Below are 72,089 nucleotides of genomic sequence, written 5' to 3'. Positions count from 1 at the left end.
CTTTTTTTTTTTCTCAGGGAAATTATGGTGAGCCCATGCAATTTACTCGCTGCATATTCCTAACGCTAAGCTACACGGTAATCGAACTGAGATCCGTACCTTGACTTAGACGTGTGACAAGACGTAACAATTATCGGTTGTGTTGGAGGAAAAAGTTTTAATCATATTTAATCATATTTTCTCGACTTAGAAGATCCCTGTTTTTCTCAGAAACACAAAAGTGAACGCAGGTATTCTCAGTATCCCATAAAGGAACCCAAATTTAAATGATACAAAATAACTTGTGCAGGAGTATGGCTAACAGCTTTTCCTACTTTGCTTACGTGAAATATTTCCGTCAAGTTTTGATTCAGTGTTGCGCTTGTGGGAAATAACGCGTGATTTACAAGCTCTACCGGCAACTCAGTCAAGACAGCGTCACGCAGCTGCCCATCACACAGTTGTGGAAGGTTCAAATCCTACAAAAATTCTCATCTCGTCAATTATCTTTCTTCACGACTCAAGGAACTTCGACTTTTCGGCGTTGGTTAGCGGACATGTTCAAAATTCGCGCAGAAAGGATGAATTCAAATGTATTACGGCCAAACTACATGTTTTGGCTCTGCATTGTTCCTTCCGGTTGGCTTGTTTGAGCAGCCTCATCACCTCACTGTGCGAGCAGTTTTAGAGACACGCACTGGCCGCCTAGGGCTTTTTACAAGCACCGTGATAGCACTTGTCTAACGAGCACAACAAAAAATACAGCTAGAAAAGAGCGATTCAATAACTGTGCTTGAAAAAAAATGCAACAAAAAAAAAGGACACGCGGGCATCGAATGGCGAAGCGGAGTCACGAAGAGATTACATTCGTCGCACAAAAGAAGTTTACTTAGAGGCCACCTGGCGCAAAAAGAAACCCCGTGGTACAGAGACAGCACTGCAAACATAGTTAAAGGAAGTACAGAGGACAGAGAGAGAGAGAGGGGGCTAGCGGGCGCGTTTCTTCTGGATGACGCGTCGTAATGGCTGCGATGACATTCCCGGCGTAACGACTTTCCCGCTAAAAAAAGCACCTCACTGGAGTGGGAGATCAAAAGGCACTACTGAAGAGTAGTGGCACCTCTTCACCGCGGAGGTTATCCATTCAGGCTCGCACAGCAAGAGAGCTTCATGATGACACGTTCTATCTCAAGATGACGGCAACCAGTTGGTCTGCGTGATGAGCATTTTTCTTAACGTTATCGCGAAGTAAACATGTCGAGTTTCTGCATGATTCACTCGATAACTGAGACTTATTTGATATATACTGAAATGCTGTAGTGACACTCTTGACATCGTAAGCAAATATTGTGTTTCCTTGGATTCTGTAATTGGTGCGGATTGGCGCGAATGTGACAAATTTGGGCACTGCGGAGATTCAAAATCCAGTTCAAGCAATACTAAAGGAGGCCGCTCTATATTTGCTACGAGCATCGTTACTGTGTTTAAGACCACCATAAGAAAATTATATACTGTGGGCCTCCCGAAAATTGAAAACAAAATGCCCGCTGAACTACGTTAAGGCTCACTCAAAACACTCGGCCACAACCTTCATGTCAACTTTACTTTCCTCCATGGCATCAATAAATTTGCTTCACGTTCTTCCTCTTTTACCTCCTCCTATTTAGTGCAGAAGCATAGCTAGCAGCATTCTTTGACTTCGTCGAGGTAGTTAGCCGTAAATCATTATTGGAGCAACCACTCAAAAAAAAAAAAATTGCCGAGGTTTAAATCTGCTCAAAACGGTTTAAGACGTCGGAAAGCAATGTTTGGCAGGGTTTCACATGGTTTTACTTCGCTGTTCAGCATTACTAACCGGCACAGGTATTCGAAAAGTATTAGTATTTACTGCGCAGTATACAATCGGAGTGCATAAGTCGTCGGATCGAATCCCTATCGCTAACTAACCTCCAACCTGACTAGACAATGGATGCTAAATTGGAACTGAAATGACATGAACACCACTCTGATCACTACGGAAAAGGCGGTACCTTGCGTCATAGTTTTGATAATAAATCATGGGCGTGTAAGCGAGTTTGATTTCGTGGTACGCCGGACTTTATTTTATTTCCTTGATTTCTGCTGGTTTTAGAGTTACAACGACGACAACGCCAACCAAGATACTTTGTTGGGCGGATTGGTAAACATCCATTCTTATATATATCTTTTATATTGTCCTGTGTCTTCCTGTTCGCGCTGTTTATAATAATAATGGACTACGCCAACGCCAGCTTTTTTGCGATATAGGGTTTTTGCGTTGTCATGTAAACTTCAGGATATCTTCACAAAGGTACGATATTCAAGACACTCGGATGCACGACATGCATCGCAAAATCAGAGGACTAAAGAAAAATTAAGAGCGTATATACTCGTTTAAACCAGCAATTAAAGATGGTCAATAAGGGTTTCAAATGGGAAAAAAAATAGAAAATTTAGTATTTTATTAGCATATAATTAGTATTTTATTTCGGGTGGCGAAAGATATATTCAAAAACACTTGCACCCGTTCATTGTCCTCTGTGTCTCATAAAAACATCGTTGTGATCCGTCTCCGTCTTTTGCTCGCACCATCGGCCCCGACGTTTTCTCGCCAGTACGTCGCCTGTGGTGTATCAATCAATCTCCGTTACTGTCGGCCTTGCCTACAAAATGCTTCATCGGCGCGTTAGGCCTGGGTAGGAACAGTGATGAGAAACTTGCGCATTAGAGCAAAGCACGCAGCACTGTGCTGCATATTTTTTTCCTGCGCGTTTTTGGGACCCTGTCTCTGCCCTGCAAGCAACACACACACACACACAAACACGCGCACAAACACAAACACACACACGCGCGCACACACACGCACACGCACACGCGCGCGCGCACGTACACACATACACACACACACACGCACGCACGCACACACGCACAGTTTCAGTTTAGTCGTTCAGTCGTGTCCGACTCTTCGTGACCCTATTGACCATGTCACGCCACGCTTTCCGGTCTCTCACTATCTTCCTAACATCACATAACTTCATCTGCAGTGCCTCGAGGATGCCATCTAACCATCGCGTTCGCTGCCGACCCCTTCTCCGGCGACCCTCAACCTTTCCCAACATCAAATCTTTCTCCAGCGACTCCTCTGTTCTCATCAGATGACCAAAGTAGCTGAGCTTTAACTTTAGAATTTGACCCTCCAATGAGCAGTCAGGGTTTATGGCCGACAATATTGACTGATTTGATCTTCTGGCAGTCCAAAAAACTCTCAAGAGTCTTCGCCAGCACCACAATTCAAACGTGTCAATTCTTCGGCGGTCAGCCTTTTTCACAGTCCAACTCTCGCATCCATACATCACAACTGGAAAGACCATAGCACGAGTTATACGGATCTTGGTTGGCAGACTAATGTCTCTGCTCTTTACTAGGCGGTCAAGGCTAACCATTGCTCTCTTTCCCAGAAGCAGGCGTCTCCTAATTTCATGGCTGCAGTCTCCTTCCGAGGTAATCTTGGAGCCCAAGAAAAGAAAATCTGTCACAGCTTCCACTTCTTGTCCCTTGATGCTCCAGGACTTGATAGGGCAAGACGCCATGATCTTTGTCTTTTTAATGTTCAGTTTAAGCCCAAACTTCTCACTCTCTTCTTGTACGCGCATCAGAAGTCTCTTGAGTTCCGCTTCACTTTCTGCCATTAAAGTGGTATCATCCGCATATCTAAGGTTGTTGATACATTTTCCAGCAATCTTCACTCCAGCTGAAGACTCGTCCAGACCGGCTTTCCTCATGATGCACTCTGCATATAGGTTAAATAGGCAGGGCGACAGTATGCAGCCTTGCCTCACTCCTTTCTCAATCGGAAACCAATCAGTAAGACCATGCCCAGTTCTGACTGTGGCCTCTTGCCCTTCATACAGGTTCCTGAGGAGACAGATGAAGTGAATTGGAACTCCCATCTCTTGGAGAGCTTGCCACAATCTGCTGTGATCTACGCAGTCAAACGCTTTCGCATAATCAATAAAGCAGAAGTAGATGGGTTTCTGGAACTCTCTTGCTTTTTCCATGATCCAGCGAAAGTTGGCAACTTGGTCTCTAGTTCCTCTGCCCTTGCGAAACCCAGCTTGCACGTCCGGAAGCTCCCGATCCACATACTGCTGCAGCCTACCTTGGAGGATTTTCAACATAACCTTGCTAGCATGCGAAATAAGCGCGATCGTGCGGTAGTTGGAACAATCTTTGGCACTGCCTTTCTTTGGAATGGGGATGTAAACTGACCTCCTCCAATCCTGTGGCCACTGCAGGGTTGTCCAAATCTTCTGACATAATGTATGCAGAATGTTAACAGCGTCATGGTTGAGGTTTTGAAGCAACTCAGCTGGAATGCCATCAATTCCGCTAGCTTTGTTCTTAGCAATGCTGGCTAAGGCCCATTCAACTTCACTCTTCAGGATGCCCGGCTCGAGATCAGTGATCACAACCGTCTTATGTTGGGTTTGCACATTCGGGTCCTTCTTGTACAGTTCTTCTGTGTATTCCTGCCACCTCTTCTTTATCTCTGCGGCTTCAGTGAGGTCCTTGCCTTGTTTGTCCTTTATCACGCCCAGCTTAGCACAGAAGCTTCCTTTGATATCTTTGATTGTCTTATACAGAGCTCTTGTGTTCCTTAATTGGCTGTTGTCCTCAACTGCTTGGCACTGTATGTTCAGGAAGGCATTCTTATCTCTCCTTGCTATTTTCTGAAAATCCGCATTGAGAACCTTGTATCTTTCTCTTTCCCCCATAACTTTTGCCATCCTCCTTTCCTCAGCTATTTGCAAAGCCTCTTCAGATAACCAGATTGCTTTCTTGCACTTCTTTTGCTTTGGAACTACCTTAGTAGCAACTTCTTGTATTATATCGCGAACATCAGTCCACATCTCTTCGGGCTCTTTGTCTTCTAGATCTAATTCTTGAAATCGATTCCTCACTTCCACAGCATATTCTAATGGAACTTGATCCAGATTATACCTGAAAGGCCTTCTAGTTTTCTGCGTTTTCCTCAATCGAAGCTTAATCTTGGCAACAAGAAGCTGATGATCGGTGCCACAATCGGCCCCAGGCCTTGTTTTTACTGCTTGTATAGCGCTTCTCCATCTCTGCCGGCAAATAATATAATCGATCTGATTCCTGTACAGACCGTCCGGTGACGTCCATGTGTACAGGCGCCTCTTGTGACGTTGAAAATGAGTATTCGCTATGGTCAGGTTGTTTTCTTGACAAAACTCTACTAGCCTCTGCCCAGCTTCATTTGGCTCACCAAGACCGAACTTGCCTGTAATTCCGGATATTTCTTCAGCACACACGCACACACGCACACAAAGGAGTGAAAATGACCAGATAGCCGCACAGTCTAAGAATCATTTTGTTCTTATCTCTCTCTCTCTCAGGCCGAGGTATAGAATGTAATGAAAGAATAAGGTAGCAGAGGAGCTGAAAAACAGCGCTCAAACTGAAATCTTAGACGCGTGTTTAAGAGGCTCTGAAAAAACATACATTACACTAATAAGTTTCTTCCTTTGTCGTGCTTCGTTAGAGGTCTAAAACGGATGCATAATAGGTGTCATGCTGAAGAAGGGATCCTCAAAAAAATCGCTTTGGGGCGTCCACATTATTAGTACATTCTTCTACATCTTCAGTCATTACCTTTCAATAAGTTTAATGACATTATTTGCCAATCTTATTTTGAGACATAACATCGTGTAAATTATTCGCACTGCCTCTTTTCTTTCATTGTAGCCGCGATGCTTCAACATACATGAGAACACAGAATGTGCTATCTGCCTGTTTGCAAAAAATGAGCTACGAATGATGCCGCAGCCGATGTCAGGACCTATTTTGAGTGTGTTTGCAATGCCCCGAATGTTGATTTGGTGGCACTGAAAACAAAGTGCGAAATATAGACTGCTTTGTATGTATCATATGGTTCTCACTAGTTGTGCTAATTGCGCGGAGAAATGGTCTCCTGGTGATTTCACCTGGGTACAGTGTAACCTTCGGGTATCCTTATTGGCTCCAGTTCTCTAAACTCGCCACTATTCTTGCTCCTCACGTTCTTTCCGGCTTCGCTTAAGTGCTGTTGGCTCCCATAGTGCCATATTATTGCTGCATCAGTAGCTCCTACACGCGTTAAACTGCACGCTTAAAAGCACTTGTGTGATTACCGGTTGGATTCTAGAGTTTTAAAACACGCTTCAAGCCACACAGTAGTTTATGCAATGTATTAATATCCCCTGACGTGCTAAACTTTTGTCTTGAATATTATTAGCTCCTTTAGACAACAATACTGGGAATCAACCTTTAGTAGGTACGGCTCTCGTTGACAGTTTCTCGAGAATTTTAGTTTTGAGACCATTATGGGTTTCACAAGACCTTAATGTAAAGTCAAAGTAAAACATTTATCCTTCCTTTTTTTCTCTAGCCAAAAAGTGCTTCTGGTAGGGAAATTCGCAACTTGCAATGGATATTCAATTCACAGTCATACGCTCGGATTAGGCGAAAACGAAAATTGAACTATCATAGTGCTGCATGCACACGTTTAAGTAGAAAGCCTCCCTTAAACGACTATGCATAATAAATAATGCAAAAGTCGTTTTCTATAGCGATGGCTAATAAACATCTTTCGCAAAATGATCCTAAGATTAGCCGACTGGCAACTCTTTGAGCCTAGCTTCCCAAGAAGGTACCCCAGGCAGTGTACATCGAAGGACGCAGTTTCCCGTCCAACTGCTCACCCAGTCTTTGCCTCTGTTTGGTGTCTATTTCCATGCATGCACGAACCGCCACAAGTAATTATGACTTCGATAATGGTTTTGTAGCGGTCCTTTGCATGGGCCTCCGTGTACGAACAACCAGGAGGTGAACCTCCCGCTATACATGTGTTTATGCACAGCGCAAAAGCCAAAACAGGACAATGTAACCAATCATAACTTCACCCTTTTCACTCTTCCGGATTTTCAACTAGCGTGTCCTCGCTAATGTATTTTCAATGGGTCTCCGGTAAGTGCCTAGCAATGAAGATCATGTAAAAAATCCGATGGGCCTAAAAGGGCGATAAAGATCACAAAGCCTCGAGAGAAGAGGTCCCGTGTGTCGGTAGGGACGTTAGCAAAGGAAAAGAGATCGAGAGAGAGAGAGAGAGAGTCGGTGAGTGCGGAAACGTCAGCACCAGACTGCCGACAAAATATTGGGCTCCATCCGGGGCATTCGCCCTGTGAGTGTAATATTTACCCATCGCCGTCATCATCGCCCGCCCTCACTGAAAGCTGCGTCCCGGTCTCTGCGCGAACACGTCACACGCACGCACTCGTACAGTCGGTGAGGAGGCCTGTGTCAGACGGACCTACATTCTTCGCGTGCCTACCGCCTCTAGATCCGCCTTCTGGCTCACACAAAGGCGGCTGCTGGCCGGCAACCGGAGAGTTATTGTTACTGGGTCCCTGGGGAGACGACAGATTACCCTAATGATTCTCAGAACGGCGAGAGTGTCTTACGTAAAAAACTGCTTACAGAGTGGCGTATGAGAGAAGAGCGTGAAAGAAGCGACCCGCTGAAAAGCACGGACTGCGTGAAACCTTGACCTCATCAGATCGTGCAAATATCACACATAATACTGTGAGACGTAGAGTGCCGTAAGCACTGCAAGGGAGCTCGCCACCTGAAGCGTGTTCCTAAGTGTCGTTCATTATTTATTATGAAAACGATGATAGTGATCAGTCTGGTGTTATGCTCGTTGCGATGAGCGATAGACACATAATTTTATTTGAGTATGCCTCAAGAGCTAGAAGTCCAAATGAACGCAGATTGGGTCAAGTGCAGAGATGACGCTACAGAAGTATTAACAAAAAACGTTCACCAAGACGTTGTGAAACAAGCGTGGGAATCAAGCAAGAACCATACCACAGAGGTATGCAAGAATTTAATTTAATTTAGTTTTTTATGATTGAATTATAAGAAATTTCTCGACAAATCATTCGATACATGGCATATATGTAAGAATAAAAGTTGCCCAAACATTTGGCGAGTTTACCATGAGTGACATAAAATTTTAACTCCAATGGCTCACCGCAATCAGTGGATCCATGCACAAGCTTGGCGATGAAATTAAATGCTACGTCGCAAGTCGACGCTGTGAAGAATACCCATACATGACATCACGTAGAAGAAAATAGTAATCGCGGAATCAATGGTGATCATTATTTCTAACATGATGAATTAGTATGAATTTGCGCTGGACGTTTTTGATGAAATGGCCATGGCTACGAACGGAGATATTTCCATACTATCAATGATAACCCCGTGTGTAGGCTCACAAAGCTGTCACAAACATTCGTCTGAAACAGAATTAATTGTTTTAACCGTAACCAGAAATAGTCTTGAGTCAACGATAACACCATGATCTTGTGAATTGGCAACGGGAGTTATTTTCCACCAAAACAAGTATAAAAAAATATTGCTATAAGCTACACTGCTCAAGGCGTTTGTGTTACACAGGCATGTCTTAACGAAAAAAAAAAAAGCGAGAACGGAAGAAGTACGAATACATCCGTTGAAGCAATTGAGCAGTCAGTGAACCATGTGCCTGGTCACGCTAGCCACGATAGCAGCGGTGTAATTGCAGGCACCTGGCATACGTACAGATAGACGATGCGTACACGTTTCCGATCGCTCCATGTGCAGCATTTAATAGTACCTACTGAAAGAAGGGATTTCTTCTCCAGAATACAGTATGAAACAGTACAAGTCCACATTCCGGCACTGTGGACGGCTTTTTTTTATTAGTTGCACGAGGAATCCTTCGCTGTGGCTAAGAATAAATAACTAATAAATAATTATGGTTTTTTGCATGACGGGTTAACGCCTTCACACGGTCAATTGCGTTGTTGGAGTAACAATGTCATTATGGAAGACTACATATGAAGACTGATATATTTGTCCACAGTAGTGATAGATCGCTGGACGCTATAAAAACATACCAATAAAAATTGGATAGCGTACGTGAGCAAAGAGAATTTGTGCACATTTTGGGGTTGAACATAATTTGAGCTATTATTGCCCAGAAGCATTTCAGGAAAGAGGTGGAAAAATTAACATTTGAAACATCCAAGAACGAAGACAAAAAGAAACGCTTTTGACTAGAGATACTAGACAACATACTTACACAGACCAGCTTATATACTGCACCCGCGTACACCTGGTGTGTCTTTCGCGTTTCTTTTTGTGTTTACACGCTATTTTGATTGAATATACTTCTGTTCAGTTGTCCGTACCGCCACACCGGTGCAGGCCTTTACGAACAGTGAAGCATGACAATGCGTTAACAAAACTCGATGAGCTTTGGCGCTACTGCCATCTCCCGCAAAAAGAAAAAAAGAAAACACTCTGAGATCGTAAAGCGATGGACAGTTGGAATTGCCTACATTGACTGTGACTCGACCGTTTGGAGGCAGTCGCAACAGGGTTGCTCCCCGAACAAACCAGCCGTGCCTGCGAATGGTTCTCTGCGTTCCGACCGCTAGTTTAAAGCCTGTTATACGTACGCTTTCTGTAAGGCGGGCACAGGTCACAATATGAAATTTTAGTTTGTTAATAAACCTTATACTAAAATAAAAAAAAAACTATTGATTTCTTTGTGATCCACGTCACGAGCAATTGAAATGAAACAGAAGTGAATGTTTAGAGACTGTGGCTTCAAAATTGTTTCTCTTTTCTACTTGTACGAACGGGCTACGTTAGTCCCTCGAAAACGCTTGAATGCAGGGAAGAGCTTTGGTATTCGCCACTTTGGAGTTCGGGCAGGTTCCGAGAAGGAATAGTAATTATCCGCAGTGAGCAACCATTCCCACGTGAACTCGCATTCCTAGCGCGCTGTCGCTTTGAAGCGCAGAGTCAGACTCAGCTTTGACATTTAATGAGATCCCTATACCGCACTTTAATTATTCTGACGATGCTGCTGTGATTATTCCCTCCGCATAGCGCTTCACGACCCCAATACTTCAGTAATTTCCATCTACTCAGTGCACGCATTAATTTTTTTACCCTGCCTCTTCCCCTCTTAATGTCTTCCCCTTCCTACTGAAAAACGTTTCTCAGTAAGAAGGATGGAATTCACGTGGTTAAAGGACAGTGCATAACCTTATAACCCATGCTAGGAGCCGTCTCCGTTGGGAGCTTTAAGGGAAGGTGCTTGAGCTATGGCTAGAACCTGAACGCTGAATACGTAACGTGTAGTAGCCAGTGCTACCCTGCGTTCCCCTCAAGTACATTAGTAAGGCTGTTGCATCACTTAGAAGGCGAGACACAATATTAACGGACTCATTATGGGACACCCCGTCCCATAAGTTGGCGGTCACACTGCGATGTTGTACAGACGACAATTTGCATGTTATTTACACGTCGACTGTACCACGCTCACTTCATTTATATATATAGCTCGAATATATTCAGAAGGCCTATTTTATCAGTTTTTAAATTATGCCTCTGACTTATAAATAGCTGCAAAGGTGTTTGTACTCTAAAGAAAATCGCAAAGGCAAAAAGTGGCTTTCAGGCCGAACTCGGCCCAAGAATAGGCAAAATTGTAAAACACCCTCTTACACCTTGATAACAATCTTTCGAGATGCTTTGAAATCAGATGTTGATGAGCATATTTAAGAATAGCAGTACATAAGCTTGTGTAACTGGAAGAAAAAATGAAGTAATAATATTAAAAGCAAGTCATGTTAATAAATCAACATGCAAGCAAAGAGATTGAAAGCCAACCAGGCAAATCAAATAAATAATTAAACGGAAATAAGCAATAAAAGAAATAATCACACTAATAAATAGGGATATAAAGAAAGAGTAAAATAAACTGCTGAATAAAGTTTTTGTACGTACGTGAATGATGTCTGCTCACCAACCGTCAAGGCGTGGTAATTAAGACCCTCACGTCCATTTTCGCCTCGCTTAATGCGGGATGGGCCACTTACGAACTGGGCAAAGTTGATGGTCTTCGAGGGACGAGATGGAGTTGCTGCCGCTGAGAAGAAGATTGAAGTAAGTGGGCCGCGTACGCCTCCTCCACACGTCCGCAGGATCGTTCGGAAAGAACTCATTTTCTTCGTAACAGCGTGCACACCGGCTACGGTGCAAGAACTCTGCCAACACTTGTTCTTATAAGAACGTCACTTGTTTCTTTCACTTCATTTATGCTTTTGCTTCACCGGATCTGAATGATAGACGGGCTTGCGCATCCGATAATTAGCAACAGTAGCACCTTCCGTGGGAGTTGTAACATGTAGGGTAGAATGTCTTGCACCTGTGGTACAAGTTGAGTGATGCGAACAGTCTTTCGGATGAAAGAAGTTTCAGTTGCACTCCCTGTATAAGGCGTTGCCTGTATGGTTCACAGGATGTGGGGAATATGCTACAATAGGCAGGAAAAAAAGCACGGAAGGAGAGCACTATAGCAGCAAAAATGAGGTAGGGGAGGATAGGAAGTGAACAGAAAAATATGCTGCAATTCATCATCATCATTACCCTCGGACTACACCCAATGAGGACGAAGGCCTCTCCCATATTCCTGAAATCAATCTGGTCCTGTGCTAGCTGCATCCACTTGACACCTATGAAAGTTTTAATGCCTTACGCCCCCTACCTTGCCGCCTTCCCCTGCTACGGCTTCCTTCCCTTGCAATCCAATTTGATTCCCTTAAGGATCATCGGTTATTTTCTCTTTGCCTTAATGTTTTAGCCATGTAAATTTCAAGTTCCAGATTTGCGCTAGAATGTCATTAACTGGAGTTATTTCTCTGACACACTCTGCACGCTTCCTATCCTATAACGTTACAACTGCCATTTTCAGTTTCATAGCTGTCCCCGTTACATAGATCCGCTTTCGTTTTCTTCCACGTTTCAGCCCCATAGGTGAGTACAGTTAAGGTACAACTTTTATATATTTTCCTCTCGTGAGGCACCGGTAAGCTGCTAGTCATAATCTGCGAGTACTTGCCAAATGCGCTCCATCTCAATCTTATTCTCCTAGATATTCCCCTTCCTTCATTCGGGTCTGTAGTTACTAGCTGTCCTTAGTAGACATATTCGCGTATCACTCCCAGTGCTTCGCTACCTACTGCAATTCCGATGTTCTTTTCCGAGGCTGCTGAACATCGCTTTATTCTTCTACATATTAATATTTAGGTATGTTGAAATTAGATTTGCCTAACAAATGATCGCTTACGGTTTAGTGAAGCCGTGTCGCTTTAACCTCGGCCTGCAATGCTACGAAGTTTATATTTAGTGTAGTGTAGTATAAATGCGTGGTTGATGCGTATGGAAGTCACCTCTTGTTAAATAAGTTTCAACAAATTTCAACGTCTCTGGACTATACATCTGCAGTTATAACTTTGTATTTTGCTTTCAAAAACATGTGCGTCAAATACATCTTCCGGGCACGCTTTATCAAAACTAATGCGAAATCATGGCGATTTCATATAGCACAAGCTATCACCGTTTTTATGCATACGGTTCGCAAATTTGTCATTAGACCCGAAAATCAGAGATAATGGTGACGTGATATGTAGTAATATTGCAATAATTATCATGAATCGAAATATTTATAATTTCTGCGTATTACTGTGTGCCTAGCTTGCTGTATCTTGATGCGCAGAGATAAAATAAGTTCATAAGAATTAGGATATTACTTTGGAGTTCTCCGCATTGGAAAGGAAATACTAATTTAAAAGAAATATATGTCTCACTGAAACTTGTGGGGATGTTTTCATTAAGCAAACATATGTAATCTTATCAGCAACCCCCCCCCCCCCCCCCCTCTCTTTTTCTAGGTCATCAAAATAAGCGTAGCCATTATCATCATGCATCCCAAGCACACAGGTGTTTTGAAGGTCAGACAGCTAAACAGTCACTCAGGCGTACCCTCACATTAACACGTGCGTGCATAGCCGTAACCAGATTAAATATATCTAATTCAATCTTCCGGCCCTTAAAAAAAAAAAAAAAAAAAAAAAAAACCAGCCAACTAAGATGTGCCGAAACCACTTGGTGCGTTCGGCGGTCGTCGACGTACAGAAGGCCCGTAGCGTCCGGCTAGTTGCTATTTTTAGTTGCCAAGAAACGTTGAAACACCGGAGTAAGGGGTGAAGACAAATCGAACTACCTGGAAAAAGGTGGAAGCAGGCACACGATTACGGTTATTCAAACTAGCTCTAGTCACAAATTGAGTTACAATAAAGTGAATAACTTGCCATTGGGGCGGCTTTGAGGGCAAACAAACAAACAAACAATCAAACAGCGCAAACATTTGTGACAGTGTCCACTTTTGTAGATACCCGGACCTTCCATCTTCGTCTTAGCTTTTCTTTTTTTTTTTCATCTCTTTCACTCACTACTCGCATCAAGCTTCGCTTCCCAACCCTTAGCTCTGCTTCACAGAATGTTTGAAACTTCGAGATGGGGCGCCTTTACGGAACTCTATGTGGTAAGGTCCTTTCATGTTGCCTTGTCGCCAGTATCTTCTAAAAGTATAATTAGCGGTCTGCCTCTGAGTTTCTCTACGCTGTAGATAGCCAGTAGGAGACCCAAACCAAACCAGGTACACCAACAAAAGGTAATTTGCTGCACTCCCGAATGCACTCCCCCTAAAAGCAAACTCACGTGTCTACGAATCGAATGAAGAGCTTTTCTTTTCTTAGTGGCAACACAGCAGCGCCTTGTCAGAGCAACCTCCCTCTCGGCAGACGTCTGTGTTTGGGAGCATTGTGTTCTGCAAGCAGTAATCATATTTCGTTAGGCTCTGTCTCGGGGCTTACAATGCGTTTGTTTTCTGTACAGTAACTATAGGGAAGCAGATGGATGATGAGCTTAGTTACCTTACCTTCGTCTGGGCAGCTTTAGTTTGGCGAACTGTAACCACAATGACGCTCCCTTTGCCTCAATTCTCTCTGCAGCTTCCAGACAGAAACATTGCCACTAGGCCTTTCTTGTTCTGAGCCTGCAGAATAAGCAGGTACAACTGCTAGTTACATTTTGCCGAAGCAAACTACCCTCTTTGTTTTTGGTTGTTCTTAAAGCCTTTTAGGCTTGCTATTTATTTTAACCTACGTCAACAAACGTTCGTTATATTTTCTCTTAAGAAGTGAATAGACTGGGGAAATTTCATGATTTATCACTGCGCGGGAATCAGCCCAGTAGCAAATGAGGAAGCACTTGAGGAATATATTTCTACGCTTATAAACTAGGCCGACCGGAAGTTAGCTCTCGGCGTTTCTCATGCGCGTCTTCTTATGCAACTGCGCAATGCTTTCCTTGTAACGGTATAAATTTGAATATTTAGAGCGTCAGAATCGCTGAAAAGTTTAAGTGTAGAATGGAAGGTACATTTCTGGATCGCCAGTCTAGCAATCTAAGCACAAGGTCAAACACCCTCATTTTCTTTACATGTCCACTATCAAATTTGAATATGGATGAAGCGTCAAGGCTTGTTTTGAATTTGTTTTGTCCCTGTATGCACAGAATATCGTGAATCACTAAAAGAATTACTGCATTGCCTATAGCGTGTATGCTTAGATGAGGGCCGCATTTCTTTATAATTTTTCGGAGAGCGATACATTTTGAAAGGACTCTTTCGGGAAGTTACATGGTTGTCATTTGCTGTTAGACGCTACATCTAGCTGCTAGTTCCAGCTACCTATAGTGTTCTTCATCTCTGTCACCCCGTCTTGAGCCGCCATGGTTATCCCGCTCATAAATGTGACCACATTCTCTTACGTTCTTTGCACTCAGAATGCCTCTAACTGCAAAACTTTTGTCAACAAATTTTAAAAACACCGAGCAGAAGAAAATGATGCCAAATTCCGAGGACCAAACTTTAGTACAAATAAGATATCCCGAAATTTCAGAGCTGCGCATCCTATACCTGGTGGTATCTTCGAGCTCCTCGTGCAGCACACGCCAGTTAATTTCATCCAAATTTTTTCTTTGCTATTGTCCGCTTCCATGCAGAAAGGGTCCATACATTACAGCGATCATCATCCCCATGTACACGGTGTTTTGGGGCTGCTTGTTTCTACCTCTCCTGTGTTGTTAATGCTGTTCCAAAGTCTTTTTCGCGTTCACAGCGATATCACACGGTGGTGAAACCGACAGTTCATTCACTCCCGCAATGATGCGGAATACGCAATGCTGCTTTCGCCGCAGGAGCAACTAAAATAAATAAGCCCTACAATCGGCAGCAACACCTATTGCAAGCTGAAAAGTTCAAGTAATTCTCGTTAATTTATTCTGATTGCACTAGCGCAGAAATTATCAAGCTGCACTCTATTTCAAGCCCGTATTATTTTTTTTTTCATCATTGGCTTAAATACGCACAGTTCGCACAGGTATCGAAACCCCATGCAGGCCACGAGATAGGTTCTTCCAAGAACAAGAACGGTGGTGAAACGCAGTGTGGTTGGTGGCACATGTTAACCACCCCACGCGATGCAGATATTGGTGTTTAGTTCTCCAGGTGTTCTTCGTCAAGGCTTCATTCAGTAAGGACAAAATTAATGCGTATATAAAGCACGCGTGTAAATCTTTCTGCGCACCGGTATGTGCGCGATAAAACTATCCATTTAACTGCTTAAGAAACCAGCTCTTAGTGAAGCTTGCTTTCTCCTTTTATAAGCCTTTATTTTTGTTGTTTCTGCTTACTTCTTCTGTTGCTCTACTTCTTCTACTGTTGTTCTACTTCTTCGTTAATACCTTTGTTTAGTAACAACCTTTTGTTAATGAACGCAATTTACTTTCTTCCAAAGCAGGCACAAGTAACACTGATTAGCTAAGGTGGTCGTGTATTTACTGAAGCATGTGTTGAAGAAACGCTTCCAGGCGTAGCAGGCTGTGTAACCTTACCCTGCGTCCTTACGAAAGCATTTCTAATGCATCCCTTGAGGAAATGAGCAAACTAAGTGCACTAGCTTTCCCTGGCCTAAGCCACTTCGCCGAACGAGCTCTTTTTCTCCGGATCTTTGCGATACCATAGACGTCTTTGTTTTTCTCTTCTAATAAGTTACAGCCGGCGTAAACCGAAGCTCATGCATCTCTCCAAAACTAATGACCTAATTTTATTTTCTTGTTTGCTCATATTTTAGCTCCTGTTCCTTCCCTTCCTAGCGTCGTTAAAACAACTTAGGTACGCACCGCCCGAATAGTTGAGTGCAGTCTGGCATAAGCTTAGCAGAAACAGAGGCTTGGATGAATACTCAGCAAAGCGCAGTACACAGAAAGTTTCAAGCCTTTGGTCTGGACTACCTTCCCCTGCGCGTCATATTATTACTTACATCAAGCTTAAAGGGCGCTTTTTTTGCAGCCATTAAAAAAAAAAAAAGAAACAGGAAGAGATCATAATGAGCCAGGACTCATACGATGTGGGGCTGCAACGAGTTTGTGTCACGAAGTGGGCTTCTTATTGCCCCACAAATAGGCGCCGGCTTTCATTGTCGTGAACGGAACTGTCAGCACGCGTTGTAGCAGATGCTTTCCATTTTTATTTTCGTATTTCAGATCTGCTCCAAGCATCGTCGGGGGAGAACAGAAGCTGCCACAACTTTGCGATACTGTGGTAAAGACACTTAATTACAGGCGAACATACGTCGATGGAGCAATGATCTTAGCCCTCGAGGAAAAAACAAAATAGTTTCGAGAAGTGAAATTAAAGCCAAGCCTCTGGGCCTAGACGAAAATGTATGCTTTCCTATACGTTGCATGCTTTCTTTTGGTTCGCGCAGTAGCCAATTTCGGCTTTTACATTTCGTTGAGCTGATTTATTGGGATACGTTGTGTATCGAAGCTGGGCTTCTGTTTTGAAGAAAGTTCTTTCGTGCTTGCTGTCTGAACAATCAAATTTTGCTAGTTGGTAATTGATAATCTTAGGGTCGCTTCCTGAAATGGCGTCGAAAAGCCGCTCGATGTCAACGCTCGCCCGCCTCGTGGGCATCGGACCCCCCAAACGTTCTCACAGAGCGTGCTGCAAATTAGTAAAATTAATCACATCTACCATTCTAACGGAACTGACTTGCATGACCAGAGCTTTTGGATCATACAAGTTAGATGATGATGAAAACGTTTATTGACATTGGCTTAGAATAAGGGAAGGCTGGTCGGGTCCCTAATCCGGGACACCGTTGGTAAAAGCCGCTGCCCGTGCTCTTTCGACGAGGGCTCGTTGTACCTCGAGGTCCGAGCTGTACAGCGCCGCCTCCCAGCCTTCCCACGTTGGCTGATTTATTATTTCAATACCGGTATTTTGTTGACAAGCCCATACCATACGGTATGTTTGCCTTCTGGCCACAAAATGTGCACTGCGCCGAAAAGGATTCGGGCTGAACGGCGTGATGTGTTGCTGGATTATTAAATGACATAGTTTGTAACCTTCGAAGGTGACACTCTTCTGATTTACTAAGACCCTTAGCGGCCTTCCTATGCGGCAAAACGGTATTTGCTTTATTACGCACTTTTTCGGTTGGATGGATGGATGGATGGATGGATGGATGGATGGATGGATGGATGGATGGATGGATGGATGGATGGATGGATGGATGGATGGATGGATGGGCGGATGGATGGATGGGCGGATGGATGGATGGATGGATGGATGGATGGATGGATGGATGGATGGATGGATGGACGGACGGTCGGATGGATGGATGGATGGATGGATGGATGGATGGATGGATGGGTGGATGGATGGATGGATGGATGGATGGATGGATGGATGGATGGATGGATGGATGGATGGATGGATAGATGATTGGATGAATGGAGGGATGGATGGATGGATGGATGGACGGACGGACGGACGGATGGATGGATGATTGGATGAATGGAGGGATGGATGGATGGATGGATGGATGGACGGACGGACGGACGGATGGATGGATGGATGGATGGATGGATGGACGGACGGACGGACGGACGGACGGACGGATGGATGGATGGATGGATGGATGGACGGACGGACGGACGGATGGATGGATGGATGGATGTATGGATGGATGGACGGATGGATGGATGGATGGATGGATGGATGGATGGATGGATGGATGGATGGATGGATGGATGGATGGATGGATGGATGGATGGATGGATGGATGGATGGATGGATGGATGTACGGACGGATGGATGGATGGAATATAGGAGCGTCCCCTTTGAAACGGGGTGGTAGCAGTAGCTATGATGCTCATTTTTCTCCCTATTTCCTAATTATTGTTTTAGATTGGATAACTAAACCATCATTTTATTTATTAAATTTTTGTTTCTACATTACTAACATTACGTCACTTCTCTGCTTTTAAGCCCCCAATCTTCCAGTCGTTTTTTGCTAGCTTCCACCGCCGGTTTATTCAACCGGCCACTGGTATCTCTAAACCCCAGAGCTTTAGGAACAGTGACTGCGCTTGCATCGACTTCCGGATGGATACCATTACATTCGAGTATAATATGGTCAATTGTTTCACTGGAGTTACCACATACAGCACATGCGTCATCTTCATTGTTAAATTTCTTTTTGTAACTGCGTGTTCTAAGGCACCCTGAACTAGCTTCAAAAAGTAGGGCACTGTCTCTTGAGTTATCAAAGAAAGCTTCCTTCCTGATCTGCCTTTTCCACTTTCGGTATAATTCCACACTCTGTTTCTTTTCCATCGAATTTGTCCAATGTTTACCTTCTGTGTTTTTCACCTGTTGCTTAACGCTGGTTATTTCTCCGTCCTTGTGACTAGCATACTTACTAGTTAGTTTCCTAGTTCTTTTTCTCCCTTGTGAGTCAAGGTTTTTAAAGGCCCCCTGTCCCCCCTCCGGTCTAAAATATTTTCTTCCCCGGTGACTGTGAGACTTCGCCCCCAGAACGCAAGGCCGCAAAATGTTTTTGAAAAGAGTAACTAATAACGCAGTTACAGCCACCGCAATCACCCGCTTCCGTCGTCCTTCTCTCTTTCCGTTCCCTCGCAAAGCGAACAGCGCAGGGAACGGGAAAGCTGGCTTCCTGAAGGAGAGCATGAGATAGCTTTGATTTGTATTTTCGCTGCTTTGCGGCGCGCGTGTCACTGCGGCATTTTGCACAGACTATCTCCGGTACCTGATCGTAACACTGGGCTCCTTCGCTTAAAAGGTCCTTCCCTGGACAGTGGCCCTTCAAGTATAGATATATAAATACTTTCGCTGCCAGCTGTTACTGTCCAATTTCCTCAGGCGTTCCTCATATAATATTTTACTCTGAGCTTCCCGTGCTTCGAAAGATGCCCAGCCCATATCTCCCTGTACCGCCTCATTTGTGGTTTTGCCATGGGCACCTAGTGCTAATCATCCAACGGCTCTTTGATTTATTTCTAATGTCGACTGTACCTCTGATTTTAGGCACAAAACCGCATTTCCGAAAGTAAGTCCGGGCACCAAAATTCCTTTCCAAGTACCCCTCAAGACCTCATACCTGTTGTATCCCCACAGTGCCCTATGCTTCATTATCCCGACATTTCTTCGCCCTTTGGACTTAAGTGATTGCTCATGCTTTCCAATGCATGCCAATCCTTCGTTTACCTATACTTCCAGATATTTATATTCTGCTACTTTGGGTATTTCATGGCCTTGTATTTGAAGACCCTGATCAGTTGAGCCATTGAAAATCGTCAGACCCGACTTAACTCTGCTAAAACTGAAGCCTAGAGCGTCCCCTTCATCTCCGCAATACTTAACTAGAGTTTGCAATTCTTCCAGTTCCGACCTTTGGTAACCGGAAAAGGAACTCTGCTTTTGGAGAAGCCACTTCGATGACTGAATTTAAATACATTTTGGTCTTCTAATATTACTGTGATGATTCAATGTCGAAGAAGGCCAAGTAACTATACATAATCCAAAGAGAATTGAGGGACAAAATATTCGTGCACATAATTTCATGCACTAGAGAAATGGTGTTTGGCGGCTGGCCACTCCCATTTGAAGGTCACCATTGAATTGTCTATAATAAATGTAGGTTGAACACTATTTTTGGTTACATTCGGATGAGGTGAAATTTCAGGTGTCCATGCGGCCTAATTTTGAGGATGCGGGCAAACTCTCTGATGACACGTTCAGCGGAAAGGTTCTGCATATAAGGTCTATTACACTAATGAATTAAAATAATGAAGGCCCGCAGCATTGCATGAGCGCCGCTCATTTCACCGCCTGAGTTCGGCATATATGCGCGCACACTAGAGCCATGGCATCTGCGGTCAACTGCGAGCGCGCTGCCGGAGCTAACCGCGGAGACAACGCCACAGCACACCGGCGTCCTTTACGTTTTGTCTCTATATGCAAACGCGGCTGGCACGGTTGGGTTCGAACATTAGTTGGTACTCCGGTTGAGGCACTCTGAGAGTTGTGTACGACGCCCTCAATATCACATTCGCCGCAGCGGCGATTTTTCGCAACATCGATGGAGGCTAAAAGAAAGCCTCCGCGTGCGTAGGGGGAAATGAAACCCCCCATTTTACAGGCCAAGTTGCTTTATTGCTAACACTCATAAGCAAAACTAACTAAAATTATTTGGCGCAAAGCGCCGGCGAGAACATGGAATTTCCCTATTCCACAAGTTCCGGTTCAGCACCCTGCGCGAACGAACGCTTCGTAACAAGTTTTTGCAACAGTATGATTCACGCTACAAGCAGATGCGCGCCAGTCACCTTTCCTATCGTACGTGAGTGAGCCTCCGCTTCGAAAGAGCTCGTCACGACGTTTGCCACATAAAGTGCAATCACCCTAAGCACGCTAAACATTCAGCATACCTGCCACTATTAGGTAGACATAACCGTGCGCTTTGTTCCGTGACGCCGAGCCCGAACTTCGCCGAAGATTGCAAGATAGCGAACGAAATTCTACAGTTCACATACACTATACGTATCAGCAGGAAGGAGACCCGCGCGTGATAACGAAAGCGGCGCGAAGCGCTTCATCACGATAAGCCATGGGCACGTTCTCGATGACCACGAATTAGGGTGCCTTATCAACCATGCGATTTCGTTTTGTTGGGCTCCTCAGTGCTCTTCCTTTCATGTCGCACCTAAATCAGACGAAAGCTCACTGATTTAGAAGCTCCGTTAAAATGAACTATTGCGACTTCGACACCTAATTTATATGGTCCAGAAGGCAGCGGATAATTGATGTCAGAAGCGAATGAAGAACACGCAAGGTTTGTGCCTCCACGACACCCTGCAGCCGGCCCAGTGCCTAGGTAAGTGCTGACTGCTTGAAAACATTGCGCTTAGCTTGAAATCGCGATGGCTCGTCACAAACAGATAGTATCGTTACCCTAACTCGCGCAAACTAAGACTCCTCGCACACATTCATGATGTGCTGTGGGGTGCAAGTCGGCCTTTGATTTTTGCTCATTTTTACAAACTTTGCGCAAAAGCAGCAATACGGAAAGCGCAGTCTGTGCTGTAATCAATGAACTAAGGCTGACGGACGCAAGTACGCAACTTCTATTCTGGTCGCTGCGGCCGCTTTTCGATGGAGACAAAAACCATGTCTCCCACGTGCTGCACGAAGTCAGTTAAAGAACCCCTCATGGTACAAATTTACCGAGATTCCCACAAAGGCATCCCTCATAGCCTGTGTCGCGCTGCGGTGTTAATCAATGTAAGACAAAAAGAACACCAAATTGTGCAGACATGTTACTGTGCTGTTGGGCTCATTTTACTGTGTTTAATTTACTATTTGGTCTATAGGATTAAAGATGTACCCCGTTCGGATGTTAGTCTATTTTTGAGTTGGTCATGTATATACCATTAAAGTACCATCTCCTTGGTAACTCTTGGTATTAGTCAATAAGTGATATTACTTGCGTGAATGTGGTAGTGGTTATGTAAATTATCACAGCTTTGTTTTATGTCTCGTTACAGTCCGTCATTCTAACATCATTCTTCAAAGAATGTATTGGCCAAGTTTGGCAGGTGATATAAGTGGGCAGCAAAGAGGTCGCTGCACTGAATGACACATGCATGGGGCTTCAAACGCACCGTGGAACTGTTGACGAATGCAACACTGCCCTTGGAATGGCGTATTTTATGAGGACACTCGTCTGTGGCGCATGGAACTTTACCAGGCGAGTTAAGTAATTTTTAAGCGGCAGCTTATACAACTTGTTCGGCCGAAAAGCCGTCGGCGTAGTAGTTGTCGGCAACGCTTGTCGGAAATAACCGGGGGTGCGTTGAAACAAAAAAATGTATCGTAGTAAGTTATCGTTGTATTGATTAATGGTTGATTGTCGGGTGATATGCAAGGAAGATTTAATGAAATCATTATATAGAATAAATAAGGAAATTAAAAAGTTAACAAATATAAAGGGGTTGTTCAATTGTGTCAAAATGCCCAAAATTAAAAGCCGATGATTGATATGATGGTAGTCATGAATATTTGTACTGTCTAATTGATTAATGAAGCAATTGAAAAAAAGGTATTCAAAGCTGTCAAGTTGTCAAGCCAAAAATTAATAATGCTAAACAAAAAAAATTTAGAATGTTTAATTGATCAATAATTGTTATAGCTGAAGAAATGAGAACTTTAAAAAAAGAGGGATCAAAGTTGTTCAATATGCTCACAATGAAAAGGCGATGCTTCATTATGCTAATGAAGAAAAGTTTGTGTGTAATTGATGAAAATACTTTCTTAATTATTTAAATTCGAAACATTGCTCATGATGTCAAATTGCACAGAATGAAAAGCTAATGGTTCCTGACGCTAAGTATCGATGTACAAAAATAATAATAAGCAACAAGAAACAAAATTTATGAAGCTCAAAAAAGAAAGGTACAAAATTATCAAATTTTGTTCGTTAAATGAAGACTTGTTCTAAACATGGCCCATAGCTGATAGCAGGGAGGTATATGTTCTGCTGAGAGTGACGAATAAATATTTCTAGCAGAGAACCAAGGATTCAAAAGTTGGTTCATTGCTGTCCATGATTATTGTTCAATTTCAGCTTACTTTTGAGTCAAAACTTCGTTTTGAGACTACGGTTGGCATATTGGAAGTCAAGCTCATCGAAGGGAAGCACTAGTTACAGCTTGAAGACTTCTTTCTGACAGCTACCTTCGCCCGAGAAGAGCTGCGTTCTATCTCATCACAGAGGTATTACATTCAATAAGGCTATTGAAGGTTTGAAATGCAATACACACAAATCATTGCATACTAAGGAAAATGTCAAGAATATTACTTTACATTGTGTACCCTTCCAAGTGGCTGGCACCGACCCTTACTAGAGAATGCAATGCATAAATACCAATCTTCTGCCGCTAATATTTGATTCTTCTTGCTTAAATTCAGTAGTAGCAAGAAAGTTTCTGCAGAAGTTCAGTTCAGTCGTTCAGTCGTGTCCGACTCTTCGTGACCCTATGGACCATGCCACGCCACGCTTTCCGGTCTCTCACTATCTTCCTAACATCACATAACTTCATCTGCAGTGCCTCGAGGATGCCATCTAACCATCGCGTCCGCTGCCTACCCCTTCTCCGGCGACCCTCAACCTTTCCCAACATCAAATCTTTCTCCAGCGACTCCTCTCTTCTCATCAGATGACCAAAGTAGCTGAGCTTTAACTTTAGAATTTGACCCTCGAATGAGCAGAAAGGGTTTATGGTCAACAATATCGACTGATTTGATCTTCTGGCAGTCCAAGGAAGTCTCAAGAGTCTTCGCCAGCACCACAAATCAAACGCGTCAATTCTTCGGCGGTCAGCCTTTTTCACAGTCCAACTCTCGCATCCATACACCACAACTGGAAAGACCATAGCACGAGAATTATTGTGTATATAATTCTGCAGAAGTGCAATGAATAAATATGAACTCAATATCTGTTTCATGTACGAGAGACAGTATATACAAATATACTGACTTGTATAATATATAAACAAGCACTTAGTTGTCGCAAATAATGCTAGTAATTGATGATCTTATTTCCATCATTATAACGACAATAAAGAAACATTTCTATCTTTTTTTTCGTTGAAAGGACCAAATTCGGATGGAGCTTCACCTGGACCGTGTATTTCTGTTACAGAGGAAGAACTAAGCCATGTGTGGGAGACATACTGTTCGCTTAACAGTGGGAACTAGAACTGAACAAGCCTTGTTCTTGTGTTTGACGACGCACTTCACCTTCTTCCTGACATACCCCTATTCTTTTGGCCAACCTTTGGGATTACTTGAAACCGTACTCTGTGAATGCCAGCCAATTGAGATATATCTCATGACATTAAAGCTAAATCTGTTTTGGAGAAGCTAGAACTACTCTAGGTGCAAAGTGCGAGCCGGTATACGAAACATTCAAGTGCCAGTGAAGTATCATCGTGAAAGCTAGTCACACAATTTTGTTGCCAAGGTAAATGTTTTATTTATTCAAGGTCTACAAATTTTGATAGGCTGTGGCTAATGTACTGTACTGACTGCTTTATGAGCCACAAAATGGGCACCGAAAGCAAACCAATGTGAGCAGTTCCTTTAGTCCGCTTTTTCTGTTAACATAAACAACTTGGTTTACAAATTATTGTACAAGAGCAGTTTTTGCTCTGCAATGTGGCAACCTTTAATAACCATGATCGCATGGGATGAAAAATCTTTGAAAATGCTCAAGAAATCAACTGATACTTGTGACATACCTTGCGACCAAACTCTGTGTCACACACACCTTTGTATTCTTACACAAATTGCTTCAAGAATAGGTACTTTAAAAATTCATGTCGCCTACTGGTCAAGAAATATACAGCGCATTAGCGACAGGAACAATAAATGGGGACGCATACACAGGCACTGTGTTTGCATCCCCTTTTTTGTCCCTGTCACTATTGCACTGTATACTTCTGTATCATGAACCAGCAAGCCAGCCACTACATATTATCTCTATTGTTTCCTTTATTTTCATACTACCTCATGTTATTTTTTTTCAGCTATTACTTCTATGTTATTTCTTCCCCTCAAGGTTAAGCAACTATCCCAGCTTGCCTTGTGCCTTTTCAATGATATTGCATCTCATTTCTTGAAATCACGAAACACACCGTAAATATCGCTTTATCGCTTAGCGTAATCTAACAATGAGAAATATTTAAGTGAATAAAAATATGCACACATTACTGTACAAACCCCATTTCAAGGCTTATTCCTGATGTCACCTCTTCATTCTTGCAATTCGCGGAGATCACAAATATTTGTTTCTATTCGTTCAACTGTTTGCTCATGTTGTTCCGCATATACAGTCTAGCCTTATCTGGAACAGTGTCCCACATGTATAAGCGGAACTTTTTTTTTAATGTACCGCTTACTAACTGGAACTTCATGTGGAACCAGAGTAAGAGTGTACCAAAAGTTAGATATATGCACAACCACGACCATGTTTCCGTTTAATGAGTGAAGAGCCTTAGGACGATAGTTCAGTTCAGTCGTTCAGTCGTGCCCGGCTCTTCGTGACCCTATGGACCATGTCACGCCGCTCTTTCCAGTCTCTCACTATCTTCCTAACATCACATAACTTCATCTGCAGTGCCTCGAGGATGCCATATAATCATCGCGTTCGCTGCCTACCCCTTCTCCGGCGACCCTCAACCTTTCCCAACATCAAATCTTTCTCCAGCGACTCCTCTCTTCTCATCAGATGACCAAAGTAGCTGAGCTTTAACTTTAGAATTTGACCCTCCAATGAGCAGTCAGGATTTATGGTCGACAATATTGACTGATTTGATCTTCTGGCAATCCAAGGAACTCTCAACAGTCTTCGCCAGCACCACAATTCAAACGCATCAATTCTTCGGTGGTCATCCTTTTTCACAGTCCAACTCTCGCATCCATACATCACAACTGGAAAGACCATAGCACGAGTTATACGGATCTTGGTTGGCAAACTAATGTCTCTGCTCTTTACTAGGCGGTCAAGGCTAACCATTGCTGTCTTTCCCAGAAGCAGGCGTCTCCTAATTTCATGGCTGCAGTCTCCTTCCGAGGTAATCTTGGAGCCCAAGAAGAGAAAATCTGTCACAGCTTCCACTTCTTGTCCCTTGATGCTCCAGGACTTGATAGGGCAAGACGCCATGATCTTTGTCTTTTTAATGTTCAGTTTAAGCCCAAACTTCTCACTCTCTTCTTGTACGCGCATCAGAAGTCTCTTGAGTTCCGCTTCACTTTCTGCCATTAAAGTGGTATCATCCGCATATCTAAGGCTGTTGATACGTTTTCCAGCAATCTTCACTCCAGCTGAAGACTCGAGCCGAAGAACAAAGCCGAGGCGAACATGCACCAAACTTCCCCATTTTTGTTGCCGCTTCCTCTCACTTTTTGGTTTTTGCTCCCAATCACCCTGCTTTCCGATCTCGCTCCTTTATTCACATATGTTTTCAGTATATTTAATGCTAAAGTAATCATCGTGTCAAAAATAATAGCAGCTAGTAAACACAGTAACAGAGTAAACCATCAAACTAACCATGTTCCGTTTCAGAAACGAGGTGCTACGTAAAGAGGAAGGGCAGCCTAGAAGAATTTTATGTGGCTCTTTCGAAACATCATTTCATAGTCTAAACACTGCAGTGATGTCTACACGTGAACTACTATTAAACTGATACGCTCTTTAAACTTAAAACTTACCTTCCGGTTGGACTATTTATGTAAGGATCCTCTACTTAAGCCAATATCAAGGTGTGGGTTCATAACACTTAAAGCAAATGAAGCGTCTAATCACCACATGAGGCGTGAAACGAGAGCTCTTTCTCGGCGCACTAGACGAGCGCTAGCGGCTAGCCTCGACAATCAGGGTGGCCGACTAGCGACTGCTGGCTGGGATACTAGGCGCACTAGGTGAAAGCGTGCTCAATAAAAAAAAATCAAAGAGCACTGCAGAATCTGCATTGCAATATTGCGAAAGCATGGCTGCTGCTGTTGGTTGCTTTAGATTGCTTCTAGTTGCTTAATTCACGTCTTGTTTGCCCATTTTAGTCTTTGGTACTTTCAAATTGCGCGCCGATCCCTTCCTATGCTCTTTTCTTCGGCTCTACTTCCGGTTGCGTGGCGTAACATCCTTGACGTCATATACACTACGGCACCTCTTTCTCTCTTTCCGCTTTCACTCACACCTTCCTCCCTTCTTTCACGGCGTGGTTCAGGTGTCCACAGAACAAGTGTGGCAGATACTGCGCCTTACCTTTCCTGTGAACCAGGTAATATAATTATTCACATAATTAACCTATTGGCCTAGTTATTTTTCGGACACAACAGTACGTCACCCTCTGTCAATTGACACCACTCATTAAAGCTACCGCTTCTTAATTACTCACAACTGCTCCGGAAACAATTTTGCGGACACGTTCTGTGGACACGGACACGGTCTGCGGACAGAAATTTGTCAACATAGCGAAGCAATGCTTGCGCATTAATAAGCAGAATCCGCTGTAAAGGTCTGAAGATAATGGCACCCCTGTCCTGCCTGAAGTTCTGCTCTATTTGCAAGAAGTGTCGCTCAATCCCGAGGAAATGGCTAACTCAAAAAAAAAACAAAAAAAAAACGGATAGTTGTTTATCTCTCAGCCCTCAACCAGATGAGCACAAGTTTTACCTCTGATCTGCAGCGCAGAAGCGACTGGCAGCACGACAAAATAAGAGAGAGCTCTTGTGCTATGGGTGCATAATGAGGGTGATAATATTAATTGGTTAACAGGAAGGGAAAGGCGCAGTATCTGCCACACTTGTGTCTGTGGACACCTGAACCGCGCCGTAAGGGAAGGGAGGAAGGGGGAGTTAAAGTGGAAAGAGAGAAAGAGGAGCCGTAGTGGAGGGCTGCGGAGTAATTGCAACCACCTGGGGATCTTTAACGTGCGCTGACATCGCACACCACACGGGAATTATGAAATATAATTGACATCACAAATGTACCATATAATGCACAAAGAGCTGCAGTAGGCGTTAAAAAAATTTATTAAAGGAGAATGGTTTGGTTTGTGGGCTTAATGTCCCAAATCGGATTGAAGGGAAATAATTCAAAAGTTTAGGGGGCGGAATGTTTCGGGTTCTCAGTCTGACATTCATTTGGCTGAAGCTACTTTTCGAGCTCTCGCCACCGAGAACAGAGCAATGCACAGTCTTATGAAACAAGCCAAAAATGTAGGATATACTGAAGTTGATATTCCAAACTGTCCGGTCAGGTCCGCACATAAAACATGCGAGGGTCGACCCCGGCAGCGAGGGTTCTAGCTAGAAGCAAGAATAAAAATTCAAGCGTTCTTTTAGGAGCCTATCACATCAGGAAAATGTCCCCTCTTTGCCAAATGGCACGTGCCAAAGAACTTGTACCGGGTTAAGTTTGATCCTTGAAGTAGACCCGATATAGCTATATATACAAGTCTAGGTAAAGGTCAAGTGCAGAAAGTAGAGGATCTGGCCGAGACTAGATAATATAGATAGCTGTACTCCCGTGTCTTGTAGACGATTTGAAACTGCAGCCTCTTTCGTCATTCTATTTGGGTATGTCCCTAGTAGCCTCTTCTGTCTAAACATTAACGTGCAGAACCAGCCAGCCCACCAATATATTTACTCATGTGAACCGGATCATCCAGGGTAAATCCAGCTCCTCTCCCGCGATTACATAATGAGATCTCTCCGCGCCCAGTGAGTTTTGCTTTCCCAAATTCTGTGCAATAGCGGTTTACTTCGTTTCCACAGCTCTTGCTCATCAATTAGTTCTGCCGGTACACCGTTCCTGCATAAGCTGCCGTAAGAAGGCAAGCCCTCACTTTCATGTTTTTTACCTTAGCTTCGTGTACTCTGAACAAGTTCGCATGGTTTCATCATGATAAGCCTTAGCTGCGGAGCAATAGTACCTTGCGTAAATAAGCTGTGCAGCTGTGGTCGGTCGAAACATGGATCGGCCCTTATGGAATGTGCACCTCTTCTTGGCACGAAAGGCAGAAAGAGCGACTGCATCACCCTCCCTACCCAAGTGGACAGAGGCGTCAAATCCCCGGGGTCTGTGCCAACCCAGAAATATCCTAAACTTACTTAGGAGCGCTCGCAATCCCACTGAAGGCGCCTTTCACCTTGGCCAATTGGCTGCAGGAGCTCATAATTTCCCTATCCAAGGTGCCCAGCTTCAACAGAGCAAGCGTTTACTAACAGCAGCTCAAACGAGCAGTACAAGAAAGAACGAAACATGCTCTAACTTTGACCGGATAAATAGCTGATTAACTGACCATCACAAGCAGCTGCCGGAAGCCTTGTCTGTGAAACAAAAAGATAAGTTCTTCTGTTATTTCCTTCCTTCGCTTATGCCTGTCTGCACGCTGACCAGTACGCTCATGTCGCATTCCTTCGAGGTAAAAGCTTGTTTCTTTTTTCTTGCAGTTGTTATATGTATCATCATCATCATCATCATCATCATCATCATCATCATCATCATCATCATCATCATCATTAGCCTGATCATACCCACTGCAGGGCGAAGACCTCTCCCATTATCTCCACTTAACCCAGTTCTGTGCTAGCTGCATCCACTTGACCCCTGCGAACTTCTTAATCTCATCCGCCCACCTAACTTTCTGCCGCCCCCTGCTACGCTTTCCTTCCTTCCGTTATATATGTGTGTGTGTGTGTGTGTGTGTGTGTTTTTTAGGGTTATTTCTACATATGTTTCCCTTTGCGCAGGACCTTGACATGGCCTGGGTGTCCGTGATTCGAAGCCATTCGAATTAAGTTTACACGTGCCGATGAGGCCGGCAAGCTTGAACGGGGCTATAGGATCTGCGCGCCATTCACCTTATAGAGTAGAGTAGAGAGTAGAAGGGTTCATGACGACACTTTAATTTTACCTGTATATCCCCCCCCCCTCCCATTCTTTAATGTATCTGATATATTCTGTACTACCGCCTGAGCACTCACAAGAGCATAATACGTTTTATGAGTATGAATAAATGAGATATAAGGCCACCAGCTACTTTCTGAGAGCCGATGGTGTGTTTTAAATTTCACATCAAATTTAAGCAGGTTGCAAACACCTTGCTTTTTCTGCTGGCTTTTCTTACGAAACACTGACACTTAGCAGTTAGCCCAAGCCTGGGTTCTAATGAGTGATTAATTGGCATTAAATCTTTTATCAGAAATTTATGATTGCCGATTGTGATCCATAAGGTTCGCGGTGATGCATTTTTTTAATGAATCGCCTTTCTTTACGTTTCATGGTAATAGCAAGACTGCTGTTTGTTTTCTTATGCCCAGTCATGGCGGCGTTACGAAAAGTGTAGTGGACATAAAACTGTTTCGCCCTAACAGGTTGCTAACATTCGTTTTACTTTGGATGTTTTATGGACACACAAACACTTTTTAACCCCCGAAAATCAACAAACATTATACTGGTTAAAGCCGCAGATGTCTCTCCTATTGTCCGGACGTATTACAGCTTCAGATAGATAGCAGACATGTAAACAAGAAATGGCAACTTGTAAACTAGCTCTTGCTGAGAGTTTCACTGCAGTTGAATTTGTGACTGGAGCTTCTTTTAAGCCTGTGAATTTCTTGCACAGGTGGAAAACACGAGGAAGCATAATTGAGCAATATATGCTCTTTAGAAATATACACCGCTTCTTGAATCTTTTGGTATAGCAAAAAGTTTTCGAAAGACACAGATATATTTTCGCAATAAAAGTAATACTGTTACACGTTTAATTACACATCGCACATACATTCGTGACCAAAAGTGGAGAGACCTTGTCTCCGGAAGCTTTCGTAAGATATAGCGATATAGAGACATGGAGATTTGGATCTTAATCGGATGTACTACGAATATCCGTGGTTGACTGGGAAGTAGCCATCCTATCATAGTTGGCACTGGTAAACATCAGGCACAAAGTTCTTCTTTTCTTCTCGCTATATATGCTTGCTATATATCTTCGCTAGATATATGTTCGCTCTGTTGAAATCTGCATTGCACACCGTGCAGTCGTGAGCAGAAGTGTAGAAGTTTTGGCTCCTGCGGCAGGGGCAGCTGGTGGACCACACCGTGGTGCGGCTATCCAGCGCTGCACATAACATACGGTGCGTATACGCAATTTACAAACCCAAACCCCTGTGAGCACCGACAAAGGCAACGCCTCGCATTTCAGGAATGGTATGCGAAGGTCGCGGTTGCGACCGGTGTCGACATATTCATCGGACAGCGTGTGCTGCTGGAATAAAAGGCGTAAACTTGCGTAAAGAGAGAAACCACGTCCTAACCCCGCCTTGCATCCTCAACCTGTAAGTATACGATCTGCTTGCCAATCCCGTTTACCCAGCCTCATCAATGCGTATTTCAATTGGGCACATTGTAACGCAATTATTTGCCTATGTCGTTTTTTTTTATTTTTCAGTTTCTTTCATAAAATTGTTGCTCTGTTTCCTTCTGTCCTTTATGTCCTTATGAGCTTGCGTTGATTATCGAAGCAAGGACAGCTAGCAGTTCAACTTTTTGCATATGTTGCAGACAATCATGGCAGGCGTTCTCTCATAACAAAACGGTGACAACTGGAACATGCGTTTCATGCCCTCCGGGCGATTCTGACGCGAATGTAGCTTGTCTCAGTGCAATTTTTTGCATCTTGCCTACGTCATGGAAGCAGCCTTGTGGTTTGTATGGATATGTTTGTTTTCATCCTAACCAGGTTGGATGGCTTATGTCCGATTTAATTCTTGCTTTCGCTTACTCTTTTTTTTTTCCTCCCTTACAGATATACCGTTCATCCAATGAGAGCAGAAAGGTTTCTGCTCACATGGAAAGGCTTCCGCTCTATGTTTACTCTGTTGACGTCTATCCCTGAGAAGCGGGAAACCATCCAGGCTCTGTGATCAACGGTGACAGAGCGCAAGTTTTTATTTCTTTCAGCCCGTTATTAGAGCGGAAAAGAGCTACCTCCTCGTACAAAAACTGTTCCTTTGTTTTTTCTCTCTATAGAAACTTCTTTTTCCTTTGCCACTACCGTCTAAGCACTGCTGTTTCCAGTTTCCGCTATTCCCTTGTGTGAGTTGCTTTCCGAAGAGAGGTGGTTCTTCGGCCTTTCACAGGTGGCAGAATTAAGAGTCGCTCTCATGGGGTGGTGTGAAGGGGGTCTCATTCTAGTCATTCACTACTTGATCAATATGGCCAAAATCACATATAGACGTCAGCACCACTTCCCCATGTGAAATTCTTCGTTTGGGCGAAAGGGGCGGGGAGGGGAGAATAATGTCTCAAAGTACCCCCTTCTCCTACATAAAATCTACCTCTGATGCCTCAATGATCATCTGCATACTCGAAATCCCAGGTTTGCAAATAGAAAGATGAAATATGCTATTGTGATTAAGCCAATATACAAACCTACAATTCTGCGAAACGTAGATTGCCACTTGGAGTTTGGTATCACTGCTTGCTGAGATTACCGATACAGCATTTCATCCGCTCTCATGCCCCTGCTGCCGGATTGCAACAAGTGGTGAGCCCCAGCGAATGTCTTGTCAAGTGGTGTTATTGTTGTCGGAACGATCTCTTATTGAAAAATATCGTTTCAGTGGCATGTCGGATTTGGTATACCGGTTTATTACACAGGCTGAAGCGGCGTGAAACCGTGCGAGCTGTGATTATGACGTTTCCTTGGGAGTTGGTGACCTTTGTTTTTAGAGAAAAAAGTGGCTCCGGGCTAGAACAGGCAGAGGTATAAAATAACACGACTACATTCCAAGCAATGAAGAAAGGAAGGAAAAACTCGAAAAAAATTACTGGAGCCTAAACTAGGATTCGATCCACTATTCGTCCACACCGCAACAGTACACTAGACGCGACTCCATGCCTTGTTTCTTATCGCACTCAAAATATACTCTTTACGCAAGAATCCCCAGCCGTATTTGATTGAGGTAACATGCTTAATCTTCTGGTTACGACTCTCATATTTTACTTATCTAGCGTAACTTTCCCTTTTCTCACTTTGAATCTTTTCCTTGGATGAACAAACACATGTCGTTGTTCATCGTTTGCCTTTTAAGCGCTCTGAATATTTTTCCTGCCTATCACGAGGTGTCACCAATGTCCCTCATGCTTAGAACGCATCAGTGTTTTTCAAACACATCTCAGAATATTATAATTTACTTGTGCAAAATGTCTTCTCATCGTCATATAGCGCATGCAATTTTTCGTGCAAGCAGAGATATTTGGCGCATGCTTGTAATATTGAAATTTTTGCTTCATATGCTCCAATTGAGCACGGGCGCCAATGAATGCACTTCCGATTAAACGTTTTGCACATGTACATAGTCAAGGAAGCGTCTTATAACAATTGGCAATCGGTGCGTACTTCGGTGGTCAGAGGTGTGTTTCAGTCATGCTCGAGCATATTTTGGTTGTCGCTAGCGAAACGTTATGTTATTCTTCACAATTTCCACATTGAAGGCTTTCCTTTGGTCACAGATCTCAAGGCACACCACAAGATGGTATGAGCTGCAGTGATTGCTGCTAGTAATGCAGACATACACACCCCCGGAGAACGGCACGCAAGAGCAATGCGATACGCTTATGTACAGTCTAGAGCGATTTGAATGTTATCGCGCGAGCGTCGACCGAGAACATGAACAGCGCCATGGCCTAGAATCCTTTACCGTGGCGAGGGAGGTATCAAGTCAGATTCACTCGGTCTCTTTGCCGTTCCTTAGGCAGCTGCCACTCCCTTCTGGGCGAGTTGTTTTTAATTTGCTTTCTTTTTGTTTTGGCGAACAGGGAATGATCATATTGCGCGTGACATATTTTCACCAATTTTCGTTATCGTCCACGAAGATAACAGGCAACTAAGTCCGCACTTTATTGCAACGAATGGAAAGCCTAAACTAGAAGGAAATGGGACAAAAGAAAGGTTGGTGAGTTCGTCGCGGGGATGATGGTTGTAGCATGAAATAGCAAATGAGGGAAAAAGAATGCGAAATCATGATCTTCCCAGTTTCGAAACCGGTCGCTAGGTGCCTAGGCTGGTCGACGCTCGCGCGTTGACCTTCAAACCACGCTGACTGTAAATGCTAAGGATCACTTCAATAGTTTCGTGTCTTCGAGGTATTTGTGGGAAAAAAAAAACGTTATGTTTTCATGCTTACTTAGCGTGTTAGCATGCTCCAGAAAAGTCGTTCTGATTGACATTTAGCGATAGGTCCAATTTGAAGTGAGAGCCCGGCAATACTTTGGCACCAGTTGGATGCAGCATGGGTTCGTTCGATTTGCGCTCGTAACCTGACGTAGTATGTACGGTATATGAGCGTCACTGCGGACCGGTACATACGGTTTAAGATCTATACCAGACCGGCATACCCCGTTTGTGATGTAAGAAACATGGTCTATTCAGTTTGGCCTGCATACCGAAAATAGTTTGTCCAGTATTACCTCCAAACCGGACCGAACTGTCAAGATTCATACTAGACATGATCTCTTGGATATAACGTTATACAAGACCGATATATACCTGTTTTATTGCGATCAATACTACTCTAGGTTTCGAGCCTTCAGCGTAGCGCGGCGGTGGCCACGTACGTCTTAACCACGTGACGCTGTGACGTCACACCCCACGTGACACTAGGGTGAGAGCTGGGCTACCAACTCAAGTGGTCGGCGTAGCGCGGCGTAGCCACGTCCTACCCACGTGGCATCGTGACGTCACACCCCACAGGACACAAAAGCGAGCGATGGGCTCCCAACTCAAGCGGTCAGCGTGGTGCGGTCGGAGCCGCGGCTCAGTGGGCAGGTGCTGCCAACTTGGGTATCGTTTCACATGGAACGGTTATGTAAGAATCGGATTGCTAGGACCCTGGCAGTCACGTTGCCCCTATAAGCCACTAAGGCACGTTCATACGGCTTGGTTATAGCGGGGCTTTATATGTGGGCTGAGGAAGAAGAAAAAAGAACAAGAGGAATGCTCGGTCACCCGCAGCTAATACTTTCGCTCAATATTTGGTTCAGCAGCGTTAAACTCTTGTAACTTTTTTTACCTTTATATAGGACGGGTCACATCGGTATATGAAGATATATGAACTATGTTGAATCATATAAGTCCAGTAAAAGCCGGCTCGGCACGACACAGGGTTTTTCAATAGGCCCAACGCGTGACATTCATCCAGTCGGTGTGGTGTGCTGTCATGCATCACTTCACTGCACTCTCCCGAATTATCGAATTACCGAATATACGACGAGGACGAGTGAAGGCACAGCTCTGTGCCTGTGTCTCTTCTCGTCCTCGTCGTATACGCGCTGCACCGATATAACGTCTAACCAACATGCCCAAGCGTCTACACTTCTGAATTAATTTGGAGTCGGATATCCGCTGCGTGGCGCCACTAGCGGCGAATAACGGGGAAGCATGGGATCGATAGCTAGGATATGTCGTTACCGAGTTGGCAGGGCAAGTGATTTCTACTTCCTGCTGATGAGCACTCTCTCATTAAACCCTTCGTGAACCTTTCGTGTCTCCTTCTGAAAACTTGGAGTGCAAGGAAGGACTTGCCACTATACCAACTCTTAGCAGATGGTAGGAACGGCAGATGATGGGTTTTGAACTGGATTAACAGTCTGCTTCTCTGGAGCGTGTCCAGGCTTCGTTAAGCCTTGGGACCAAGAGCGAGCCATCTAACGCGCCAAGAGAAACCACCTTTCTGAAACGAAGACGGAACTATTGCGTTGAGAAAACGATAGCAGTCTACTCTCATCATGAGCGACATCTGTTTTAATTATGTGCCCTTCTTGTGGCGCTGTTACATCGCCCGTGTTTCACCTCATATCTTACGCCCGGCCCGTGTCGTTAAAACGTTGCTGCAATATCGCCACTCGTTTTCAATCAGACAGACAGGTAATGTTAATTTCATCGATGTTCTCCAAAAAAAGATGACAGAGGGTGCCAAAACAAAAAGCGGCATTGAGCGTGGCTGGCTTTCCGTGATTTCTTTTGCGAGACCCACAACGAGGAGTTAATAAAATTGTTCACTAATGTATATAGCACGAGGCGTGCTTAAGATAGCTATCTTTTGAAGTCATGAAATACGTAAAGCATTTGTTATCACTTGCCACCGTGTCGGATAGAAAATCAGAAGTAGTTAATATAGGCTTTTATTTCCTATTGCTAATGTCGAGCCAGATGAATCGGAGATGAATCCAGGTATTCAAAACATTTTTGTCTACAATTGGGTTCTCTATAGATGAAGCCGATCAGCGTGGTATTAAAAATGTCGAGAACACTGTGAAATCTACACTGCAGAAATGCAAAAGCCGATGCACACGGTGCATCAAGTTTACTCTCATTATTATTATCAACTAAATGCACCGTCATTATCATTGCTAATGTCATCATTGTCGTCATCAGTAATTGCAGCGTAATTGTCATTGTTTCTATCATCCTCACGGTAGACAAGGAGAATTAGGACGTGCGTTTTACTATGCCGGGCTTTAGCGCAGTTGGTTGAAGCTCTGGGCTGGGGATCCAAGGAATGGAGGTTTGATTCCCTGTGAAGGCAAGATTAATTTGTTCATTTGAACTATCCTCCTCACGGTAGACTGCCACCGCTAGGTGATGGCGTCCCAATACCTGCGGTGTCCAGCGGAATCTCGCCAAGAAGTGTGACACTTTTCCTGGCCGTATGGATAGGGTCATGGCCGCGAATATGAGCTATTAAAGGCTTTCGCCTTAAAAGGTGCTACTGCTTGGGGAACTATCAGTGCACATTTATGTACAACGATGAAGTGATACATTCAGAAACACGATAAAAGCTGCGAGAAACACTCCTAGTTACAGCAGATTTCTCTTGCGCGTCCGGCGCTATTGTATTTCTATATCCGGATACAATAAAAACACGGACTATATTTGCTCCGTTTCTGTAGTGGCAGCTGATAAGAAGTGTAACAAGTACGGTTGCAAACATCCTGCTGATTGGCCAGGATGGTAAGATGGCATTCGTGGAGCCATAAAAATGCGCCACGTTGATCGGTAACAGTGGAGCTGTGTCAGGAATTATGAAGTTGCCCTCTGGACTGATGCCACAAATGATGTCAGGGCAACGTTCATACACAACTTATAGTGGCCATATAGTCAATCGCTGGGTTGCGAATGACAGTGGCGCTTGGTTTCACCACAGGTCTTCATTAATTTCGCATTACCAGAATGTAATTTCCAGTGACATTTTTTTTTTCTTTTTTAAAGTCGCACGCATATTAGAAAATGGTTATGCTGATGCCACGGCTCCTGGCTATTCATTTCTCAATGAATTAACCGCATGTGCACATACGTTCCTACTCCCAATGCAAAGATGAGCTTTTCGATGAAATGTAAAAAATAATAAAAAAATATATGAGCCTGCTCAACTTTCTATTACAATTTTCTGCCACTGCTTTCTTTTTTAATATAATCAGATATCAGTGCGGAAACACTGATACACTCACTTCTATGGACCAAGAATCTCGTCCGATCTTTTTTTACTGTCACTCTGATTGACTAAGCTGTTTCATAAGGTGCACAACCACATGTCCTACTGCGGGTAATTGAAAGAGAATCCGGAATAGCGGCTCTTATGCGCGTGTCCTCCCGGCTGGTCTTCCAATTTCGCCAGCCAATAGAGGGCCCATAACTGTACAATGACTGGCCCTGACCTCGTTTCCCGTGAGAAAGCGGAAAAACCCATAGGAGCGGATTTGAACCGTATTTGCCACTGAGTTACCGCGGCGGGTGCATCCGCTTGTTATAACCAGGTTTAAGTATGAATGAACATAGTGGGTTTCACATGGTTCCACAAAATCTGACCGCAGTGAAGAAGCGCGCCGTTGTACCCCAACTTATATGGGAGGCCACGGTTTGAACCTCTGCCATTCACGTGGCAGCTCCCAGATGGCGCCACATGTAGAGCTCCAATTGCAAGTTTTAGTGCCTTCACAAAAAAAAAAAAAAACGATTGAAAAGAGATCATCCTGCTAATTTTAATGTGTATGCATCATTTTTTCCTGCGACGTTGCTAATTACAATACTTGGACACTTGGCCTTCGAGTGCTGCTCAACTGCGTGACGAAGCGCAAACATGGATAGTCGTTGCTTTCATGTTGATATTTCGGCGAGGTCAGGAGGCTGCAGATGTGTGCTAGAGTTGATTTATAATGTTTCCGAGCCAGTACTAATAAATCGATTATTATGCATGTAACCGATGAGACGATAGGTGCATTTTTCCTGCAGCGTGTAAATGTCGCCAATATTCGTGAAAAAACTCACAAGTGCAGTTAAACGCAGCTTGTGTCCCATAACATTGCATGGTTGCTCACAAAGTCTCCTCCTAGTTTATTTTCGCTTCTCTGCAGCTCACATTTTTGTGCGTCAGTCATTAACCACGGTAGAAGGCAAATCGCGTTGCTCTTGCTTTGACGCCGTGTAATCGGCAATATTGCAGCGAATTTTAGTAGAATTATCGTAGAGATATCAACTGTGGGACCGCGATGAAGGCAGGAAGCAGGTAGAGAAAATTTCAACCGGAATTGGTGGTAGCAGATCATTTTTCTGTGACTTTTTGCGTTGACTACAGAAGCACAGTCATGTTTCGCATTTCAAGAGCTATCTCGGTCCCCTTCAATATCAGCTCGCTTCAAGCCCAGCCTTTTGATAGAGACTGCAATGTTTCAACTTAATGCAGTCGATCAAAATTGATGAGATTAAAAACAGTTAGTAAGAACGCTATCTTCGTTAGAATATTTAAGGCCTATAGTGAACCGCTATTTTTGAGATCAATATCATAAAGTGCCACGGTGCCACGCCGACGGCTTAAAAACCTAGTGCAGTGTTGCTTTAGCTACAAAAAACATATAAAGGTATGACTACATTAAAAGTAACTAACGTTAGAATGTAAAACGTCTGTCTACCAGCACAAATATTATGCAAAGAAACGAATGTCTTATTGTGTATAGATTTCCGTTCAGCGGATTATTAGAGACATTTTGTTTAGCGCTACCGCTTACCGCTTACCGCTACCGCATCGCTACCGCGCGATCGTCAGTACGCATGCCCAGATCACCCCGATGGGGACAGATGGCGCCACATTCATGTCAAATTTCGGCGGACGCCGCACACGGGAACCAATCAGCGCGTGCTGTGCTGACGGTGCGCGCTAGTGGTAGACGGCCGCGGTAAGCGGCAGCGCTAAATTAAAAGTCGCTATTACCAGTGAGCACGGTACGAGACTGAACTAAAGAGGTAAAGATTGAAATGAATATTCACGTACAATGCTATAGACCACCTACTGCATAATATCGCGATAAGCGCAACAATCTTAAATCGTGTTTTGTTTTCCTAGCCGAAAAACAAAAACGATGCGCAAAATACCAAAATTACAATGCTAGATGCAACTGACAAGCTTTTCGCGCAGCACCAGTATTTTCCCCCAGTAAAATCGCAAAAGAACGCTCACTTCTTTGAACAGTCCTTATAGTAATCTTGAAGAGCAGGCGGTAGTCAAGCAAAGCTAACCACTGCCTATCTTCATCGCCATCGCCTCTGGAGTTCCAACAAGCTAGGGCTAAACTGTACTGGTTTTCTATTTCTTTGCTCTATTTTTTGAGGGAATAAAAGACACTCGCTACACCAACTAATTCTACGAACGTAAAAGCAACTGAACTATTATATGCTCTCCAATGAGAAAAACATTGCGTCGAATTTTTCAGGCGATATTAAATTGATAACAATCGATAGTTTAGTATTACAGTCCCACGTCTAGTGACGGTATGAGAAATAATAATTAAAAAATGCCATAATTTCTACCGTACCAATGATTTGTCATTTCCCTTTATGCGGAATGGGTGCTACGACATTACATTACGACACATAATTACTTATTGTCCCCATAAGCAAATGCCGCGCTAATGACCGTGAAAAATTAAGAAAATTCCTTTCCAGTGCTAGGGAAAAATTGCCCGCCTGGCATAGGAGCAAAGACAGAACTGGGAAACGCGAGCCACAGAGACAAGCTGAGCAAAAGATGGCGATTAAGCGTAATTTTTCGCTTCATTTTTAGCTTCATTTTTCGAAGCATTCTTGAACACAGTGATCGTCGGAGCGGTCGACTTAATTTCCTTCTACGTTAGTCTTCGTAGGCACGAATACCTTCAAAACCTACGAAACAGAAGAAGAGGAGCAAAAGGCAGTCGAATGCCAGCTGCACAGAATCGGGAGTCATTGGGGAAGCAGGCATAAATAAAACAATCTAGGTTTGCGATAACTTCAGTTCTGCTGCGCAGTTGAGAGTGACAATTTTCCGGCTTTCCCGCTATAGAGTTTCTGGAATAAAAGTTAATCTTTTTTAGCCACAAGGAGTACGTGAGCGAGCTCGACATTTTCTTGGTACATACCCTTTGTAATGATACACTGAAAATTTTTTAATATACAGAAGATAAAAGAATAATATAAGGCGCACAACAGGGAAAACAAGTAAAAGTAAGGTCTTTATATTTGGTTACAAGCCAACTTTCTCGGAGCTAGTAACACTCCAGCTGCAATATTAGATTGTCTTGTAGTACGGCCGAGGAATGCATCGCCACAATACCAGGAAGCTGCATGTATGGGCACCCAGCTCGTTGTATGAATGGTTCTGTGGGTTCTAAATGCTCCGCGCTCGTATTCCGTACGCCTTTTACGAGCGCAAAAAGAACGCTCTCATTGGAGAAGTTTTACCAAGAAGGAAGGACACGAAAATGGCCCGCTTTGAAAACAAAATTTAGAAAGTACATATCCCAGGAGTAATAGAAGAAACCGAAAGTAGCTAGGGGGTAAGGTCGGAGAAAGCTTACAGAACCTAGACCGGGGTAGGTTAGAGGGCTTCGCCTGCTAACACCCAACACGGCTGCCCTATTTCCAAGATCTCACACGATATGGTTCCACAGTAGAAACACCAGGAGGAACTTAAGAGAGGTAGCATACGCAACCAGCAAGATAGGGCCGTATACTCTGTTTGTCAATGAACTTTTTCTTGAATGCGGGAAAAAGCGAAAGGCTCACATCATTCGCCTGAAGTCGCTTTTACCCCTAGCAAAAATATGCCATCTGCTCACTGATAGGAAATCATCTCGAACGTAAGAGCTGGTTCTCAATGCCTCGGAATCATCCTTCGACGTAGTACGGTCAAGGTGTCCGCAAACCTTCGGAAGGTCAAACATGCAAACTTACTTTATTTTCTGCCTCTGTCGTCGCTTAAAATTTCTTCCGTAAATCTGCATTAAGTAGCAGAGTAAGCCCCACAATATATGATGGCAGGACACAAATTTCGTAATTCGACGATAGAACAAAGGATTTCAATTTGCTAACTAGACGTATTTTGAAATGTAGTATTCGTAAGGCTTATTCTTTTTTGTAACACTTCAAATGTCTGCCTTATAACGAGGGCTAAACTGCGATTGTTTTCATGAGTCTCAGTGCCATCGCCTAAAAGAACAGTCTCCGATGGAAGCGCGTGCTGCCATTTCTCGAAAAACCCGTAAACGAGGCATCTCCTGATGGTGTATATTGCGTCGCGTGGAGAGATAATTAATACCTCATATGCATATTTCCCGAGTTTGGTAAACGTTTTATTTATTCATGCTTTCCTTTCTACATTAAGCTCTTAATATTTTCCGCCAACAGCCCCAGCACTAAGCTGCTGAGAAGTAGCGGGCTGCAGAAGTATTCCAACGCCGGCGCAATCTGCCACCAAGAATCTACGACCAGCCATTAATTTCGTTTTTTCCCCTCTCTTCTTCAGGCTTGTCGTTTCGGGAAGGGGGCTGGGGGATGGGGAAAAGCTTGTTGCTAGTTGTTTCTACCGGTACTTTTCATTGTTTCCCTTCGTGAATAATTCATTTCTGGCTCACGAACTATATTTGCAGAGAACAGAGTTCCGCTAGGCTCGCCCTCTCAGCGCTGCGCGTTTATTGCGTACTTGAATTATCCGCACTGTAGATGACCGTTTAACAAAAGCGCTGTTAATCTTGTGAAAGCAAACGTAACCAGTGGTGCTCGCTGCGGAGGTTATTCTGTTATTTTAGGGAAAGCAGTATGATGCTTTTTCTTCCGTTTCATCTATTTTAGCTACGTGTTCGAAGGCTGCGGCCGGAACAGAAGCCCCAAGGAGGTGTTAAAAAGACAAGAAAAAGTAATCAATCTTTGACGGTGCATTTGCATATTTTTGTTTGTTTCCTCTTCATTGAGAAACTATGGCGTGGTCCTTGGAAGCCCTGTTGCTAGGCAAATAAAATGTAAAAAAGAAAACTAATATCCGCAACATGGTCTCACTTTTCAGGCATGATTGTTTTTTTATGTTCAACAAAACATACGAGTGTAGAGGTTCCCACATTTCCCAAGACTGGGAAGGAGAACCAGAAGGCCATGACAGTGAATTTTACAATGTGTCCGCTATCTGTGCCTCCGGCCACTCCGCCGGCGGAGGGGGGCGAGCTCATCGGCCTCTGGCACCCTAGACACTACTGTTGAGGGAACGGAATCATCGCGACGGTGAAACTGTGTCGCTGATAAATAATGCCACACCGCTGTCTAGGGTGCCTCGATGCGCGCTCCCCGGAGTGGCGGAGGCTGAACCTTGTTTTGATAATGGCCGAGCGTCATCTTCATCTCTTGAGCTTCACCTCATTAAAAGGGTTTGGTTTGGTTGGTGGGGTTTAACGTCCCAAAGCGACTCAGGTTATGAGAGACGCCGTAGTGGAGGCCTCCAGAAATTTAGACCACCTGGGGTTCTTTAACGTGCACTCACTGACATCGCACAGCACAAGGGCGCCTTGCATTTCGCCTCCACTGAAAAGCGGCTGCCGAGGCCGGGATTCGATCCCGCACCCTTGGGACCAGTAGTGGAGCGCCGTAACCACTCCGCCACCCCGGCAGGGCCTCTTCTTGGTTGTTCTGCTGCTTACCACGTTTGTCGGTGACATTTGGTGGACAATGACGGGTAATGTCCCAAGTACATTGTTGTTGTTGTGGCTGTAAGAAGAAGGAAAATGAAAATGCACTGGTCTGCTACTGGCTCTGTAGATGAGCTACCTCCGGTGCCTCGTGCAGACAGAAGACAGAACAGAGAAAAAAGAACAGGGAAATAAAGACCCGTGCCGCAACAGCCGTCATCCACCACCGAATCGGTGGCGGGTGCAATGACGGCCTACAACAAATAAAAATTCGGTGGCAGGCTAGCCCCCGCCGCAAGCGGCGATGACCTACCTATCCCAGCTTCATCAGGGCCAGGACCAGCCACCCTCGCCTAATCCCTATGTGTACATTTCCCCCGAAGATATCAGTGATGCTGTTCACCGACGCGTGGACGCCGCTCCCCTCCATAAAGCGAGCCGTCGCCTCCGAGGCCTCTAACCCGAGTTTCAGCCACTGACCAAACCGGTGCGAACACAGTACATCCTTAAACCCCTCTAATGTTTTGCAGCGCGTTGCTCTTGGATCAAATTTCGCGTTTTTAACTAAAACAAGTGCGGCAAAAAAACAACATTTAATAACTCTTATAAAGTGAAATAAATTTTCCTGTAAAATGAATCACGCCAACTTTTAACTGTGCAAGCAGTAGGGCTCCCGACGTAATACTACCACTACTACTACTACTACTACTACTACTAATAATAATAATAATAATATGTTCAGAGGAAAGGAAAGGCGCTGTATCTGTCATACTTGTGTGGTTGCCTGAACCGCGCTGTGAGTAAAGGAAGGAAGGTGGGAGTAAAGTTGAAAGAGAGAAAGAGCAGCCGTAGTGGAGGGTTGTGAAGTATTTCGAGGACCTGGATATCGCGTTTGCTGACATCGATCGCGGGATCGTGGGAGGCGGTGGTGAAGGGTGGCTGTTCCTGGTCCTGGGTGGATGGGACGGTAGGTCGCGCCGGTTGCGGCGGGGGCTGGCCAGCCACCGATTGTTTATTTGTTGTAGGCCATCATTGCACCCACCACCGCTTGGATGGTGGACGACGGCTGTTGCTGCGCGCGTCTCACTCTCTTTTTCTTCCTTCTCTACTTTCTCTCTTCTGTCCACACGAGGCGAAACGAAGTGGCGTCCGTGTGCTGTGCGATGTCAGCGCACGTTAAAGATCCCCAGGTGGTCGAAATTACTCCGTAGCCCTCCACTACGGCTCCTCTTTTTCTATTTCCACTTTAACTCCCACCTTCCTCCCTTCCCTCACGGCGCGGTTCAGGTGTCCACAGAAAACGAGTGAGACAGTTACAGCGCCTTCCCCTTCCAGTGAACCAATTATTAATTATTATTAGGCAGCGGAGGTGGCTCAGCTAAAGAGCCAGTAGCAGGCCCGTGCATTTTAACGCGGTAGCGTTAAGGAGCTCGTGTCGCAGAAAAGCCGGTGTCGTCGGCGGCGTTGGCCGTGAGCGATAAATCCCGGCATGCACTTCATAAACCAAAGGAACTTCCAAGATCGGCTGGGTGGGAATCGAACCAGGGTCTCCGGAGTGTGAGACGGAGACGCTACCACTCAGCCACGAGTTTGATGCTTGAAAGCGGTACAAAAGCGCTTCTAGTGAATGCGGTGTTGCCTTAGAAACGTGCCGTAGAACGTTATACTATAGTGCCTAGAATAGTTATACTGCGATGTATCGGTAATTATGAGCATGTTACTTACAGAAGTCGCAGTTACACGAGTAGCGAAGTACGTTTCCGCTACATTTCTTCTACGCTCTGCGCACATGCAGAGCCATCTTGCGGCAAACATAGAAGAACCCCTTCTCGCAATGTGCGGCGCTGCCCCGACACGTGGCGCGCCACTCGCCCCTGACGTTTCGCCGTGCACCCTCACAAGTTGTAGAATCAAGCGTCTTTCCTTTCTTTAGATCACTATCTTCGCTCACCCGCTTCTCCCCTTCATGCCGCGCGGGTACCGGTGCGAGGATGCCCCAATACCCTTGCGTTTAATAAGTTTTCTCGCTCTCTCCCCTTCCAACATCCAGCGTGCGTCACTCGAACAGTGGTGTTTAGGCGACGCGGCTCCTCTTTGCGCTCACAGCGCGATTGCTAGGTGCAGCGTCTGATGCCGGACGCCTCTGACGTGATCGCTGCGCCGTAGCGCTTCTGCTGGGAAAGCGTCCCCTGCGATGTGGGCCGAGCTGCTTCCGAGGAATCATGCTTCTGCGTGGTGCTCCCAAGCGAGATAGAGGACGATCCCATCAAGGCGTCAGCTCCATGATCGCGTCCGCCTTCATGGCGCGTCGCTGCCCGGCTTTCTCCCTCCGAGACACCGAGTTCTTTGGTTCGTTCCGCTTGCTCAGGCGCACGTTTCGTTGCCGCGCCGAACGCTGCGTTGCTCGGCGCTCACCGCGTGATTCGTGAGTGCAAAGTTCGACGCGGGGCGCCTCATCAGTGACTGCTGCGCCGTAGCGCATTGTCTTACACTCCTTGGCAGGTCGACGGGTGTTGTATTGCAGGGCCTTGCGCGCTCGCTCTTGAGACGCGTGTGATGGAAGCGGCGCCGTCTACCAGTGCTGGTAGCGCTGGGCGGTGCGAACGAGGTGCAATAACGCTATCGCGTTCCACTCTTGAAGGCGAAGCTTAAGCGTCCTCCAAATTTTCTTTTCCTTCTTCCTACAGCCACTACAACAACATCAATCACATAGAACGCGGACGCCCCTCCGTTTCTCCGCTATCAAAACGCAGGCCCCGGTGGTCGGGATGAAACCCGGGTACTCCGGCACAGTAATCGTGCATCTAAATCACTGCTCTAGCCCTCTGGGGCACTCTAAACTTCCAACACTAAACGGCAAAAAAAATTTGGAGGACGCTTAAGCTTCGCCTTCAAGAGTGGAACGCGATAGCGTTATAGCACCTCGTTCGCACCGCCCACTCATTCGCTCGGTATGCTCTTGAGTCACACGAACACCAGTTGATGGAGATGGTCCATCAGTGCTCGCCAGTGAGGAAGACACTAATGAGCAAGACAGTGTAGCGCTACCGGCACTGGTAGACGGCGCCGCTTCCATCACACGCGTCTCAAGAGCGAGCGCGCAAGGCCTTGCAATACAACACCCGTCGACCTGCCAAGGAGTGTAAGACAATGCGCGACGGCGCAGCAATCACTGATGAGGCGCCCCGCGTCGGACTCTGCACTCACGAATCACGCGGTGAGCGCCGAGCAACGCAGCGTTCGGCGCGGCAACGAAACGTGCGCCTGAGCAAGCGGAACGAACCAAAGAACTCGGTGTCTCGGAGGGAGAAAGCCGGGCAGCGACGCGCCATGAAGGCGGACGCGATCATGGGGCTGGCGCCTTGATGGGATCGTCCTCTATTTCGCTTGGAAGCACCACGCAGAAGCATGATTCCTCGGAAGCAGCTCGGCACACATCGCAGGGGACGCTTTCCCAGAAGCGCTACGGCGCAGCGATCCCGTCAGAGGCGTCCGGCATCAGGCGCTGCACCTAGCAATCGCGCTGTGAGCGGAAAGAGGAGCCGCGTCGCCTAAACACCACTGTTCAAGTGACGCACGCTGGATGTTGGAAGGGAGAGAGCGAGAAAACTTGTTAAACGCAAGGGTATTGGGGCGTCCTCGCACCGGTACCCGCGCGGCCCGAAGGGGAGAAGCGGGTGAGCGAAGATAGGGATCTAAAGAAAGGAAAGACGATTGATTCTACAACCCGTGAGGGTGCACGGCGAAACTTCAGGGGCGAGTCGCGCACCACGTGTCGGGGCAGCGCCGCACATTGCCAGAAGGGGTTCTTCTGTGTTTGCCGCAAGATGGCTCTGCATGTGCGCAGAGCGTAGAAGAAATGTAGCGGAAATGTACTTCGCTACCCGTGTAACTGCGACTTCTGTAAGTAACATGCTCATAATTACCGATATACACCGCAGTATAACGTTCTACGGCACGTTTCTAAGGCAACACCGCATTCACTAGAAGCGCTTTTGTACCGCTTTCAAGCATCGAACTCGTGGCTGATTGAACAAGTCCCATTTTTGAAAAACTGACAGATCATGGCGTGACCATATGTCTTTCAAACAAGTAGGTACAGCACGCTTAAAGATTTCATCTGAGAGCAGACAGTTATTCATTTTCCACAGTTCCCACCGAGGGTGAAGTATCTGCCGACTGTACCTCCTTACCTGAAGAGACACCATACAATGGTCACTGAAGAAGATGGACCGCACCCAGTAACCAAACAAATTTGCTAACATGTCTGCAGAAACATAAATTCTGTCAAGGCGGGCATTAGAGGAGAACTGAAAATGAGTGAAATGAATACTGTCGCCTTTTTCCTGCCCCACATCCACAAGGTTGTATTCACAAGCCAAATCGTTAAGTAATGCAGCACTAGGGTCATATCTCTTGTTCAAACAGGAAACCAAAAACTTAGCATATCTCTTGTTCAAACAGGAAACCAAAAACTTAGCAATTGAAGCCTCTGCAATAATCGCGTTCCTAAAGAGACACCACCTTCGTGAGCTTGGGCGCACTCTAACTGAGCTACATGAGCTAGAGAGGGTTAGCCCGGGTACCTATGTTGAAGAAATTAATAACGTAAAGGCAGAGCTTCAACAAATTGCGACGGAAAGATACAAGGGGGCCCTAATAAGATCTAGGACTCGAAGGTTTCTTGACGAGCAACCTTCACGTCGGGCCCTCAGTGATGAAAGAGAGAATGCTCTTACGAAGGAAATATTGGAAATTCAGTATGGTGGTTGCACATATAGTGATGCTCCTAGTATTCTTGCTGCTTTCTATGATTATTATCGAAAGCTGTTCGGCAGTTGTAAAGGTCCAAATCAGGGTTTCGATTATAATTCCTTACTTGAGAACTTTCCTCGACTAGACGATGAGAAATGTGCTGTAGTAGAGGGACCCATCACTTTGGAAAAAATTAAATCAGCCATTTCAGACCTTCAGAACCAGAAATCTCCTGGCCCAGATGGTATTACTAGCGAATTTTATAAAACATTTTCGCCTTGCCTAACGCCTGTTTTGATGGAAGTATTCCAAGCATCTTATGATGTGGGTTTCCTGCCTCCCACTTTCTATTCAGGCCACACAATATTAATACCCAAAAGCAAAGATACTAATCTGTTGAAAACTGTTGAAGGATATCGTCCAATTTCCCTCTGTAATGTTGATTACAAAATTTTTGCCAAGGTCCTTTGTTCTCGTTTGCAGCTGGTTATCATGGACTTGATAGGTTCGCATCAGGTATGTGGTATCAGAGGGCGCAGTATTCAAACACACATCCATATTGCATGTTCAGTAATCGAGACAGTATCAGATGAGGCAGGCCAAGTAGCTCTGATTCAAATTGACCTGGCGAAGGCGTTTGATAAAGTTCGGCACAATTTCTTGTTCGCGGTCTTGGAGAATGCAAACATTGGTGACGTTTTGCTCAAAGGCATAAGGCTGTGCTATATGAACTCGTATACAAGACTAATTGTTAATCAGGAGCTAACGAAACCAATACCACTGGAATCATCTGTTCGTCAAGGATGTCCACTGTCTCCACTGTTGTTTGGCTTATATCTGGAACCCCTCTGTCTCAGTGTAATTAACAGTGCAGCCTTCCGTGGTTTCTTTCTGGCTCAATGTGAAGTTAAGATTTTAGCTTACGCGGACGATATCGCCCTCTTTTGTTCTGACAAAAAGAGTGTACTTGAGGCTTTACACTTGACTGAACAGTTCTGCGATGTATCAGGCGCGGCCCTTAATTTAGATAAATCCAAAGGTTTTTGGTTGGGACACTGGGGCACTAGACCAAGCCAGTTTGGAGGCATATGCTGGGACTGTAGTCCTCTTCAGTACCTAGGGGTTCCGCTGCACCATGTTCGTAACAGCGCAGCCCACTGGGATTCACAAATCGTACCTATGCGGCGACAAACGCAGGCTTGGATGGGTAGGGAACTCTCAGTGTTTGATAGGGCACAGGTCTGTAACATATTTTTGTTTGCAAAGCTTGCGTATGTCCTTCAAGTCCTGCATTGTGCGAGGAGCAAAGTACAAGTTATACACAGAATATTTGCAACATTTGTGTGGCGCTCTCAATGGGAGCCCATGCGGCGTGACAACTTGTTTCTTCCCTTAGAGTATGGTGGAGCGGGCCTTGTTCACTTGTTTGTGCATCAACTTGTCTCCCGTTTTTTCTTTTTCAAATCGGCAAACCATCCGTTTCTTGTAACTGTGCTCATTAGGCGTCTTAGTCCACATTTGCCTTACTTATTCGCACGAACTGGGCAGGCTTGTGAGGGGCGTTTATGGGGATTCCTTAAGGAGGTTGCTGACACTTTCAATTTTCTCACTGTGCGTTTCTCTGTAGATTACCTGTATAGCCTCTCGAGAAAGCAGGTGACCCAGGCTCTCACTGAGTCTTTGTTCCCTACACCGTTGTATCGGCAGCCTTATCTGGGGTTTTTGGACACCACTGTTCTAAAGCGTGTTAGGCAAATGTGCATTCAGGCAGCTGCAAAAACGTTCTTTTTCGAATTACATACAGCGACGTTGCCTGTCAAGACATTTGTTCACAACAAGGAGATGTTTGTGCCCTGGTCGGTAAATTGTCGTCTCTGTAACGTGCCTGAGACAATTGATCATTGCTTTATTCTGTGCCGTGATGCTATGTTCTTTTGGGACATACTACAAAGAACTCTTAAAAAGGACATTGAAAGTACGCCTTATACAATTAGATTTTTGCCTCCTGACAAAAACTCTGTCGTGCCTTACGATCTATTTGTGGTGATGGGACTGTTCAGCCTTTGGAAAAGCCGCATGATCGACAGGCATGCAGATCCACCAAGATCGTCGAAATCCGTGTTTCGGGAGCAGTGTGCTTTGGTGAGAAGTGTATATGCTGCACGTGAAGAACCTCCAAACTGGATGCCGTATCTAGACGCATGTGTATGTCTCCCAGACTTTTGATGTTCTGATGATTGTGCATTGTCGGGCTGGGGATATGACGGGCTGGTATTAAGCAGCCCGGTAACTTTAGACATGGACATGTTTAAGTAAGTGGAGTTGTTCCTTTTTACGGAAGTTTTTCCATGCAATAAAGAAAAAAAAAAGAACTCGTGGCTGAGTGGTAGCGTCTCCGTCTCACACTCCGGAGACCCTGGTTCGATTCCCACCCAGCCCATCTTGGAAGTCGCTTTTTATTTATGAAGTGCATGCCGGGATTTATCGCTCACGGCCAACGCCGCCGACGACACCGGCTTTTCTGCGACGCGAGCTCCTTAACGCTACCGCGTTAAAATTTGCGACGATTATGGTGCTTCCTAATGCGAAATTTGAGCGCAGCTCATGAGCTGTTTCAGCTTATCGATAGGTTGAGGCAAAGAATTCGAGCGAGACAGGTATATACAATTACAGATAACTGGTTACGAGGGACAACGCGACGCCGCCGACGATACTAAACCCAGGAACGGGTGATACAGAGGATACAGAGCTTAATGCTGAAACGATGCAATTCGAGACATTTGTTTTCTTCAAAGGAAATGTTTTTTTTTTAGCGTGGTGAACTAGCTTATACGCAAACTACAGTAAATTATGATGCTTTTCTCTGTGAATGTGTGAATTCTCGGTTGCGACAAATGGTACCCTGCAGTTCAGTATGGGTGCCCGGATGTTCATGAAATATCTTTGCAGTATATAGCATGTGTGGTCACGTCTACCACTTGAGCTCTGAAGCGTGCCTTTCATACTTGGTTCACAGGAATGGAAAGGCGCAGTATCTGTTACACTTGTTTCTGTGGACACCTGAGTCGCGCCTTATGGGAAGGAAGGAAGGTGGGAGTGAAAGTCCCCTTGAAATCTGAGGCGTGGCTTTTAAAATTTGTTCACAGGAATGGAAAGGTGCAGTATCTGTCACATTTGTTTCTGTGAACACCTGAGTCGCGCCGTAAGGGAAGAAAAGACAGTTGTTGTGAAAGTGGAGCTTGTTACGAGGGACAACGCCGACGCCGCGAAACCCAGGAACGGGTGCCATAGAGCTGCGCTCTAAAACAGCGTGTTGCTCCTCTAGGGATCTAAAGTTTTTCAGAGAGAACTACATTCCTTTGAAAACTAAGGTTCTCTCCTTGCTGTGTAGTCATTTGCCCCAAAAGTTTCATTGGAAACAATAATGATCATGGGACCTCGTTATTGTTAACACACGCATTTGTAGACGTGTATATATATATATATATATATATATATATATTGTAACGACTGAACAAGCAGAAACACGGCCGTTCGTTCGAACGCCCTGCTTTATTCTGGCTTCGTCTTCTTCTCCTTCGCTCCTGCACTGTTCACTTCGTCGTCGCCTAGTACATTACAATGTATACATCAAAAAGGTTTGTTAACTGATTAATCGAATCCCGGCATCGGCGGCTGCTTTTCGATGGAGGCGAAAAGCAAGGTGCCACTACGGCGTGTCTCATAGCCTGAGTCGCTTTGGGACGTTAAACCCCATAAACCAGATCAAACCATAACTATAAAATGAATCACCAAGAGTTTAAAAACATAACGATATATATATATATATACGCACACACATTATATATATATATATATATATATATATATATATATATATATATATATATATATAATGTGTGTGTGCGTGTGTGTGTGTGTGTGTGTGTGTGTGTGTGTGTGTGTGTGTGTGTGTGTGTGTGTGTGTGTGTGTGGGTGGGTGTCGTGCATTGTTTTCGTTAGCTTCTGACTCTACACTACCTCCTTTTTTACTGAAATGTTTAAAGTTTGGTAAGAATAGGGTGCACATGTGCAAATGGTATGCAGCTGATTGCACAATGTCATTCCGTCCTATGCTGTGCCCCGAATTCTTAGCAAGTTTTACATCCTGACTCAGAAATTACTCGCGTGTTTTAGGGAAGTTAATGCTGGCGTGTCATCTATAGAGAAAGGGATCCACCTTCTCCACGCTCACTGTCAACTCCTTCCCATGACTATGCACTGCACCCTGAGCATCATGCCGCTCGCCGAATATTTATGTTCACATCGCAACCCACATGTGCAATACATAACTGTACGTGCGATTGCTGTGCATCATGCCGCTCGCCGAATATTTATGTTCACATCGCAACCCGCATGTGCAATACATAACTGTACGTGCGATTGCTGTATATGTCTATATCTATTTTATTTGGCACATTATTCTAAACTGTTTATATTTTCATGTACATTGTCATTTAAAATTGTATATATCATCATCACGAACTGCCAAATTTTATTCTGTATGTAAATACTGATTTGTGATGTATTTATTCCTTAGGATGTATCTTATGTGCACTTTCCTTTGTTGTTAATCATGTGTATTCCCTGTTTTGGTCATTTGTCGCCGCTCTTGTGAATGTCTAATGTGAACGTCTAATGTCTAATAAAACTTTTTCTAAAACCCTACCGTCATTTTTGTGATTTCGTTTGAATGACTGAGCTTCGTGTTCTTTTCTTTATCGTGCAAGGCTTCCGTAGTCTCGATAAACAGCGGGAAGTACTACAGCTTGCCCGTTTGAATCACATTGACATTTTAATTTTGCAGGAGTGTAATTTTCGCGCCTCTGCAGACATAATTTCTTTTCGTTCTCGCTTTTCTGTTGACGTCTTCTTTTCATTTACGTACTCTTGGTGTTGTGGTGAGAGTGTGATTCTCCTTAACCACGCGTCGGGTGCTCACTGTACATTTGGAATGGGTGGCCGTGTCATAGAAGTGGGCATCTTGCTCAATGGCCGGAGGACTCGTTTTGTCAACGTCTATGCGCCGGTCACTCGCAGTTTGACAAATGATTTTTTCCGGTTCATTAGGTCACATTTCCTAGATGATGTACCTTACGTGCTCTTGGGCGATTTAAATTGCGTGCTAGAGTCGTCCCACCCATGATCAACTCTTTGCGGAAATACGACAAATTCATCACTATGCAATTAATGGAGGACATGACATCATCTACCTATAGTTGTTAGGACACAGCGGCATAGCGGGCCATTTCTGGGCGGACGAGGTCGCACAAACAGCCCACCAAGACGGCGATTTTGTGTTGATTCCCTTTTCCAGGGCAGACGCAGCGGGCAGGCTTCGCGCACTTGCGCGGGAACACACACTCTCCTTGTGGAATTCTGGCCAGTTTGCGAACTGCCGCTTAAAATCCCTGGACCCTGACCTGAAGCTCCGGCTTTCACCTGGCCTACCCCGACGTGAAGAAACTTTGCTGTGCCGCCTGTGGGTTGGTGTAGCATTCACAAACTCCTATTCTTTTATGATAGGTATGGCAAACAGCCCTGTATGTACAAACTGTGGGTGAGACGAGACTATAGGCCACATTCTTTGTGAGTGCCCTATACACAGTGAGGAAAGACTGTCTATGCCGTGCGCTTGAGCGTCTAGATGGACGCCCACTGACTGAAACTAGGATTTTAGGTCCCTGGCCACGGCGATCGTCTGCGGTGAAGGTCTCCCAGGCACTGCTCCGCTTTATGAAAAGCTCAGGCCTAATCGAAACGCTATGATTTTCTCTTACGTTACGTGATATGACTGTGATGTGACATGTCTGAGATGTGACTGTACTAATGTCACAACATCCCTCTCTTACAAATTTTATATCCCCTCGCCCCTTTCCCCCAGTGCAGGGTAGCAAACCGGTTTCTTTCACGGGTTAACCTCCCTACCTTTCCACCTCATCTTCATCCTTCTCCTTTGTTTAACTAGGAACTACGAAGTGAAACTTTATCGTTTTCCTTGTAGCTCTATATAGCTGGGCTAGGTTGCATCCTAGTGAGTCAGTACATTATTGCAAAATGTCTAAAAGCATTTAAAAAATTAACTAGATTTCAACAATTTTGTCTAGCATGCTGAGTAGTGGTAGTGAAAACTGCTGTTATGAAAATCTTCCAATCGTTAAGCACGTCAGAGGGCTACAGGATGAGTCCCTTATTGATTGAAACAGAAATATATTTTATCTCCGCAGCCGCTACAGACAAATACGTACACAAATTTCGTTCAGGAGTTTATCCCCGGAAGCTTCAAAACCGAATGCGGTAGATATAAGATCACGCAAAAAAGAAAAAGAAAATAAGTAAGAAAAAGAAAGTTAAGGGCAGAAACATGGCCGACTTGTGACCGCGTCCGCAGATATATACTGTATGGCGTCGGTAACAAAGCTAGCACGAAGACTAAGCATGCCTGAAATACCATGTAATAAATAATTCAACCTGCAGCAAAGGTAAGGAAGGAAGGTAAGGCTAGGCATTACAAACCATACGCTGTCCGCGCTAAACATGTGCCCATGGCAGTTTGGCATGTGCGAGGAGCTCATTTATTGGGACTTCTCGTTTTCTCTTGCTTGACTGCGAGGGCTAGCACGCCACGAAATTCACTGAGAATGCATTTCCACTTTCTCCGTGCTCTGCCTTTATTTTCCATAATGTGCTCTTGGTTGTTGCGACAGTGCAAGAGATATAAGCACGGCGCCTAACGTTGTGCATTGCAACCTTCCGGGCAGAGGCCAATCTTTGTTCGGGAGCTCGGCTGCAAATTACGCGGTGCAATGCACTTCGAGCACCTCCTAGGCTTTAACGCTACGCACTGTAAACGTCTTCGCGACGTCCCCCGCCACTCGACGCTGCAAGTAATTAGGGATAATTAGGTACCGTTAATTGCCATATATCGAGGAACGCCAATAAATAAATTCTCATTATAGACCGCCTGGACTCGAACAAGACCTCCTCCTTCTTAACCAAAACGCGTGGGCAGGCGCTGCGTCGCAACTAGAACTTTTGTACTCTCGTTCAGTGGTCGCGGCAAGGTGCCGAAACTTCGTCTTCGAACTTACTCGACGGGATAGTTCATTTATATCTCCGTATACTTCGAGGGAGCTGAGAAAGACGAAGTCTCCCCCACTTCCGTGATCACATTCCGATCCCATTGTCTTGCGATGTATTGGAGTAATTTTTCAAGGCACTCCGGGCGCATTAGCAGCACGTCTGTTTCTATGCTTTCCATTTGTCTGCTCTCACTGGGTTCTGTTCGTATCGAGCGATACAGTGGTACAGCTAGGTGCCTAGCTGAAGCGACGCGTCAGCCAATGCTTGTCATGATAGGGGGGTGTCGATCCAAGGTCACTTCCCTTTGCTCAACTTTTCATAGCGAGATGACAGACTTCGTTGTGACAATGTTATACCACTGCTGCAGTGCAAGCAGATTTTTTGTTCATGTTTAAGGGAAAAGTCAACTCGAAATTGTCGCAGAACAGTACGCCACTTGATTGTATATTAGGTAATTCGTTAGTTCACAAGGTACGATGCAATTGAAATATACAATTGAAATATAAAGACACACAGTCGTTTACTCGTTGCAGGAAAGGCGGGCGGGAGGAGAGGACCGCGAGCGATTTGACCACCGCAAGTGGTGGGCGGGGAACTGGCGCTGCTGTAGCATTAAATGCAAATGCCTCTCTCATTCCGCGTTTCTATGCACAATTCCGTTTATTATGCTGAATAGTATGCCAAGGCGTTGTCAATACCGGCTAGGTTTTCCGTTTTTCGTTAGAAGGCTTCTCTGTCTCTCTCCTTCCTGCTGTAGATGCACTCTCCAGAAGTAAGCGGCTGTCACTGACGTCTTTAAGGGCGGAAGTTTGGTTCAGCCACTTTTCGATTGTTCATCAGCACGCGTCACTTGATGATGCATGAGAAAAGATGACACGGTACAGCGTTATCTTCAAAACTGTTTCCTTGTGAGGACAACTAAGGTTTCTCAGCTCATGGTGCATCTGTCGCCACAAGTGTCGCTAGGGCGGAGAAGGAAAAGTATGGATTGTTCAGTATGGTTATGTAAGTGCAAATCGGGAGCGGTACCACTTCAGGTTTCATTTCATCTTTGGTTTGAGGATCGGTTTTCCAGGCAAAGTAGGCTATAGATACAGATCGACGAAATCGATGGGTCATGGTATCAATGCTATCCCACTATAAAATAAGGGCAATTAAAGCGGGTAATAGAGTCTCCTGCACACGGACGAAAATTGAAAAGGACGAAGATATGCAACGCATGTGCAACGCGAGAGACTGCAAGTTATACCCGATGGAGATAGGGCTGCATGGCCTTTGCGATAGCGCAGTTAGGTTCTGTTTTATTAGCTACTATTTTGCAGCCCCAAGATATCATGCACGGCCATGTTTGAGACCTTTATGTCAGGTTCTGTGAGAATACATTAAGAAAAAAAAGCAATTGCGCTAAGCTTAGAACATTGCATTATTCAGCCTGAATTGAATGGCACTCGCCAGCTAAAAAATGAAGTGATAGTAGGCTGCACGTCAAGGCCGAGCATCTGCCGCTCTCTTCAGAGTTGTATCCCACTGCAGAGCGTTTCATTTTCCAGTAATTCGTAACTTCAAATTACCAGAAAAATAAAAAGAAGGATGTTAAGTAAGATTAGATAAGATAAGTATCACGCATTCATCTGGGAGAGTCAAGAAAAATGTCGTCTTTATTGTGTACTGAGTTGATTTCCCATGACGATGACTGCCATCTGTGTATCTATAACATGCATCCGTGTTCGCGGTCGGTTCAAGCAGCAGCACGTCTTCAGATCTTGAGAAATTTGGAAATTGAGCGTTGCAAGACTTCATCGAAGATGCGCCGCCGCGGAGGCCAAGTGGCTAGGGCACTTTAATTTTCTGCTGAAGGATGGGCGATGGATTCTCAGCCGCGAGAACTGGTTTTTATGGAGACAAAAATGTGTATGTCGGTGCACGTAAATAAGTTAGGGAGGACGAAATTTCCGGAATCCTACACTACGCTTCCCCAGAGTCCGAGTCCCTTTGAGACGTTGAAATTCCCAAACCAAACAAACCAATTTCATCGAAGTCAATGTCGTTGCTTACTCACAAATTTTACTGAGAATTATTTCCCTCGGGGTCCCTAAGCAGTATCAATAGGAAGTTGCAGTTGTAGGACTTCACCCGATAGCATGGCTTGCCACAAACGACTATAAGATAGAGCAAAATAGGCAACGGAGTTAAAGTACACTGCATAAGCCCACTTCATCACTGCACCTCTTTTTCGGTTTTATAAGCGCCTAGCGTAGATGTGTGCATAAGGGTTCGGCAACATTGATAAATGTTGCTTATATGAAAATACAAGTCTGTAGATTTTTCTATCGGGGATGAAATATGGCGTTTTTTGATAAGTATTATCTTCAGCTCTCGGCTAGCAGAAGCATTGCGCGTGAACCTCTTTGTGAGCTAAGTTCTTCGCTATGCAGCCACTGTTCTCATGTTCCGAGGAAAATGTTTTTTTACTTCATCACCTCCTGTCGACGCTGTTGAAAGATAAAATTATTCCGATGCGTAGAAAAATAATGACACATTTTGATAAACCCGCATCTTCAATTCCGTCATCCGTCACTAGAAAAACTGCCTTGCTGTTTTAAAGCCACTTCGTTTTGTCTTACGGACCACACAGGAGCACCTCATGCTATTTTTTTCAGACGTGCACCACAGTTAAGTAGTCAATAAATAAAAACGTCAATAAGGAGCGGCACAATACCTGAAAGCAGCAAGAAAGACTCATTGTTCTAAAAGGGGTAATCACTCTATAAAGCTAGTGATGCAAAAATACGAAGTCGAATATAGCCCTTGAATGAAATATTGCGCTCATAATTCACTGACGTGGGTTAGAAAGGAGCTGGGTTCCCAGTTTTATAAGACAGCGTCTCAGTGTTTAGTAGTGATGAAGGAGCAAACCGGTGCGGAGGGCGTCACCCAATCCACGTATTTTTCATACGTGGCACATTTTGATCTCGAGCAGTTCATTGTTATGCTTGCTTTTCATATTTTCGTTACAGAGCGACACTATTGAAATGTAGCTTGCGGCAACTACGTGCTATTTATAAGAATGAAGGCTCGCGTTCGATAGAATTTTGTCCTTCACTTCGACGCCATAGTGTTACTTTCCTTACAGTGTTATTCCAGCTGTTTGACTTTGACGCAAATATGTAAACGCATAGTCCCATGCCGAAGACATAAAAGTATGAAGCTCGCACATGTCTGTAGCCGAAAGCTACACCGTAACGCATCAGGGCCAAATATGTCCCTACAGTAAGTAATATAGAGGCAATAGGCGAGGGTTGTCGATATAATTTACGTACTTAGGTTTGACTCGAATCCTAAGGCGATTTGTTGTTCTCGCTTGTTTCAAACATTCTCCAAGCTTAGAGAGCGAACATGCGGCTGACGCCGAACGACGACTTCCATTTTTGCAACGATGGTTCCACCCCATCAGAAGTGTTCGAGAAGTATATTCAGTGAAAACAATTCGAAATCTATGAACAACATGTGTCGTCCGGGCAGAAGACCTGTGTTGTCTGCTGTATACGTTGTTATCGATGCCAGGCTCGCGCTGCCGTTAAAAAAGGCAGCACGCTGGTACGCGATGCAGGTTCGCAGGATCGTCAATAGAGGCAGAAACGAGACCGATGAGGTAGGGGTCAAATCAGATTTAGTTTCTGTAGCACTCCGCTAAGCCAAGTGTGTTGGATGTATAACGGCATAGTTAGTGTTGTATGGAAATATACAAAATGGTTGAAAGTGACAAGGTTAGTGACAAGGTATTTGAGCAAACCTGCAGCGTAACTAAGCATGTGTTCCGCCGCTGTGATGCAGTGGTTAGGACTGCTGTGCCCAAAGATGCATGATCGAAAGCCCGGCCGCGGAAACTGCTTCCCGATCGAGGCGAACATCAATACGCCTGTGTCTGTGTAATGTCAGTGCATATTAAACAATATTAGGTAGCCCCAATTTATGAAGCCCTGCACTACACTGTCTTTTATAGCCTGAGTCGTTTTGGGCACCACCAAACAACTAAATCAGTTAAGCACGCAAATGTAATTAGTGAATCTTGTGATATATTGTCGGACATCAACTCAGGGGAACAAGCTTATTCTGACAGTTAGTTTTATAAATAATCACTCTAAGATATATAATGTGGTATATCATTGGATAGCTACTAGCGTGTGCAAGTATAGTTTGCGAGTTTAGGTAAATAATTACAGCTAATATATAGTGCAATTTATTAGCATCCAAATGTAAAACATTGTGCAGTATATCGTTGGATAGCTACTGATGCGCCTATTATACCTAGACTCGCTTAGGCATTGCCAAACCATGCAAAGCAGAGCTTACGCTAGACAAACTATGTTTGCGCTTGTTGAACTCGGAAAGCTTTTATTGGATTACATCTACCTCCATTTCAAGGTCACCACTGTCATCATCGCTCATATTTTAGCACTGGATGGAGAGCGAATTGTAAAAGAGTAATAGTTAAAAGCGTAAAATTTTGAATAAAATTACATAATTCGGTGGTTTGTATGCCGTCCGTTTTAAGTGGGAGAAGCTGCGCAGACGCCACGAATGATCAACATCGACCGTCTAAAAAATTACAGCCAATTTAGCTTGTATAAATGCGAAGTGAGTCGTCCTTCCCCGTCGCATCATCTCTCAAGCCATGGCGTGAGATCGCGAGGCCTTCGGCGGGGCGCCAGAAGGCGGCGCCCTTACTCCGCTAAAACTGCACGCCGCACACATTGACAGACAAGGTTCCATCGTCGACGTGGAAGCGCTAGGAACCGGGCCGAAAAACAGGAGTCGCTGGCGGCGACTACACTGGTAAGAGATATTGGACGATAATTATTATAGGATGCCTAAGGGGGGAGGGGGGGACAGATTTGTAGGCTGAAACCACAATTCCTATTTTACAATCAATGTGGGCTGTGTGTACGTGGCGGCGCGGTAGCCACCCGTGCACACATCCCACATTGATTGGGAAATAGGAACGGTGGTTGCAGTCTAGGAATCTGCCATCTCTCCCCCCCCCCCCCTTCCCCCCTAAAGCATCCTTAATAAATATCGTCCTATATCTCTTACCAGTTATTGTTGCAAAATGCTCGAACGTATAATATTCACTAACCTTGTTAATTTTCTTGAATCGAACACATTTTTTACATCAGTGCTACGCAATTTTCGAAAATCTTACTCCTGTGAAACGTAGTTAATATTACTTACAGATGCTTTGCATTATATGCATGACCTCTCATCACAAGCCGACTGCATATTATTTGATCTTGTTTTTAATTTCGACAATGTATGTTACAAATTACTATCTCACAAACTATGAACACTGAACATTGATTGTAACTTGTTTTAATGGAATAATGTTTACTACTTAATCGCTCCCAATTTGTTTTTGTTAAAGATTATAACTCCAATTTTACAAAGGTGTGTTCCGGGGTTCCAAAAGGTTCCATTCTTGGACCTCTACTGCTGTTAATTTACATTCGCGATTATCAGTAATGATTACATGAGTGATAAACAGCGCTAACAACGTTATATTACTTCAGTCAGACCTCACTGCTGTATGTGACTGGTGCAAGGAATGACTAATGCAGCTATTGATTGATTGATTGAAAACTTTATTGAGTGCATGGGAGTTCTCGGAGTTGTGGGTGGTCCGCCTATTCCGGCAGCCCAGTGGCCTGCGCCGCAGCGTGGGCCCTGCGAACCCGTCCTCGTTGTTGGTCAGGGTCCTCACTGTGCACAATGGCCTTCCACTGCTCCAAATAATGACATATGGAAATTCATTCGGGTCTCCAGAAACATTTCCTCCTCCCCTCACTATTTCATCGATAACATTTCATTGCAATCAGTTTCGTCGATCAAATACCTACTCACTTGTAACTGTTGCTATACAAAACATAAACAGGATCCAAAATCGAGTATGCCTGACCGATATGGGACCCTACTTATGTGAACTAAATTGAAATCTCGATATGGTCCAAAATAACTTTGTACGTTTTATCCTTGCTAACTACAACCGAACAGCCGTATATCTGCCATGAGGAAAAATCTCCGCCTCCCATAACTGACATCGCGTAGAAACGTTTTCCGCATCACGCTGTTCCACAAGTTGTACCATCAACCTGCTCTTCATAATCACCTCCTCCTTCATACAATTTATGCATCCCACCGAATTGATCATCAACAAAACGTCGAAATGATGCCATGAAACAAAAATGCTTCTCTCAATCATTCCAGCCGCGAACCTCACGTGACTGGAACCACCTTCCCGCAGAACATTGTACAGTCAGGAGCTATTTGATATTCATGCACCAAATTTATTTTCTTCGTGTATTTACCACTCCCCATCTGTAATGCCTCAGTACCAGAGGGATAATGTAAATTAACTAGCTTACATTATTTAGAGATAAATTGCATTTGTTTCTCTCAATCATTCCAGCCGCGAACCTCACGTGACTGAACCCACCTTGCCGCAGAACATTGTACATTCAGGAGCTATTTGATATTCATGTACCAAAATTATTTTCTTCATTTTTTGTGCATTTACCACTCCCAATCTGTAATGCCCCAGTACCAGAGGGGTAATGTAAATTAACTAGCTTACTTTAATTAGAGATAAATTGCATTTGTTGAGCAGCCCATACATTTGCGTAGACAGGCCTGTTTCTCAATTTTGGGGCAAACAAATCAATTCCGCTTATATTAGTCATGTTTTTGATATTGCACGACTACCAATGTGTATGCGTGCTTCACGCTCGGTTTCTCATGTTTTCTATATATTCCCATTCCTTTTTTTCACCGGAGATGCTTGTATGGGCTTGTATCAGTGGCGGCTTCATTAATCTATTATGTATTGTATATTTTTTCTGTGTGCGTGTCCCGCTGCGGAATAAGATTAAGATGGAGCGCATTTGGTAAGCACTCGCAGATTAGGACTAGCAGCTTACCGGTATCGCTCAAGAGGAAAGCATACAATAGTTGCATCTTGCCTGTGGGGCTGAAACGTGTAGGCTAACCAAGAGGGTTCTACTTAAGTTGAGGACAACTCAGAGGGCTATGGAACTAAATATGGTAGAGGTAACATTAGGAGATAGGAAGCGTGCAGAGTGGGCCAGAGAAATAACTCAAGTTACTGACATTCTAGTGGAAATTAAGAAGAAATGGGCATGGGCAGGACATGTAGTGCGAAGGAAGGACAACCGATGGTCACTTAGGGCAACAAACTGGATTCCAAGGGAAGGAAAGCGTAGCAGGGGGCGGCAGAAAGTTAGGTTGGCGGATGAGGTTAAGAAGTTCGCAGGGATGAAGTGGATGCAGATATCACAGAACTGGGTTAAGTGGAGAAATATGGGAGAGGCCTTGGCCCTGCAGTGGGTATAGTCAGGCTGATGATGATGATGATGTCCCGCTACGCTGTCTCACAGCAATGAATGTTTTCACTTCCATGCTCCTGGGGTGATTTCCCTGCTAAGAAAACAGCGATTGCGTGCATTCGTCGTCGTCGTTCGGCCACTACGTTGTATTCAGCCTTACGGGAAGCAGTTTGTGTCAATAAATTAGAGAGAGAGAGAGAGAGAGAGAGAGAGAGAGAGAGAGAGAGAGAGAGAAACTTTTATTGAGAATAGTTGTGAAATATCCGCCCCATTTGGGCACCCTCCACAGTTCAAGAAGCCGTGGATCCGAGCCACCTCCTTGGTTCGGTTGAGCTGAGACTACGCTGGTAATCCAGGCTGTTGCATCAAATCTGAATCTCCCGCTGCTCTTCCGATAGGTCTCTGGTGGTTATGGTACCATGTGGTTCATTGGATTTCCACACTAGTATGATACTTTTTTATTGTCGGGGAATTCACGGATGTCTGAGTGTGAGACAGGCGGCTTCAATTGTTTTCTGCATCAGACGTAGAAGCTATAGTGATGCATATTTTTAATATAGGCTGCCAGAAGTATTAAGACCTGCTTTTTTAAAAGTCGAAATGAAGCAATATTTGCGGCTGACATTTGCCGCGGCGTCACTCCTCTGGAACGCGCAGACCGGCAAGGTGCGCACGCGGCGGGGTTAGGCAGAGGATCGTGGAGCGAGCGGACGCATCTCACATGAGCTCCGTGATTTCACAGCAAAATTTCGTATTTCTTGCCACTTGCGTTCACCAACTTTGCTCTGGACGTTCGTCTATCGCTCCGGACCCGGTGTGCTGATTTCCAGACCAAGGCAAGCAGTTTGATGATTTTTCGACCAAATATTTTTAGCCGCAACAGCTGCGACAGCTAAGCCTATCGCTGCCTCACGACATCGGCGCGTTCGCGCGCAGCGGCGGTGGCGACGTCGCGTCCCGCCAAGCCCAACACCGCCTTGACTATGCCTTACACTGTGGAAGGCACCGACATTACCGCCGCGGAGTTATCCGATGGCTCATGGACGGCATTCGAGATGCAACGCCGGTACCGAAGACCATCTCCGCCCAAGAAACAACCTGCCGAGGCCCAGACGCCAGCCACGACATCGACTGTACCGAATCCGCGAACACGCGGACGCCCTCCACCTTTGACCAAAAAGCGTCCTCTGCCCCGCCTGCCCTCGGAACACCTCAAGATCGTCCTCCGTCCACAGGGCACGCTGAACCTTCACACCGTAGGCCCCGCACGACTTGCACTTGCTATCTACGCAGCCGCCAACGTCGACCACCGCCTAGCGGTTACTGCCGACCAAGTCCGCATACACCCCACTAACAACACCATCACAGTGAGCACGCCTGACAATGCCCGTGCAGTGTCTTACGCCAAGATCGGCACCATCACCATCGACAAGACAGTAGTCCCGGTTGCCGCCTACGCCCCAGCCCCGGACAATTCCGTACGGGGGATTTTGTACCGAGCCTACAGTTACGAAAACGATGCCGAGATCCTGGCTGAGCTCCGCGCTCGAAATCCCGATCTCCCCATCGTTGCTGCGCGTCGTATGGGCAAGACGCAGCACTTCGTCGTTACGTTCGCCAACACCGAGCTGCCCCGATACGTGCGGTACTTGGGGTTTACTTTCGAAGTTTTCCCTTTGAAGCCTCGTCCGGAGGCGTGCTTCAACTGTCGCAAGCTGGGTCACCGAGCGGACGTGTGCCCCCAACCACGAATACCTACATGCCGCCGCTGCGGCGTCGCTCACGACTCCCCACCAGCCGGCCAACCACCTACCTGCCAAGCCATGTGCATCGTATGCAAAGGCTCACATCCAACAGGCAGCAGAAGCTGCAAATACCGCTTCGTGTCTAGCCACAGGCGCAAATCTTCACAGTCCCCCACGGACACTGCCACTGACCCAGACAGTTCGCCAAGCGGCCGCCAGTCCCGTCCCCGAGAACGCGGCCACCAACAACCACCTCCAAGGGATGAATCCTTCCCGCCACTGCAAAGCAGCAGTCCCCCAACTGACCTCGCCACAAGTCCACCACTTCAGCTGCAGGAACCAAGAGATGACTCTTTTCCCCCTCTACGTGGACGCAGTGGGAGCAGAGATAGGAGCAGGTCATCGTCCCAGAGACGCAGCTCGCGGATCAACTCCAACTCCGGAGAAGAAGGAAGACCTGCCAAACATTTGGCATGAAAGACTCCACTTACAGACAAGCAACGCCGAGCACCCGACCCACAGGTAAGGGAGCTGGCAGAGTTAGTCCGACAACTGCAACAACAGTTAGCTCAGTCTAACGCAAAAATCAAACAGCTAGAAACTGCAAATGCGCAATCAAAAAATGAACAGTCGTCTGTGGCTTGCGCTCGCCTTGAAGTCAGCCGCAATGAGGACATGGAAGTAGATCAAAACCGCCGTAACAAACGAAAGGCACCTTCGGTACCTCGGCCAGATACAGATGACTTAGAGAGTAATTATGAAGAGAGATTTGCAAAAATAGACCAAAGACTAGCCAAGGTGGAGGAAACTATCCAGAAATTAATACCACAGCTTAACAAAGTAACTGACACAATGGAAAAGTTTCCGACTACTTTCGAAACTGTCCTAGCTAAACTCGACACGCTTACAACCAGGGTTAACGCACTAGCATCCCCTAGCAATCTGATATCTCCAACGCCAAATGCAGGCTCTTTGCCTCCCGCCAACACAGCATTCTCACGCCCAGCTGACGGTGCTTCGGCGCGTCCGTCCCCCAGCAGCATTCTCCGACCCAGCGTATTGCAACCCGCGCGAGCGGAACCTTACCCGATACGCGATGGCTAGTACACCTGTTATAGTGTGGCAATGGAACTGCAGGGGATTCCGAGCCAAGCGCAAGGCTCTGGAATATGCAGTTTTGGCCCAAACAAACAGGCCGGTAGTCATAGCACTTCAAGAGACGAATACAGAAGTAAAGCTTGCAGGGTATACAGCATACAATGAGAAAGTGTCGGCTGAGTGCCGGCCGATCACAGCTACACTTGTACACCGTAATCTAACTGCAAACCAATTAGATTTGGAAATACCGGAGGTCTCTCATACATTTATACAAATCCTGCCGAACAAACGAACAGAATCTCCCCTTTACATTCTAAACGTATATAGTCCACCTAAAGACAACAGCACGAAAATAGCCACACTCTTCCGTAAGGCGCATGTAGCCGCTCATAATGGAATGTTGCTGACTGTTGGAGACTTTAACGCACCCCATGCAGAATGGGGCTACTCAGTTAACAGTAGAAAGGGAACTAAATTATGGGAGACAGCCCAGGCGCTAGGGCATACCTTACTCGTCGACCCTGATAAACCTACGCGCATTGGTAACAGTGTAACCAGGGATACGTGCCCTGACCTTACCTTTGCCAGAAATATCCCCGATGCGAGATGGGAAAACCTAAATACAAACATAGGAAGCGACCACTATGTACTATGTACCACTTTCCGAGCTACGCATTGCAAAATGCGTCGCCAGGAAGTGAAGCACACGAACTGGGACGCCTTTAGATATGTCCGCTCGCAAAGGCCAGCGGAAAGTATAGTAGATTTAAGACAATGGACGGAGCGTCTGTTGCAAGACGCCGCAAACACTTCAAAAACTGTTGCCCTTGAGGACAGCAGCCCCAGTCCGGACGCTAAGCTAGTGCACATGATTGAAGCACAAGGAAGTATCCATGCTCGATGGCGTAAAAATAAGCATAACCGACGTTTAAAAATTCGGCTAACCCGGCTTGAAAAGGAAATCGAGGCTTACTCGTGGGAACTTAGCCGAGAACAGTGGCATCAGACTTGCGACCGCCTTAATGGGCAACTGGGCAACAAGAACACGTGGTTTTTACTTAGACATTTACTGGACCCTACGAGAACTAAGGCAGATTCCCACAAGAACCTACATAGGATCTCGCAATCTTTCCAAGGCACCGACGAAGAGCTCATGACCACTTTAAAAGATAAATACATTAACACCTCCCAGGATATACCCACGCCAGATGGGTACTCAGGATTGGATAATCCTCGCATGGATAGCGTCTTTACCGTAGCAGAGATTAGGGCTGCTCTTAACAAAATTAACACCACCTCGGCACCGGGGGAAGATTGCATCACCAATAAGATGTTGCGCAATTTAGAAGACCAGTCAGTAGAGGCTCTTACGGACCTCTTCAACAGGTACTGGACAGAGGGCAGCGTCCCTGAGGAATGGAAGCACGCTAAAATTATTTTCATACCTAAACCGGGCAAAAGACTCGAGATGGGGAACCTCCGCCCAATCTCGCTAACGTCATGTCTCGGGAAGGTAATGGAACACGTTGTCTTAAACAGGCTTCTTATGCACACCGATGCGGAAGGCACGTTTCCCCCGTCCATGATTGGGTTTCGAGCAGGTCTTTCGACTCAGGACATTATGTGGCAAATTCAACAAGACATTCTAGATACAAATCGCATAAGAGCCACGCGAACCATCCTGGGACTCGATGTGAGTAAGGCCTTCGACAATGTGTCACACGCTTCCATCCTCAATCACCTCTCACAGTTACACGTAGGCAAACGGACATACGACTACATCGCTGCCTTTCTGAATGCGCGTACGGCTACGCTCCATTTCGTTGACAAAGTTAGCGACAAAATTACACTAGGGACGAGAGGAACTCCGCAAGGCGCCGTACTTTCACCTTTTCTCTTCAACATCGTTATGAGCGGCCTCCCGCATCTGTTAGATGATATCCCACACATACATCATTCCATATACGCCGACGACATCACCATATGGACCAATTCTGGCTCCGATGGAGATATTACAGATTCATTACAACGAGCTATCGACACGGTACAGTCTTATGTGCAGGAAAACGGCCTTACCTGTTCACCGGCTAAATCAGAACTATTAGTTATAAGGAACAAACAAGCTTCACAGGTAAAGCCAGATTCTCGAGAACCTATCCAGTTACACATTGACAACCATCCGATACCCCCGGTAGCCACGATCAGAGTTCTCGGAATGTTGATTCAGAATAATACGCAGAACACAGAAGCTACACGCCGGCTACGCGTCACGGCGCACCAGATAGGTGGGCTGGTGAGACGCATTGCCACACGTCGCAGGGGTATGAGAGAAGCCGACCTGTGCAGGATTATCCAAGCCTTTATGATAAGCAGAATCATGTACGCTTGCCCGTACTATCATCTGCGTCGTAGGGACGAACATGCACTTAATAGCATAATTAGAACAGCATACAAAGCGGCCCTTAGCTTACCAGTATACGCTAACTCAGATCGACTACTGCAGTTAGGAATTTTTAACACACTATCTGAACTAATTGAAGCCCATAAGACAGCACAAGTGACCCGCCTGTCACGCAGCCTTGCGGGACGCGTAATTCTCGACAAGCTCCACATCCACCCCACTGAGGAGGTGTGCGCAACATCCCATTTATCGGCTGACATAACTAGTAGACTAGTTGTTAAACCAATAGCCAAAAACATGCTACCAGGTAGACATGATGCCCGCAGGAAGACAAGGGCACAGACCCTTGAGAAACAGTACGAGGACGATCCACAAGCAGTGTACGTGGATGCAGCTCAGCACATCAAAAACGGAGCATACGTGGCATGTATGGCCACTCCAAAGTCAACCTTCATTAACGCTATAACATTTCATGCTAGCTCCATATGCGAGGCAGAGGAAGTAGCTATCGCACTGGCCATCGCGGATCCCCACACCAAAACTATTCTAAGCGACTCAAGAAGCGCCGTTCAAAATTTCGCCAAAAATTCTGTAAGCGTACTCGCGGCGCGAATTCTGCGCAACCGATCTCTCAATCACAACATCAATCTCGTATGGGTTCCGGCTCACGCGGGTAACTCCGGAAACGAAGGGGTCGACCGTCTAGCCCGAGGCTTAACCAACCGGGAGACGGGAGATCTATCGGGAACGGACGCGCCTGTGGAGGCACCGCGCACATACGCGGAGGTAACAAACTTTTATCGCGAGCTAAGATGCACGTACCCCGCCCCTCACCCCGACCTCGACCGGGCGCAAGCCACGACACTCAGACGCCTACAAACAAAGGCCATTCTTAGCCCCTACCGACTATCGTTAATTACAAACGGAGAATTCAACCCTGCATGCCGGCACTGCGGTGACGGGACGCAGGCCACTCAAGACCATATACTGTGGGAATGCGCCAGCAATCCCCCTCCAAAGACACTCTTGCCAGCTCCCTCAGCGGAGGAATGGGACAAGCTGTTGGCCAGCCCAAGGAAAACTACGCAACTGGCCCTCATCACGCGAGCTCAAGAGGTCGCTCCCGACTGGAGGCCACCCTAGACTCGCCCCAGCCCGAAATAATTCCTTTCATTTCGTGGCAATAAAAGTTGTTACCACCACCCGCACGCGGCGGTGGCGGAGCGCGCGGCTCTGGCGCGCCAGCCCGTGTGGAGGCGCTGCTCCTCGCGCTTGCGCAGCACGGCCCTCCAGGAGCCACGCAAAACTCAACCTCGGGCAATGGAGTTAACGCTAAAAAAATATATTATTTAATAATTGTTTACTGGAAGGGAAAGGCACAGTATCTGTCACACTTGTTTCAGTGGATACCTGAACCGCACCGTAAGGGAAAGAAGGAAGGTGGGAGTGAAAGGGGAAATAAATAAAGAAAGAGGAGCCGTAGTGGAGGGCTACGGAGTGAGTTCGACCACCTGGGAATTTTTAACGTGCGCTGACATCGCACAGCACACAGATGCCTCTTCGTTTCGCCTCCATCGAAACGCAGGCGCCGAGGACGGGTTCGAACTCGGGTACTCCGGCACAGTAGTCGGGCGTCTCACCATTGCACCACCTCGGCGGGGCGCAAAATGATATGGCAACAGTGCTCTGCTACCGCACTTTGATTCAGCCCCCCCCCCTTCCCCCCCCCCTCTGATCTCGAGGGAAGGTGGCGAGTATGGCCCCACCTAACGCCAAAGCTTATTGTGTTCTGCCATTTCTTCAGCCAGCTAAAGGCAGCTAAATCTTCCTTCCTTTGCATTTTGAGCCCTCACGTGTCATGAAGCTGTTCAAACCGCAGATGAGAAATGCGCTTTTTTAGAAGTATTATATAGGCTCGTGAAAACGCAAGCATACATATAAAATACATGGAAAGGCGGGCATGTAATGCGCCAATGTGGCCGTCGTTTTGCGTCTTCGTCTTTTAAGCGTTTCTACAGTCCTATATAGCTCAATCAACCCCACTACACATTGCCGTGGTATAAAATGCATCTCTTCGAAATGATCTCGACTAGCAAAATTGGCAGAGGTTAAGTACAGGCAAATATGGCAGTCGTCACAGTATGGTTACGTTTAGCAGAACTTTTAGAGCGAGAGCTACGTATGTTGGCCATTTTCTCGCTGTGGCGGTGGCCGAGCCGTGGTCGCACCACTCCTGCATCACATCTGCCGAGCTACATCAATGGTGTAGTACAGATGGGAAGTTAGTCACTAAACAGTGCAAATAATGGCTAACTAGTCACTACCTAGTACTAATTAGGCATTAGTTATGTGGTAACGTTATCGGACGTGACATGCAATCATGACGTCGCGACTGCTGATAACGTCACCAGGCGATTCCCGCATATACGAAGCTGATCCCGCCGGGCGTTCGATCCAGGCGTCCGTGCGGCGCCATTCATTTGGCGCTTCCTTGAACGCCGCACCACACAGCATACCGAAGCACACTCAGTGGAGCAGGCATCAGCAAGAGCACCTATATACTCAATATATATAGTCGCTCCAAACAGCGCCGCGTAGCCTTTGACGCTATCTCTATCAAAACACTAAGAGAAGCTCATACAGCTCCCCTAGCTACAGCCGGCGACTTTAACGCTTCTAGGCAATTATGGAGATATCCAAAGGAAGACACTAAATGCAGGAAAATAGCTTCCGTCATCGCTGACATGGCACTTACCTTGCTTACTGACTCGCAGCATCCGAGTCTAGTCGGTACCAGCATAACTCGGGATACCACCCCCGACCTCACGGTCGTCCGCAACGCCCGCAACTATGAGCCGCTTAATACGGGAGAGACCTTAGGCAGCGATCACTACGTGCTGCAGACCATCTTTGAAAGCAACAAGCACAGCAAACCCCGTGGGCAAGCCGGAGTGACAGACTGGGAGAAATTCAGGAGGGACACTAAATTAGTTACATCGGAACAAATAACTAGTTACGAAAAGTGGGCGGCATCCATTCTCGACCTTAAAGAAAACCTCACCAAAACCCTTTTCATCACGCAGGACCACCCAGCTGTTGACAACCATCTCCTACACCTTTGGGAAGCTAGACATATTCTCATAAAACGGTGGAAGAAACAAAGCCACAATCGAAAGCTCAGAATTCGTATAGCGAAGCTAGCTATTCAAGCGGACCAATATGCATGGGACCTCGCTCGCACCAATTGGCTAAACAGGTGCGAATCCCTCAAAGGTCGCCTAGACAGCAAGAGTACGTGGAACTTTCTCTGATGCCTAATTGATCCACCGAAATTGAAGAGTGAACAACCTAGAAGTTTGCATCAAGCCTTACACAATTTTCAAGGAACAGGTGACGAACTCGTGGATGAACTCACGCGTCGCTATATCTGCACTTCGAGAGACGCAGAACCTTCAAATCCAGAATACCGGGGGGAACCGAACGAAGACCTAGATAAATACTTTACTTTAGAAGAAATCATAGCAGCACTAGCAGATATGCGCCGAGGTACAGCCCCGGGGCAAGACAAAATTACGGTTGGACTTCTAACCAACCTCGGCATGGAGGCACTGCAGCAGCTTACGGATTACGTTAACGAATGCTGGCGCATCGGCACCATTCCGCAGGCATGGAAAACAGCCAATGTACACTCTGTCCCCAAACCCGGCAAGAAAATACGGGCACCCAATACGGATCTCGTGGAACCTCCTACCTCATTGCTAACCTACACTGAAATCAGCACTTAAGATTATCTCGCCGGGTGTACCCTCCACCGGCAAATAGACTAGACAAAGGGGAGGAGGTACACCTTCGCAAGCTACAGACCCACACTTTTAACAACCCACGAAGACTGCACGCAATAGAGTCATTTGACTCACAATGCAAATTCTGCGGGAAGAAGGCGGACCTGTACCATATGGTGTGGGCCTGCCAGCGAAATCAGACTCTCACTATTAATAACTAGTCAACGCAGGAGGAGTGGGAGGAAGCTCTGACCAGCTCGGACGCGTCTGATTTTCTGATTTATTTATAGGAAGGGAAATGCGCGGTAACTGTCTCACTTGTTTTCTGTGGACACCGCAACCGCGCCGTAGGGGAAGGGAGGAAGGTGGCAGTGAAAGTGGAAAGAGAGAAAGAGGAGCCGGAGTGGAGGGCTACGGAGTAATTTCGACCACCTGGGAATCTTTAACGTGCGCTGACATCGCACAGCCCACGGACGCCTCTTCGTTTCGCCTCAATCGAAACGCAGCCGCCGAGGTCGGGTTCGAACCCGGGTACTCCGGCACAGTAGTCGGGCGTCTTACCACTGCACCACCCCGGCGGGGCCCAGCTCGGACTCAAGGGGTCAAAAAGAACTCATCGAAAGAGCGAGGACAGAAGCCTACGCCAATGGGGTTCCGGACTGAGGACTACAACCACCGCTACAACCTCCGGAACATTTTTAATAAAATATTTTTACCCCTACCACCACCTACAGGAAAGAAAAGGCGCAGTATCTGTCACAATTCTCTGCGGACACTTTAACCGAGTCGCAGGGAAAAGGAGGAACGTGGGATTGAAGATAGAGAGAAGGGGTGCCGTAGTG

The 72,089-nt window shown here is 45.5% G+C and overlaps 1 long non-coding RNA gene across 1 annotated transcript; it reads right to left on the bottom strand.

Moving 5' to 3' along the window:
* Positions 1-13,682: 13,682 nt before the first annotated feature.
* On the bottom strand, positions 13,683-60,008 carry LOC146176344 (uncharacterized). The gene is made up of 3 exons (XR_014701283.1): positions 59,962-60,008; positions 13,901-14,017; positions 13,683-13,789 (listed from the first exon to the last, which is right to left on the bottom strand). It is a non-coding gene; the product is annotated as an uncharacterized LOC146176344 (long non-coding RNA).
* Between the last annotated feature and the right edge of the window lie 12,081 nt (positions 60,009-72,089).

The sequence above is a fragment of the Amblyomma maculatum genome, chromosome 10, assembly GCF_055883805.1.
Source record: "Amblyomma maculatum isolate TAMU_Amacu chromosome 10, ASM5588380v1, whole genome shotgun sequence".
Taxonomy (NCBI): Eukaryota; Metazoa; Arthropoda; class Arachnida; order Ixodida; family Ixodidae; genus Amblyomma; species Amblyomma maculatum.
Note: the sequence above shows the minus strand (reverse complement) of the source record. Positions and strands in the feature narration are given on the sequence as shown.